At 37.6% G+C, this 72,089-nt stretch overlaps 1 pseudogene; it reads right to left on the reverse strand.

Moving 5' to 3' along the window:
- Nucleotides 1–17,535: 17,535 nt before the first annotated feature.
- Nucleotides 17,536–42,018, reverse strand: LOC127527104 (G2/M phase-specific E3 ubiquitin-protein ligase-like; annotated as a pseudogene).
- Nucleotides 42,019–72,089: the final 30,071 nt, after the last annotated feature.

Here is a 72,089-nt window from a genome sequence, read left to right on the forward strand (position 1 = left end):
GTCTCAGGTTGTTACTTTCAAATGTCTCAAAAATATGTCAGGACTAGTGAGTGTAAATTCAGGCTAAATATGCATGTAAACATGTAGATAAAGCCAGAAATACATATATACATGCATAAAAATTTAAGGCATAAATAACTGTGACATGCTTACTGAAAACTACATTACATCTCTCTCTCTGAACTGTGATTTAATTGCACCATTATGAAGTCTATGCCATGATTGGTACTTGATCCCCCAACAAAGAAAAATTATTGAAACTGGTTAATAAACACTAGCCATAACAGTTACTCAGATTTCAAAGTATTAAATTAGGTTAATGTAATCATTGCAGTTATTACTTTTGTCATTAATCTACTTAAACTTAAATATTTTTTTTCTTACCCAAATTACTATATATGAATACGGTGAATTTATAAGTTGTAATTGTGGGACAAATTTATCTATTTACATCATTAAAATGAGTTGGTCGGGAGATGGACATCTGAGATGGAACTCCATTAGCAGCTGTGTTATACAGTATTCCTTTTTTTTGTTATCTCAAGGTATCCTGTATTTACTGAACCCGAGGGGCTTCGAGTATAGCAAATACAAGTATATATAAGTTTGACTGGCAGAAAAAATGGCTCAGAAAGAAACGGAAAAGACAGCTAATGCTTCATATAAGTGTAAACAGGCCTCAAGTTCAAGATATGGCCTGGCAGAGACTGACCTGGAACAGATAGGCGAAAGAATGGATCTCTTGGGACCTGACACCACAGCATTGCCTTCAGCCAACAACGAAAATGGGAGTGAAGGTGCAAATGCAAAGAATTATTATTAAGTGAGTCTGGCCAGGAGACCTTGTCAATTCCGGAAGGTTAATTGAAACTGATAATGGCCTTACTTTCTGCGCTGTCAACTACCCACCACAAGCCAGCGGCACCAACTCTGACTGGACTTGTTAATCCATCTGTGGACCTCAGAGAAGACAGAAGCAAACAGTCCGACCCAAAGGTAATGATCACCGCAATTACTACTGCAGTAACTGTAACACTCAGGGAGAACATAACTGAGATAAAGAACAATATAAAGAAGATCACAAAGGATATAAGGAAAGGTATAAAGGTAAAGGTAAAAATAAGGAGCTGTTTCAGGATATTAAAGACGAGGAGAAAAGTTTAAGTAATCGCTTTGAGGCAACCTTTAAAGGTATGCTTGAAAAAATTGAGGAAAAAATACAGGAAAATGTGACTAATTTTGAGTTTGTGACTAAATTTAGAGCACTTGATGCTCAACTTCCAGATGTTAAGCAAATGTTCATGACTCAAATTGGCTTCCACAACTTTCGACAACGGTTACTAAATTCGAATGCAAAGTGCTTAGAGACAGACTAGCTGTGCTGGAAGATGGATATAGAAGAAATTATATCAGAATTGAAGGTCTCCCTGAAAACAGTGAAAGCCCAAATCCAGTGAAATTCATCGCTGAACTATTCTCTCAAATAATTGGAGAGGACTTCAAATCAGACACAGAATGCAGTATCACCACGATCGTCCCATACCACTTTTAAGGGTGCTCTTTTCTTTGTTAAATTGGTTAAGGGCGAAGCGATCTCTGAGAAACGAGGTACGAAATGGCGATAGTAACCCGCTAAACCCAGAAATGCTTGTACTTGCCTCTTAGTCACTGGACAGGACCAATTTATGATGGCATCAATTTTAGAGCATTGTGGTTTAACGGTACCCCCACCCACCAGATAGCCTAAATACTTGGCTTCCTTTAACCCGAAGAAACATTTCTTGGGATTAACTCGAAGTCTGGCTCATGCTAGTGTGAAGAGCACCGTTTTTACCTGCAGCACATGTTCCTTCCACGTGCCGGAATAAGTAACAGGCGGCACTAAATAAATTGTGGGACCATAGCAGTGTATCTACCAGACGTTGGAAGGTCACTGGTGCCCCGTGCAAACCAAAAGGATGGACAGTGTACTGCCAATGTCCACATGGAGTACTAAAAGTGGTCTTTTCTTTAGCGGAGGCCGTTAAAGAAATTTGCCAATACCCTTTTGTCATATTGAGCGTAGTTAGGAATTGAGTGTTAACTAGCCGATTGAGTAGATCACCCACTCGCAGCATCGGATATGCATCAAACTTAGAGACCCGATTAATGCATCGAAAGTCACTGCAAAACCTCCACCACCCATCGGGCTTAGGAACCAAGACAATTGGACAAGACCAGAGACTGTAACTTTCTTCAATAACCCCTAACTCCAGCATTCATCTGATTTCCAACTATACTTCCGTCTTCTTTGCCTCCAGGAGCCTATAGGGTCTTTCTCTGACAATTATCCTCGGGTCAGTGATGATGTCATGTTCAATCAGAGCAGTCCGTCCCGGCAACTCATTCACTACTTCCGGTACTGAGAGGATAGCCATTTCTAGGTCCTGTTTTTGTTCCGGGGTCAAATCTGGTCCGAAATTAAGACGTGATTTTGATATAAAAAGGGAGCAAGGTTGACCGGAGGAGAGATCGATCTCCCTTTCCTTCCACAGTTTCAGCAAATTTATATGATATACTTGCTTACTCGGTCGACAATTCGGTTGTTTTACCAAATAGTCCATGAGTACTTTTCTTTCCTTAATTTCGTAAGGGCCTTGCCAATGTGCCAATAATTTAGAATGGGAACTAGGAACGAGTACCATTACACAATCACTCGGGATAAATTCCCGGATGGTGGTGTTTCTATTGTAATAACGAGACTGCGCTGCTTGAGCCTTTTCCAGATTTTCTTTTAGTATGGGTCTAATTTTTTCTAATCTATCGTGTACTTGTGCAATATATTCTAATATATTTAAGGTAGGAAGGACCTCTTCTTCCCATCCTTCTTTTAACATGTCCAATAGCCCGTGGGGTTGCCTTCCATACAATAATTCAAAAAGTGAAAACCATGTAGAGGTCTGTGGGACTTCCCGATTGGCAAACAATACGAGGGGGAGTAACTGATCCCAGTTCCTCCCATCCTCATTAACTACTTTTCATAACATCTGTTTTAAGGTTTGATTAAATCGTTCCACCAGTTCATCTGTTTGCGGATGGTACACCAATGTTTTTAGATGTTTTATCTGGAGTAATTCAACCAACTTCTTGAACGTCTCTGAAGTGAAAGGAGTCCCTTGATCCATAAGAACCTCTTTGGGGATCCCTACATGAGTGAATATCCCTACTAGTTCCCATGCGATGTTTTTTGAAGTAGCTAAGCGCAATGGAACAGCATCTGGAAATCGGGTGGGATAGTCTACTAAAACCAATATATATTTATGGCCACTTAGTGAGGGTTCTAATGGTCCTACGAGGTCGATACCGACTTGTTTCGAAGGGAATATCAATAAGGGGAAGAGGGACAAGAGGAGCACAGTTCCTCCTAGGAATCTGACGAAGTTGGCATTCTGGACACGAAGCACAAAATCGTCGGACCTCCTCATTTATCCCAGGCCAATAAAATCTGAGTTTAATTCTCTCCAGTGTTCCAGATGGACTCCCAGAAGGTGGGCATGCGCTAGTTCACATACTTGTCGCCAATAAGTACGTGGTACTAAGAGCAATGTCCTCACTTCACCCTCGTGTTCTGCCACTCCATACAAGAGTTCATTATTTATTACAAAGAAAAGCATTTATAATAATATAATAATAATTCATTACATTTATAATTTATGGTAGGAGATCCACGGACGAGTGTCTGTTAAACAAGTGAGCTGAGTGGGAAAGGACCAAGTGGCCTCTGTTCGTACCGTGGCTGCAGCCCGATCTGAGTCAGAGTCTCGACCATCTGTACCTTCAGGGTACGTAGTTCTCCCATGATGGTGGATAAAACAGTACTTGGGTCCTGTTCTTCAGCCATCTTTCAAACAGTCAATCCTACCAACTACGCCAATTGTGAAGTATCGTCTTCTTGAAATAAAAGAAACGTCACAAAAACAAAGTTTTTGGGACCGTCCCTGTATATAATGTCCATAGGACAAGGAAAAAACCACAAAAAAAAGACGTTTAGGTGATCAAAAGCAATTGTATACAGCAGTTGATAAATGGTATACTATAAGATGTCATTTATATACAGAAAACAAAATGGGGACAGGAAATGGTTGGCAGGTGTCACACACGTGCGCATGGGAGGCAGCTAAAGGGCTTGAGTAAGGGCAGTTCCGAGGAATACCGGGATGTGGCAGAGTGCACTGACTCTTTTTCTCCCTTTCCTGTAGACCATTCACGGGAGATTCCACCTGACTCTCTTAACGTCACTTCCAGGACCAAGCCTATGGAAGGAAACCTTGCCGGCTCCAGCCCCTGTGATGTCACGTCCAGACTCGAACCAATGGCTGAAGAACATGAATCCGATCCCTATGACCTCACTTCCTGTCTTTCCATTTAAAAGCCTGCACATTTTCCCTATTCCCTCAGTTCTGTTTGGACTCGGTTTTGTGCACATCAGTGTTGTGTTATTATTGAAAAGCAACTTTGCAGCCAGGATACCAAATTATATGGGTGGCTGCCCCAAACCTTTATATGACTCTGTCTCCAGTTTGTGACAGGATATGACGTCAATGCTATGGGGCAGAAACGACGTAATCAATATAGGACCGGAAGTGATGTCATCAGAGTGCGATGGTTGTGTTGTCGTCAGAGAGTACTGGAGGTTTCATCATGACATGCGCCGGAAGTGACGTCTCAGTGGCCATTTTGGAACCCGGAAATACATTCTTTATTTTTCTTCGGATTTCCTGTTGAGAAGAACGAGAGAATCAGGTTAGTACCATGTGATAACCCCTTGTCTCACAATGTTTCACTCACCTTTAGGCTTTTTGATTGCCTCCTAAGCGCACGTGTGTGACAATGTATTCTTTTTCCAAACAGTTTAACATCACTTCCTTGGTTTATTGTTTTAGGATTGTATTATCATATGTTATCTGCATCTCCATGGATACTGTTTAACATCATACCCTGGGTTTATTCTTCTGAGACTGTTCAAGATTATATTCTAGGTTTATAGAATTTGGACTGGATTGCCAATAGATATCTCTACTCTATTCCTTCTACACCGCTGCTTGGGGGCTTGTTTTGTTATGGATGTTCTCTGTCTCTAGGCATGTCAGAGGCATGGGACTTTGTGAAGTGTGGTCTAGCCTCACTTGGGGAGGCAAAATGGGGGGAAAAAATGTGAGCTGGAATGTCAAAGGTCTCAATCACAAATTAAAGAGGAAGAAAGTATTCTGTCACCTAACAGGTCTAAATGCTAAGATAGTATTTTTAAAGTAGATTCACCTAATCAGCAAGGATCAGTTTCAGTTGCAAACAGACTGGATTGGCCAGATATTCCACTCCAGCTATACAAAGAAAACTAGAGGTGTGGATATCTTAATTCATAGAACAATTTAATTTACAGTATCAGATCCTAAAGGGCGATATGCGATGGTTATGGGCAATTTATTTAATTGTAATGTGATTTAGATAAATATCTACTACCAATGTGGATGGAAGAGACTTGACCCTAAACATATTTGTATCCCTTCCTAATCTGAACACTCACAAAATTATAATGGCCAGAGACTTTAATTATGTTTTAAATCCATAACTGGTTAAATCTTCAGTTACAGGGGTGATAACATCTAACACTGCAAAAATAATCACACAGTTTTTAATTGATCATAACCTATCAGACCCATGGAGAATTCTAAATCCATACTTAAGAGAATTTTCCTTCTTCTCACCAGTACATCATTGTATATCCAGAAAATTATTACTTTTTTATAGATAACAATATCCTGTCCACGATCAAATCTTGGAAATACGACACTATTATCTCCGACCATGCCCCTCTGATCATGGCTCGTATCACTGTGCCCCACATACTCGTCTCACAGCTGGCGTCGTAACCTCCTTTCATTAGTAGACGAGAACTATTCAGAATTTATATCCAAGCAAATTGATTTCTTTGAGACAAATTCATCCTCAGAGGTTTCTGCAGGAATATTCTGGTAAACTCTGAAGGTATTTTTAAAAGGACATATTATCTCATATCTCTCCTACAAAAATAAATTGGAAATCAAGTAGGCCACAGAGTTAATCAGTGAAATTACCAGAATACATCAAGGACACACCAGGAGCCTCATGTATAACACCGTGCGTAGAATTAACACTAAAACAAGGCGTACGGGCAAAAACAGAAATGTGCGTATGTCCAAAAAAATCCAGATGCATAAATCTGTGCATATGCCAAATTCCATGTTCTTCCGCTACATAAATCCTGGTCAGCGTGTAATGTAACACACGTGCACGTGCCCACCCCGTTTCCTCTCAGAATTTTGCCTCTTTGAATATACAAATCAATATAAATAGCCCCTTAAGTTCAACCTTCTGTGAAACGACAATGGCAAAAGCATGGGGAAAACAGAAGAATTTCAGCAAATACCAACAGGTGGGCAAGGAAAACCATACTATTTGTTGGCTTCAGCAGTGGTGTAAACAACAAAAGGAAATTGATTAAGTGACATAAGGTGGCAGATAATCTTGAATGTTCATGTTCAGAAGGTCACACAGTGCCCGAAATAAAAAAGAAATGGTCAGATATCAAAGTTGCCGTGAAAAGGGGTGTCATAGCCCACTGTCTGAGTGTTTTATGGAAGCTTATTAGGGTACAGAGAAAAAAAAACATGGGGTCCCAGTGGATAAAAAAAGCTTGAAATGTCAACTTTTTTTAACATTTTATTAAAATCAAATAATATTCCATACAAGAAAATCAAGTTTAACAAAGCAAGGTTTGAAACAAATCGACCCCCATTAAAAAGTGAGCTAGGTCAGCACAGTAAAACTTTAATAACAGTAAAAATACATAAATACATAAATAAATAAAAATAAATGGTATAAAAAAAAGAGGGGAGAGAATATCAGTGTCTGATTTGAAGTTCTCTAGAATTATTTTAGAGAATAGGAATGTCACGGAGACCTTCAATTCTAAGATTATTCCTTCTGCATCCATCTTCCAGTGCAGCTAGTCTGTCTCTGAGTGCTTTGCATTCGGAATTTGCAGCCGTGGCTTTTCTGTCAGCGGTAGATGCCAGTTGTTCAGCTCAATACAAGTCATGAATGTTTGTTTAACGCCTTCCAACTGAGCGCCAAGTGCTTTAAGTTTATTCTCAAACTTAGATGCATTTTCCTGTATTTGCTCCTCAATTTTTTCTAGCATACCTTTAAAGTCTGCCTCAAAGTGATTATTTAAATGTTTTTTCTTGGTCTTTAGTATCCTGAAGCAGCTTCTCGTTTGTCTTGTGTATTTCCTTTATTTCTTTCTTGATATCTTTCTTGAGCTCCTTTATGTCTTGAGCAGTGGCCATTGCGGTGATCATTACCTTCAGCTCGTTTTGCTCCTCAACATGCTCCGCGGATGACGTGGCAAGCAAAGTTGAAGTTGATGGTACCAGCTCGTGAGGAGCAGTTACATTGTGGAAGGTAAGGCCATTTTCAGTTTCAATGAATCTTCTGGAATCAAAGAGCTATCCTGGCCCAATTTGTTTGTACAATCACTCCCACTTTCGCTCTTGACTGGAGACGATACAGTAGTGTCAGGTCGCAGGAAATCTGTGTTTTTGCCTATCTGTTCCAGGTCAGTTTCTGAAAGGTCGTACCTTGAACTTGGACTTAATGCCTGTCTAGGCTTGGATGAAGCTTTAGCTGTCCTTTCTGGTTTTTTTCTGAACCCTATTTCTGCCGGTCATGTTAATATATGCTTGCAGATACTCTAATTGAGCCTCCTCGGGTTGAATAAATACAGGATACCTCGGGATGATAAAAAAAAGAGAAAAAATAACACTACTGCTAATGGAGATCTGCTTCAGATGTCCATCTCCCATAACAGACGAGACCAACTCCCCAAAGTATCAACTTTAACCTTGAAATTTCCACTTTAATCACAAAGTTTATCCATCCATCCATCCATCCATTTTCCAACCCGCTGAATCCAAACACAGGGTCATGGGGGTCTGCTGAAGCCAATCCCAGCCAACACAGGGCACAAGGCAGGAAACAATCCTGGGCAGTGTGCCAACCCACCGCAGGACACACACAAACACACCCACACACCAAGCACACACTAGGGCCAATTTAGAATCACCAATCCACCTAACCTGCATGTCTTTGGAATGTGGGAGGAAACCGGAGCGCCTGGAGGAAACCCACGCAGACACGGGGAGAACATGCAAACTCCACGCAGGGAGGACCCGGGAATCGAACCCAGGTCCCCAGATCTCCCAACTGCAAGGCAGCAGCGCTACCCACTGCGCCACCGTGCCGCCCTCACAAAGTTTATTTTGTCATTAAAGTAGAACATTATAAACTTCATCTTAAAATTGTTTAATTTACTAGTTTCTCAAATCCCATTGTAACTAAGGTAGCATGTTAAATGCTTCATATTCTATTGTTCTTCTATGTGCTCTATGTGTGTGAATCCGTATGTGCTTCTTAAACGGGTTTTCTCTTATGCCAACAGAACACAGATTACATTACATTAATGATATTAAAGCTCTCGGAACAATTTAAATACTAAGATGTATACTTGATATTATTTTCATGATAATAGGAATTAAAACATGGGCTCACGGTGGGGCAGTGGTAGAGACAAGTTGGCGCCACATCCAGAGATTGTTCCTACCTAATGCCAGAAGCTTGCTGTGCCGTGCGCAAACCTCGATGAAATAATTTATTGCAACAGTACTGTCTCTTTCAGCCATGCTAACCTGAATTCCTGTCCTTCCTTTTCTTTCTCCAAGTAACCAATCACCCCACAATCAGCTCTGTAATAAATGTCAAGCCATCTGCAAGCTTAGAATGACAATTGTTCAAAACTCTTAAGGAACATTGAAATATCTTCGTAATACATGCTTAATTATTCCCTCCATCTATCCATCCAGGGTCACGCCAGTCACAGCATGCATAGAGTACAAGGCAGGAACAATCCCTACTGCTACTGCTGCGCCACCATGCCCACAAATTTAATTATTAACAGTATACATTATTTAAATTAAGTTAAAAATTTATCTGTATAATGTAATATACATACTTTACTACATTTCATCTTAAAAATGATATCAAGAGCTCACAGAATATAACGCTTGGAAATCTAAATCGACTTAGAAGCCATTCGTCATCATATGTAAGTATGCGCACTGTTATACTGAATTGAATTGAATTCCTTTATTGTTATTGTATGGTACAATGAGATTCAATATGCATATCCTCCATAAAGTTATTTTCCTATAAAATGATAAAATAATAATAATAACAATAATAATACAATAAAAATAATGAAAAATATACAATATGAAAGCAAAAGTACAATAACACATGTACATACTGTATAATGCAGATAGTGAAATAGTTCATAAAGTGGCTGAGGTTGTGCAATATCACAACTATAGTGCAAGTTTACAATGAGTTAATTGTACCTATAAGTACCAACAATTCTACCAGGAGCACTTGATGGAATGATTGTGTGTATTTAGAGCTCTTGGGATTAAACTGTTTCTGAACCATGAGATCCCCTGGGGGGGAAGGCTCTGAAGCATTTGCTGTATGGAAGAAGTTCATATAGACTGTGCACATGGCTGAGGCAGTGTGTGCTAGATGCTGTATCCCAATAATCTTCTTTCCGATCAGCTACTGTACAGCTGTGATTCCACACTCACATAGAGTGGGATAAAATACTCTGAGTGGTGCACTGAGAGTAACAATGCTAAAGCAGCTATGGTATTTGGAATAGTTTGGCCATTCCGTGCACCATTATATGGTTACAGGTTGATTATAATAAGATGCCTTAAACTAAAAAAGAATATGCAGTTAATTTCTGTGTATTTGTTAAAAATGTGTCAGGGATGTGATTCTAAAAAATAAAAGGAAAACACACAGGAACAGTAGCACTGCTTTGATGCTGAGTGCCACCAGTTTGCAAAACCGAGTCGAAAACTTGAGTACCCAATGGACTGAGCTGGCGTGAGAATTATGGGGTGCCATTTAGGACATAAATCATTCTTAGCAGTACATACACTCTATACTGAAATGCATACTCTCTATAATTTAATACATACAATGTATACTGAAATGTATACATTCCAGAGTGAAATGCATACACTATACAGTAAAACGAATACACTGTATATTGAAACACCTACAGTCTACAGTGAAATATATACACTGTGTAGTGAATTGCATATACTCTACAGTGAAACATATACACTGTATAGTGAAACAAATATACTGTATGGTGAAACACATACATTCTATAGTGAAATGTATACACTGTATGGTGAAACACTGACACTGTATAGTAAAATGCACACACTGTATACTGAAATGGTTACACTGTGCACTTAAACACATATGTTCTGTAGTGGATCATATACACTGTATAGTGAAATGCATAGACTACATAGTGAAACAAATACACTGTATACTGAAACCCATACGTTCCATAGTGAAATGTATACACTGCATATTGAAACACTTAAATTGTATAGTGAAATATGTACATTGTCAAATAAAACACATAAACTGCATAGTGAAATGCATATACTATATACTGAAATGCATAAGCTATATGATGAAATGTATATACCGTATGTTCAGACACATACATAATATTGAAATGCATACACAATATAATGAAACACACTGTACACTTTAAACCCTGAGTCACATACATTCCATAAAAAAGGCCTTTGATTTACATGAGAATATTTAAACTCCAATTCAAATTTATGCAGTGTGCAATAGATTAAAACAGACCACATTCTGAGTGGTATAAATAAAAATCAGAAAGGAAAACATTCATTTAAAAAATAAAGGCTTTGATGATACTTACTTTTATTTGTACTATGTGCATCAATTTTCTTCAGTCTAATGATGAAGATATTATTGAATATTTTACTGACGTATTGTCTCTAGGCATTTTCTTAATTCAGTACCAGTTTTCAGGTGATGTTTGCCTAAGACAACATGCATACAGGAATCTTGGAGATCATTTACAAGTCATTGATGCATTTATGTACATATGCTCTGAACATGATGTATGTAGAAGGCAAGAGTTGGTTATATTTTTACAAAATCTCTATAGTTCAATTTTTCAGTTGCTAACTAGTTGCCACTATCTTACAAATGAAGATATTTGTAATTGTAACTCAAGTGTTCTGGAGTTAATACAATCTGGAATGCGTGGAAGACCTAGATTTGCAATAACAGCTGAGCAAATCCGTTATTTTTTTGTCATTAGAATTGAGTTGGCAAAGAATTTCAAGGATTTTTGGTGTTAACAGAAGGACACTTTATCGCCATAGAATACAAACTGGTGTACATTCTTAGTGGTTTTCTGAAGTTTCTGATATCCATTTTTGTAATATTATTAGAGAGATCCTGACTCGAACTCCAAATGCAGGTGAAACCTATGTAACAGGTAGCCTAAGATCTCATGGTTTTCATCTGCAACGTTGGCGCATTCGTCAGTGTCTTCAGCATATTGATCCAGTTTGGAGAGCTTTTCGCAGAAGGCAAGCAATTAGAAGAAGAGCTTACAGCGTGTTATGCCCAAATGCATTGTGGTAAGTATGGTAAATATGTACAGTGATCCCTCGCTATATAGCGCTTCGCCTTTCGCGGCTTCACTCTATCGCGGATTTTATATGTAAGCATATTTAAATATATATCGCGGATTTTTTGCTGGTTCGCAGATTTCTGAGGACAATGGGTCTTTTAATTTCTGTTACATGCTTCCTCAGTTGGTTTGCCCAGTTGATTTCATACAAGGGACGCTATTGGCAGATGGCTGAGAAGCTACCCAACTTACTTTTGTTTCTCTCTCTCTCTCTCTCTCTCTCTCTTGCACTGACTTTCTCTGATCCTGACGTAGGGGTGTGAGCAGGGGGGCAGTTCGCACACCTAGACGATACGGACGCTCGTCTAAAAATGCTGAAAGATTATCTTCACGTTGCTACCTTCTGTGTGCAGCTGCTTCGTGAAGCGACATGCTGCACGGTGCTTCGCATACTTAAAAGCTCAAAGGGCACGTATTGATTTTTCACTGTTTGTTTTCCTCTGTCTCTCTCTCTCTCTCTCCCTGCTCCTGACGGAGGGGGTGTGAGCTGCCGCCTTCAACAGCTTTGTACCGGCGGTGCTTCGCATACTTAAAAGCCAAACAGCCCTATTGATTTGTTTGGTTTTCTCTCACTTTCTGACATTCAGTGCTCCTGACGCGCACTCCTTTGAAGAGGAAGATATGTTTGCATTCTTTTAATTGTGAGACAGAACTGTCATCTCTGTCTTGTCATGGAGCACAGTTTAAACTTTTGAAAAAGAGACAAATGTTTGTTTGCAGTGTTTGAATAACGTTCCTGTCTCTCTACAACCTCCTGTGTTTCTGCACAAATCTGTGACCCAAGCATGACAATATAAAAATAACCATATAAACATATGGTTTCTACTTCGCGGATTTTCTTATTTCGCGGGTGGCTCTGGAACGCAACCCCCGCGATGGAGGAGGGATTACTGTAATACATTTTAACATTTTTGCAAAACATCTCTTCCAGAAATGCACAGACCCAACACCCTTTGGCTAATCAGTTTCACTTCTTCTTCTTCTTCTTCTTTCGGCTGCTCCTGTTAGGTGTTGCCACAGCGGATCATCTTCTCCCATCTCTTCCTATCCTCTGTATCTTGTTCTCTTACACCCATCACCTGCATGTCCTCTCTCACCACATCCATAAACCTTCTCTTAAGCTTTCCTCCTTTTCTCTTGCCTGGCAGCGCAATCTTTAACATCCTTCTCCCATTACACCCATCATCTCTCATCTGCACATGTCCAAACCAACACAATCTTGCCTCTCTGACTTTGTCTCCCAACCGTCCAACCTGAGCCGACCCTCTAATGTCCTCATTTCTAATCCTGTCCATTCTCATCACACCCAATGCAAATCTTAACATCTTCAACTCTGCCACCACCAGCTCTGTCTCCTGCTTTCTGGTCAGTGCTACCATCTCCAACCCATATGACATAGCTGGTCTCACTACAGTCCTGTAGACCTTCCCTTTCACTCTTGCTGATATCCGTCTGTCACAAATCTCTTCTGACACTCTACTCCATCCATTCCATCCCACCTACACTCTCTTGTTCACCTCTCTTCCACAATCCCCATTACTCTGTACTGTTGATTCCAAGTATTTAAACTCATCCACCTTCGCCAACTCTACTCCTTGCATCCTCACCATTCCACTGACCTCCATCTCATTCACACACATGTTTTCTGTCTTGTTCCTACTGTCCTTCATTCCTCTCCTCTCTAGAGCATATCTCCACCTGTCCAGGGTCTCCTCAACCTGCTCCCTACTATCGCTACAGATCACAATGTCATCAGCAAACATCACAGTCCACTGGGACTCCTGTCTAATCTCGTCTGTCAGCCTGTCCATCACCATTGCAAATAAGAAAGGGTTCAGAGCCGATCCCTGATGTAATCCCACCTCTGTCACTCCTACCGCAGACCTCACCACTGTCACACTTCCCTCGTACATATCCTGTACAACTCTTACATACTTCTCTGCTACTCCTGACTTCCTCATACAATACCACAACTCCTCTCAAGGCACCCTGTCATGTGCTTTCTCCAGGTCCACAAAGACGCAATGTGACTCCTTCTGGCCTTCTCTATACTTCTCCATCAACACCCTCAGAGCAAACATAGCATCTGTGGTGCTCTTTCTTGGCATGAAACCATACTGCTGCTCAGTAATCATCACCTCACTTCTTAACTGAGCTTCCACTACTCTTTCCCATAACTTAATTCTGTGGCTCATCAATTTTATCCCCCTGTAGTTACTACAGTCCTGCACATCCCCCTTATTCTTAAATATCGGCACCACTACACTTCTTCTCCACTCCTCAGGCATCCTCTTACTTTCCAAGATTCCATTAAACAATCTGGTTAAAACCTCCACTGCCATCTCTCCTAAACACCTCCATGCTTCCATAGGTATGTCATCTGGACCAAAGACTTTTCCATTTTTCATCCTCTTCATAGCTGTCCTTACTTCCTCCTTGCTAATCCGTTGCACTTCCTGATTCACTATCTCCACATCATCCAATCTCTTCTCTCTCTCTCTCAGCCTCTCAAAGTACTCTTTCCATCTGCTCAACACACTCTCCTTGCTTGTGAATATGTTTCCATCTTTATCCTTTATCACCCTAACCAGCTGCACATCTTCCCCAGCTCGGTCCCTGTGTCTAGCCAATCGGTACAGGTCCTTTTCTCCCTCCTTAGTGTCCAACCTCTCATACAACTCATCATATGCCTTTTCTTTCGCCTTTGCCACCTCTCTCTTCACCTTGCGCCTTATCTCCTTGTTCTCTTGTCTACTTTCTGCATCTCTCTGACTATCCCACTTCTTCTTTACCAACTTTCTGGTAACTTCACTGCCACCCAGTGTCTGTCTCACCTCCTCCCTAAATTCAACCTTGCAGTCTTCCTTTTTCAACTTCCACCATTTGATCCTTGGCTCTGCCCTCACTCTCTTCCTCTTCTTGATCTCCAACTTCATCCTACAGACCACCATCCTATGCTACTTAACTATACTTTCCCCTGCTACTACTTTGCAGTCTTCAATCTCCTTCAGATCGACTATTCTGTATAGTATGTAATCCACCTGTGTGCACCTTCCTCCACTCTTGTAATTCACCCTATGTTTCTCCCTCTTCTTAAAATATGTATTCACCACAGCCATGTCCATCCTTTTCATTCCTTTCCTTGACACCATACCTACCCATCACCTCCTCATTTCCTCTGTTCCCTTCGCCAACATGTTCATTGAAATCCACTCCAATCACCACTTTCTGTCCCTTGGGTACACTGTTCATCCCTTCATCCAACTCACTCCAAAAATCTTCTTTCTCACCAATTGCACAGCCAACTTGCGGTGCATATGCACTAACAACATTCATCATCACACCTCCAATTTCCAGCTTCATAATCATTACTCTGTCTGACACTCTTCTCACCTCCAAAACACTCTTGACATACTGTTCCTTCAGAATAACTCCTACTCCATTTCTCCTCCTATCCACACCATGATAGAACAATTTGAATTCACCTGGCCTTACTCTCCTTCCATTTAGTCTCTTGCAATATATCAACCTTCCTTCTCTCCATCATATCGGCTAACTCTCTCCCCTTACCAGTCATACTGTCAACATTCAAAGTTCCTACCGTCAGTTCCACTCTCTTTACCTTCCTCCTCTCCTCCTGCCTCCGGACACGTCTCCCCCCTCTTCTTCTTCTTCTTCTTCGGCCAACAGTAGCCCAATTTCCGCCAGCACCCTGTTGGCTAACAGTACTGGTGGCGGTCGTTGTTAACCCGGGGCTCGACCAATTCAGCATGGAAATTTGTATTGTTGTCCGCATATTGATTTGGTAAAATTTTATACCGGATGCCCTTCCTGATGTAACCCTCCCCATTCATCCGGGCTTGGGACTGGCACAAAGAAACACACTAGTTTGTACATCCCCTGTGGCTAGGTTGCTAATCAATTTCACTAATTGATTTAAAAATCCAAAGCTAAATTTTGAGCTATGAACCACATACTACTTTCCAACATACTGTAAGCCTGTCAGCTGCACCTCATTTACTCAGCAATTCAGATGTTCTACTATTACAACTTTCCACTGTATCATGAAAATAAAGCCATGTATGGCTCACAGATCACTGTTTTGTAAAGTATGCCATGCTTATTCCCTTTTATTAATTATTATTATCAAGTTTATTTATATACTGCCATGCAGAATCTATTGACTCTTTTTTATCTATTAATATGTGTTAGTCATGAACGATAAGCATTTCAAGGAGATCAATATACAACCTCTACAATAAACATTTGTCCATCATATTTAATTTGAAATTTTTCCTAGTAAATTTCTCAACACTATTTCAGAATAAGCAATAGATATATTTAACACATCAAAATCTTTTTATAGACTATGTATTTTGTTAGTATAACAGAGATTCTTGATATTATTGATAAAATTTAACATTTTCTTGCAGGCACATGGACAGTAACCATAAACAGATCTCATGGAGATTGATTTTTCATGGCTGTATAGATGGATTCAGTCGCACAATCATTTATTTGAATTGTCTTGACAACAACAGAGCCTCCAGCGTGCTTACATTATTTGAAGAGGGTGTCAGACATTTTGAATTACACTCAAGAGTGCGTGGTGATCACGGTGGAGAGAACACTGAGGTTGTGAGATTTATGTTAGAACGAAGAGGTCTTAATCGAGGAAGCTTTATTACTGGGAGAAGTGTTCACAACCAAAGAATTGAACGGTTATGGGCAGAACTCAACAGAGTTGTTACCTTCCATTACCGCAATCTTTTCCTGTTTATGGAGCAACAAGGCATTTTAAATACTACTAATGGACTGCACATTCTCAGTCTGCACTATGTGTACATTCCCCGGTTTCATAGATCATGGACAGAGTTTATTAATCAATGGAACAACCATGGGCTCTCAACACAAAATGGGTATTCTCCACTACAGCTCTGGCATTTAGGAATATTAAATCCTATTTCTTGGAATAGTTCTGTTCTGGATAGTATATACAGTGAAAGTGAAATTCATCCTACGCTGTCAGTATTTCAACCAGAGAATAGTACAATAGTCCCACCTGATAGTGCTGATCAAGAAATACAAATGTGGTTAAGTAATTATATAGATCCATTGGAAAATGACAGAAATTTTGGCATTGATATTTATATAAATGTCTGCAATGCTGTTTCAACACATACAATGCCATAATTTCACATACAAATGTAAAAGTTATTTAATGGTTTCTTTTGATTAATTAAAGAGAATTAAAGAGTTTAATTCTTGTTCAAAGATATTGAATGTTTCTTTTCAAGTTTATGGGCTTTCTGATAGTCACTAAAGGGAACATGTTAAATAATCAACTGTAAAAGACCTGTAGACATTAAATGATTAAATAAAGAATAAATCAGTTTGTGTCCCAGAAAGTAAAAGCTCTTACATTTCTTAATGGACAAAAGTGGCTTAGTTGTTAGATAATGCACCAGACATCAAAATTGTGAAGTCAAAAATAAATTCAGAAATAACTTTCAAATTTATTAGCTTGATATTTATTTACTGTATTGAACATTGTTATTAATATCAGCATTAAAGAAAGCTACACTAATAATCATGTAACAACTGTTATTTTGCCATGTTTCAGTAAACAACATTTATCTCCAAGTTCAGAAAAGAATCTTAGAACTTGCATGTGAAAAATATTGAATCCTGTTTTGATTCTCTCAAAATAAAGTTTAAGATCAATTTCCAAGCAAACGATACATAATTTGTTTAGTCAAAAGCAAACATACCTAAATTTAGCAAAATATATATTCCTGTCTTGTTTCTTTTTTATTTACTTGTAAAATATTGCAATACAAAAGACTATGTATAAGACCAATCAACTTAGAATCAAACATTGGTCTTTCACTAACACATGTTAAATATACTGTATTATACAACAATTGACAACAGTAGTAGAATTGAGAACTGGTTTAAAAAAATAACTATTCTTTTCCAAATCCCTGAGTATTGCAAAATGCAAAGTTCATTTTTGCTTTAAATTCCTTATACGTTGGGTAAATGGGCAGCCTAAGACAGTTTATGCATGTGTTTGACACTGGAAGCAACCCTGAATGTGCAGCACCATAATGATGCAGAAATTCAATGGATGGTTCCGGGAAGAAGCCACATGGTGGGATACAGTCAGCACCTGTAGCAAATATGAGTATCCCTTCCATTGTGGTTGATGTCTCCTTTTCTGAAAAAGAAAAAAAAAAGTTAAAAAGAAAATGAGACACTGTCAAGGCAATCATCACCAAACATGCATAAAGTGCATCTCTTCACTGTAAGTATAGTTCAAAATCACATGAGCTTTTCCGGTGCACCTTTGCAGCCATGACTGTGATGCCAACTGACAGTAGGGTCTACATCAAATCTGCTTAACTAAATTAACAGCAATTTTAACATTGTTGACTGCAGCAATTGTTTAGAACAGAAACAGACATACCATTATTTTGTAACATCATTCGAATTATTTTGAATTCTTTCCCTATATAAAAAATGAATTTTTAAGTGTCAAAAGTTTGAAATAATAATTATAGGGATGCCTTTTAAGACTTCTAGCCAAAAATTCAAGTTTTGATTAATAGAATACATACAGTATTTAAATCATGTGTCACACTTATAAAGGTCCAAAAAAGCAAGGAAATTATACCTCCTTATTTCATATTATGGTGCTTAGGGCTAATTATTACATAAATTTCATTTGCTTTGTTCATTAAATCAACATTATACCAGTGGACGTAATATTCTACTAAGTTATTTCTCTACACATTGTCTATTGTAAAGACAGAGATATACACTCTTACTTTCCACATCCAGTAAAAAATCCCTCCAAAAAGCAACAATGGAAAGTTCCACTGTCTTCTTATTGTTTCCTTCAGGAGAAAAGCGAACTTTAAAGAGATCATCCATTTTTTCTGCGGTTAGCTTTTTCAGGTTTGTGACAAAAAAAGGAACAAAGATTGTGGGATATGTCTGAATTTGCTGCAGGAGACCAAGTGTTTTTAGTCCCTCACGGAGTCTAAAATGAAAAAAAAAACACCAAAATGCTACTCTTAAAATAAAGGCACTGAATTAATGGTGAACCTTCCAAGAATCTGCAATACTGCCACAAAGACTACATTTATTATTTTTTACAAGTGTCATTTTTAATTAGGTGTGCAAGCACCATAAGATTTTTCTGCTTTCACTTTTTCTGCTTTAATTTTTCTTCTACTAGATTTCATCAAGCTTCCTAAACTTTGACATACATGAATTGAATCCAAAAAGTGAAGCAAAACTGAAAAAGATATCGAAATGGAAAGCTAGTCTGGAAGCAAATGTACTACCCACAAGCTAAATGCAGGAGATTGCTGATAGTAAAGGAGAAGATAGGTGGAAGCATGTCCACGTGGCATGAGTAGCAGGGGGGTTATTAGAAACCAATTCTAACTCAAGGTTTGATGAAAGAAGGTTTATAAAAGATCAAGTGGCATTAAAGGTACTGTGCAGGTGGCAACGGAAAGAAAATGTCTATTTAGATACCAGCAACAGAGTTTTCTTGCTTCTTAGGTGACATGTTGAGTGAAGGTGGTGGGTGAGAGGTGTGTGAAAGAAATTTCTTGAGCTGTCCCCCATTATGATCTTCTAAATGGGTTGCTCTGGAATGGAAAGGTAAAGTGAAGGGTACAGTTTACGAAAGGTGTGTGAGGAGTTGTATAGTGACATGGCTAGGTAACGTGTTAGTTAATACATAGGCATGAAATTTACCTTTCAAATGGTCCTCTTACTCGATTAATAACTTGGTAATGCAGAATATCTTTCAAAAGTAATTATTTTTCATTCAATGAATTTACTGGCCTTAAACAACCAGCAAAATGCAAGTAGCCCTCGTGTTCTTTTATTGCAGTTCTGAGTTCTTCAACTGTTGATGAACTTGCAATCTACATGTATGTGAAAAAATACAGAATTACATGTCAGGTTTAGTGCCTTGGTTTGGTAAATTAATCATTTGTCTGGAAAACAGGCCTTCCCTGACAGGATTTAACAACAGTACCACCATATCATAAAAGTGCAACTTCACCTGAAGGACACATGTACACCTTTAAAAATGTAAGCATTCTATCAAGGTTTAAATATTCTGTTTCATGGGTGTTGATATCTCTTTTTCACGCATAAGCTGCATATGCCATGATAAAAAATGAAAATAAAATAAAAATGGCCAAATGTTCCATTCTAGCTTTATAAAGAAAACTAGAGGGGTGGGAATTCTCATACATAGAACAGTTCCATTTGTAGGATCAGATGTAGTGTCGGACCCTGAAGGGAGATATGTGATGGTCATGGGCAACTTATATAACAGTAAAATGATTCTGATAAATGTTTATGCACCCAATGTTGATGATAAGGAATTCATGCACAATCTATTTGCATCCATTCCCAATGTGAACACTCATAAAATTATAATGGCTTGGGACTTTAACACTAGAATTACCAGAGCCTACGAAAAAACTCGTAAATCCGTCCCACCTTAAATCGCGTCTTAAATCCGTTTGCACCTCTCCGCCAGAGTCCTTTGTCATCTAAATGTGCTGATAAACAAAAGCTACTAGCAGCCAGCTATTCCATCCCCCCACCGACTTAGAATGAACTTCTCCTAGCTCAAGCCTTGCCTTGATTTGATTACCTGGGATTGAAGTGGAGTTTTACAGTGGAAATAATTCTAGCGTTATTTGGAATACACGCATTTCATGTGTGTTCCATTTCTATAGTAGGCTGTGCAAACACATTTTTAAAACAGAAACGTTTTTCATATTCTAATAGTAAATGACAAAATGTAGGCATAAACTATATAACGTATGAAGCCTGAAGTCCATATATCAAAGAAACACTTTCAAAAAAGGTACAAATAAGAGAACACGTGCGCTTTTCTTCAAAAGTATAACTGCACAAAAAAAAAAGCCGCGTTAGCATGCCACATTGACACACTTACTATAACTGCTGCGGTGGTGTAATGGTATCAGCTCCTGACTGGGGATCAGAGGGTGGCGAGTTCGATCCCGCACGGCTCCACTTCGAGAAATGAACTGCTCTTATTCTTACAATCTTAGAATAACAACATAAATTTGATTTCAGTCTGTAACAGCCGGTGTAACTTATGATACTGGTAAAGGTTAGCTTTTTTTTTTTTTTTTTTTAATTCACTTTTCATTCTCGCAGTCGCATTCAGAATCAATCCATACAATCCCATCTGACACAGCTGGTTTCACATAAATAAAAGTGCACTTTTATTCAAGACTATAACCGAAGAATAAAGAAAGCAAGTTACAGTTGGTGGTTGATACGACAGCTTGCGTCGTGCAATGTTAAGAACTGCTGATTTTCGATCCGTGCTATATAAAATCATCACATTCAAATATTAACAGTTCCCACACACCCAAGGTCCGCCATTCCTACATTTACGACATGTGTACTTGTTGCAGTGTACACACCTCTCTGTGCTATGGTTCCTATTACAGTGAATGAGCACCTGACACTGTACTTTCTTCCCTGGGGGAAGCTGAGGTCTTAGAACGGAAGTTTGTTGATGCTGTATCATCTTTTCTTTTTCCATCGCCTTTTCCTGTAAGAAGCGACGACGAAGTTCCTCTGCAAGGTGAGCCATGAACACTCTTCTTTTCTCAGTGGACCCCGTGCATGCCTTATACAGTATGTGTGCGTTCATCGCTGCTAGGTCAAGGATGTTGTAGAACACAGCAACCGGCCACCTGCGTGTTCCTGTTTGCACTGAACAAGCACGCGCCTTCTGGCCCATGATGTCAACGCCACGCTGGGGAAAAAAGAAAGACAAATATATGTGACATTTTGAAGAAATCATTTTATCACCAGAATAGCACCAGAATACTTCGTCACACTAATATCTGTTTCATTAGCATACCTTCATGTGGTTGTAGTCTGTGACCGTGTTTGGTTTTTTTTTTTTTTTTTATCTTGCCCAATCTCCACATCATGGTGCATTGTGCTGAGAATGCAGACAGACTTCATCTTTTTGGGCACATACACTGTCAGCATGGCACTGGGAGATCTAAACACCAGCGTGGAGAATTGTTCGTGTACTGAACTGACTTTAGCTGCAGGTGGAAGTTCCCGTCGCACTTTATTCATGGTGCCAAGCAGAGTTGTATTGCGGTGCAGCAGTCTATTAGCCAGCGAAAGTGACATGAAGAAGTTGTCTGTTGTTACGGTTCTGCCTTTTTGGATTGCGGCAGATTTGGAGACAAAGTACATGTGCAATGCCACTCCTTATTTAGGAAAAGATCCCAGTCGTCCCACGGGAGAAAGACTTTCCGAGTCTGTGGTCATAAAGCTTATGGAGCCATTTCTGGACAAAGGCAGAACCGTAACAACAGACAACTTCTTCACGTCACTTTCGCTGGCTAATAGACTGCTGCACCGCAATACAACTCTGCTTGGCACCATGAATAAAGTGTGACGGGAACTTCCACCTGCAGCTAAAGTCAGTTCAGTACACGAACAATTCTCCACAATGGTGTTTAGATCTCCCAGTGCCATGCTGACAGTGTATGTGCCCAAAAAGATGAAGTCTGTCTGCATTCTCAGCACAATGCACCATGATGTGGAGATTGGGCAAGATAAAAAAAAAAAAAAAAACAAACACGGTCACAGACTACAACCACATGAAGGTATGCTAATGAAAAAAATATTAGTGTGATGAAGTATTCTGGTGCTCTTCTGGTGATAAAATGATTTCTTCAAAATGTCACATATATTTGTCTTTCTTTTTTCCCCAGCGTGGCGTTGACATCATGGACCAGAAGGCGCGTGCTTGTTCAGTGCGAACAGGAACACGCAGGTGGCCGGTTGCTGTGTTCTACAACATCCTTGACCTAGCAGCGATGAACGCACACGTACTGTATAAGGCATGCACGGGGTCCACTGAGAAAAGAAGAGTGTTCATGGCTCACCTTGCAGAGGAACTTCGTCGTCGCTTCTTACAGGAAAAGGCGATGGAAAAAGAAAAGATGATACAGCATCAACAAACTTCCGTTCTAAGACCTCAGCTTCCCCCAGGGAAGAAAATACAGTGTCAGGTGCTCATTCACTGTAATAGGAACCATAGCACAGAGAGGTGTGTACACTGCAACAAGTACACATGTCGTAAATGTAGGAATGGCGGACCTTGGGTGTGTGGGAACTGTTAATATTTGAATGTGATGATTTTATATAGCACGGATCGGAAATCAGCAGTTCTTAACATTGCACGAAGCAAGCTGTCGTATCAACCACCAACTGTAACTTGCTTTCTTTATTCTTCGGTTATAGTCTTGAATAAAAGTGCACTTTTATTTATGTGAAACCAGCTGTGTCAGATGGGGTTGTATGGATTGATTCTGAATGCGACTGCGAGAATGAAAAGTGAATTAAAAAAAAAAAAAAAAAAGCTAACCTTTACCAGTATCATAAGTTACACCGGCTGTTACAGACTGAAATCAAATTTATGTTGTTATTCTAAAATTGTAAGAATAAATGCAGTTCATTTCTCGAAGTGGAGCCGTGCGGGATCGAACTCACCACCCTCTGATTCCCAGTCAGGAGCTGATACCATTACGCCACTGCAGCAGTTGTAGTAAGAGTGTCAATGTGGCATGCTAACGCGGCTTTTTTTTTTTGTGCAGTTATACTTTTGAAGAAAAGCGCACGTGTTCTCTTATTTGTACCTTTTGTGAAAGTGTTTCTTTGATATATGGACTTCAGGCTTCATACGTATTATAGTTTATGCCTACATTTTGTCATTTACTATTAGAATATGAAAAACGTTTCTGTTTTAAAAATGTGTTTGCACAGCCTACTATAGAAATGGAACACACATGAAATGCGTGTATTCCAAATAACGCTAGAATTATTTCCACTGTAAAACTCCACTTCAATCCCAGGTAATCAAATCAAGGCAAGGCTTGAGCTAGGAGTTCATTCTAAGTCGGTGGGGGGATGGAATAGCTGGCTGCTAGTAGCTTTTGTTTATCAGCACATTTAGATGACAAAGGACTCTGGCGGAGAGGTGCAAACGGATTTAAGACGCGATTTAAGGTGGGACGGATTTACAAGTTTTTTCGTAGGCTCTGGTAATTCTAGTGTTAATTGTGTTTTAAATCCACTCTTAGATAGGACTCCTGTGACGGGGGGACGACATCTAATACTGCAAAGATAATTACACAGTTTTTGAATGATCACAACTTATCAGACCCCTGGAGGTTTCTTAACCCAAACTCAAGAACATATTCGTTCTACTCACCAGTGCATTATAGCTACTCAAGAATTGATTATTTTTTTATAGATAATAATTTCCTGCCTACAATTAAATCATGCAAATATGACACAATTGTTATCTCTGACCATGCCCCTCTAGTCTTGGAGCTAAAATCAATAAGCCCCTCACACTCACCTCGCAGATGGCGTCTTAACCCTCTTTTATTGGCAGACGAGAACTGCACAGAATTTATATCCAAACAAATCAGCTTCTTCCTAGAGACAAACACGTCCACAGAGGTTTCTGCAGGAACACTCTGGGAAACTCTAAAGGCCTTCTTAAGAGGACAGATTATTTCATATCTTTCCCACAGAAATAAATTAGAAACCAAGAAAGTGTCAGAGCTAAGAAATGAAATTACTAGAATAGATGAAGAACAAGCCAGGCGTCGAAATGAAGTTCTCCACAGGAAAAGGCAGGCCCTACATACAGAACTTAACATCTTAACAACTAAAGAAACTGAACAACTTATTTATAAGTCTAGACAGCATTACTATGAACACGGAGAAAAAGCTAATAAGCTTTTAGCTCAACAAATTCATAAACAAGAAGTTCACAATGCAATACCAGTAATCACCAACAAAAATGGAGAAGAAATCATCGACCATAATAAAATAATGCACACATTTAGAGATTACTATAAGTCTTTATACTCCACTGAGCCCAAAGAATACAACACACAATCTAATGCATTTCTGGATACTTCACAGATACCACAAATAGATGCTTTAAGTGCTGAGGTACTGGATAAACCTCTAACGCTAACAGAATTACTAGACGCTATAAAGTCACTACAAAGCGGGAAATCATCAGGCCCTGATGGTTACCCCATAGAATTTTATAAGAAATTCTCCACTCAGCTAGCTCCCCTCTTATTGGCAACATTTACAGAAGCTAGAGACAACCAAATACTACCTCAAACATTTCGACAAGCATTAATCACCGTCTTTCCTAAACAAAATAAGGACTTGTTACAATGTGCATCATACAGACCAATTTCACTGCTGAATAATGATGTTAAGATACTCTCAAAAATCCTAGCTAGAAGGATGGAGAAAGTGCTGCCCTCGGTAATATCACAAGATCAAACTGGATTTATTAAAGGCCGACACCTATCTTCAAATCTCCGACGCTTGTTTAATGTTATATATTCACCAGCAAAATCAAACACCCCAGAGATATTACTATCATTAGACGCAGAAAAAGCATTTGATATGATTGAATGGAATTACCTTTTCACTGCATTGGAGAAATTTGGGTTTGGCCTGAATATTTGTGCTTGGATCAAACTACTGTATACCAATCCAGAAGCTTCAGTTTGTATTAATAACATTTGCTCAGACTACTTTAAACTAGAACGTGGTACCAGACAAGGATGTCCCTTGTCGCCACTGTTGTTTGCAATCGCTATTGAACCACTGGCGGTTCACTGCCGAAATTCTTATCAGATAAAGGGGATTGTCAGAGAAGGACTGGAACAGAAAATTTCTCTATACGCAGATGATATGGTCTTATATATATCAGACCCAGAAAACACTGTCCCCGCTGTTTTAACAGCACTAACAGAATTTCAAAAGATATCTGGTCTTAGAATTAATCTGAATAAAAGTATACTCTTTCCAGTGAATTCACAAGCATATAATATTAGATTAGACACCCTACCTTTTACCATAGCAGATCAGTTTAAATACCTAGGGGTAAATATCACAAGTAAACATAAAGCTCTTTATCAACAAAATTTTGGCGTCTGTATGGGAAAAATTAAGCAAGACTTGCATAGATGGTCAACCCTTCATCTCACTCTAGCCGGAAGAATTAACATTGTTAAGATGAATATCCTTCCTAAACTTCTCTTTTTATTTCAAAACATTCCAATATATATCAATAAATCGTTTTTTAAACAGTTAGATTCAATAATAACCTCATTCATTTGGAACTCAAAACACCCACGTATCCGAAGAGCGACCCTACAAAGACCTCAGGCAGAAGGTGGCATGGCTTTACCTAATTTTCAGTTTTATTACTGGGCAGCAAACATACAAGCCATAAAAACCTGGACACAAACAAATGAACATACACAGGCTTGGTCCGCAATAGAAGTAAAATCCTGTAGTACTTCTTTATATTCCCTGCTCTGCTCTCCAATAAATGAAAGTTATCGCAAATATACTAATAACCCAATTGTGCTTTACTCACTCAGAATATGGAACCAAATTAGACAGCATTTTAAGATGGAAAATCTTTTATCAGTGGCACCTCTGCAAGAGAACCACCTCTTTCAACCTTCGCAAGTATATCCAGTTTTTAATACCTGGAAAAGTTTTGGGATTAAAATGCTCAGAGATCTTTATATAGACAACATATTTACATCTTTTGAACAATTACGTTCAAAATTCAACCTCCCAGCTACACATTTCTTTTACTATCTTCAGATTAGAAATTTTGTTAAACAGAAATTGCCTGATTTCCCCCACCTTGCACCCTCCACAATGCTGGAAAAAATACTGCTCAATTTCGAGGAAACAAACACTATTTCCGCAATATATAAAATCTTATTAGAGTCCCTACCTTTCAAAGATCCAAGAGGACATTGGGAAGAAGATCTCTTAATCAATATATCAGAAAAGGAGTGGAAGGTAGCAAAGCAGAGAATTCACTCGAGTTCTATATGCGCAAAGCATAGAATTATTCAACTAAAAATTATATATCGAGCCCATCTGTCTCGCTTAAAACTGTCCAAAATGTTTCCAGGGCAGGATCCAACCTGCGAGCGCTGCAACCAAGCTCCTGCCTCACTGGGTCACATGTTTTGGGCCTGCACTAAACTAACATCATTTTGGAGAAAAATTTTTAAGTGCCTCTCAGACAGCCTTGGTATCACAATCCCTCCTAACCCATTAACAGCTGTGTTCGGTGTTCTTCCAGATGGACTTGAATTGGAGAAGGACAAGCAAACTGTGATTGCATTCACTACACTTTTGGCACGCAGACTTATTTTGTTAAATTGGAAGAATCCTAATTCTCCTCTTATAAGTCAGTGGGAAACCGATGTTTTATATTATTTGAAATTGGAAAAAATCAAATTTTCAGTTAGAGGATCTGTACAAAATTTTTTCAAAACATGGCAGAATTTAATCAATATTATTTTAGAATAAGAGAAATAACTATTATCGCATTTAACTCCCTTCTCCATCTCTTATTTACATAGATATTTACTTCTCCCTTTCTTTTGTTTAATGTTGCTTTATTAAAAAGCCTAAAGTAATTTTCCTTTAGCTAAGCTCTCCTTCTCAGGGGTGGGGTTTGATTAGTCTTCAAATTTGTTGGGTTATAAATTGATCTGTTTGTATGGAATGATTACAATGAAAATTAATAAAATAAAAATATATAAAAAAAAAAAAAATTAGATACCTTTTGGATAGTATTAGCCACTTCAAAGTCAGCTACATCTTCCAGTTTTGGTGTCACTGATTCTGGTCCATGTATCAATGAATAAAAAAGTATTTTTGAAAAAAAACCAGGGCTCGGCCCACCATGAATCACTGACACAGCAATCATTCTGCCTGCTTCATAATAATAATCTTCTCTGAGTGCTGTCAAGTAATCAGCAGAGAAAAGTTTAATCTGAAATATGCAGTTCTTTGTAAGTATTTTAATTTAAAAGTAACACAATTGTTATAATTCAAACATATAGCATTCTCAATAAGACACTACAGCATATTTAATCAAGCAATATAAAAAGTAGCATTAAACTAATAAGAATCTATATATATAATTCACTAAGCAGCCGACCATGGCACGCAAGACAGAGACAATGGGATATGCACATCAGAGCCACGCCCGCCAACTCACAGAGCCTCGCCCACCAACAATTCACTAAGCAGCCGACCATGGCATGCAAGACAGAGACCATGGGATATGCACGACAGAGCCACACCCGCCAACTCACAGAGCCTCGCCCACCAACAATTCACTAAGCAGCCGACCATGGCATGCAAGACAGAGACCATGGGATATGCACGACAGAGCCACGCCCGCCAACTCACAGAGCTCCGCCAACCAACTCTAAGACCATGGGATACGCACGACCGCGTCCATCCTCGCAAATTGTTTTACATGCTGCATACAGCGATTCCCATCCGCAACAAACATGCTTCTTCTTAGATGGTCCTGCAGGAACGGGGAAAACCTTTGTCTACAAAAACCTGATTCATACCATACTAAGAGCATAGTGTTTTTGTTGACTTGCCTGCATGACTGTTACCAGCATTCACCGCAATGTACCGCAATGAGTGTAAAACTATCGCAGCTGCTACCTCACAAACTGTCCTTATTCCCCGGATTTCCCTGACCCCATCAGATTCAAATTTGCCTTTTACTTTTACATGCAGACAATTTCCTGTTAGATTAGCCTTTGCAATGACAATTAATAAGGCACAGGGCCAAACTTTAAAAAAGATATGCCTCTATCTGCCAACTGTAAGACCATGGGATACGCACGACAGAGCCCCACCCGCCAACTCTAACCCTCGTCCCGCATCATGGGATACACACGACAGAGCCCCGCCCACCAACTCTAACCCTCCTCCAGCGTCCACCCTTGCTCTCGAGGCATGCACACTGCCTGCTCATGTGCCCGCACGCAACACCTCACCAAACACCGCCTCAGTCACTTTCGTCTCTGCTACAGTCCACATACACCTCTGAGCCACGTTGACTTTTCATTGTTCTTTTCGGTTCCGGCTGCTTTTCTATATATAATCCACCAAGTCGAGCACTTACTGTCGCCAGTTGCATTAACAAGTAACCTTTGTGGCGTCACATACATGTTCTTACACTGACGACAAAGATGAGAGCTCTTCCTGAAGAACAAAATTTCGCAAAATGGCTCCTCGATGTTGGAGACGGGAAAAACGGAATATCTGTGACATTGCCTTCACATTGTTTTCCTTTTATTTCTGATCCCGTTCAACAACTATATGGCGACATCGGCTTCTCAACTGTCACTCTGGAACAACTCAGCACGCGAGCTATATTAAGCGTCACCAATGATGAACAAGTGCTGAAAATTATCCCTACCGACGAAGTGACTTTCACCAGCGGTGACTCCATCGTCACAGACGATCCTGCAGATCAACTTTCATTCCCCGAAGAATTTCTTAATAGTCTTACTCCCACTGGCATGCCTCCGCATAAACTCAAAATTAAAATTGGTTCAGTCATCATGCTTCTCAGAAACCTCCTGCCAGCAAAAGGTCTCTGTAATGTCACTAGACTTTCTGTTACCAGCATTCACCACAATGTACTGGAGTGTAAGACTATCGCAGCTGCTACCTCACAAACTGTCCTTATTCCCCGGATATTCCTGTTAGATTGGCCTTTGCAATGACAATTAATAAGGCACAGGGCCAAACTTTCAAAAAGATATGCCTGTATCTGCCAAAACCAGTTTTCAGTCACGGACAATTGTATGTTGCTCTCTCCAGAGTTCCATGTTTTCATTCACTCACAGTCGTATCCTCAAACCCACCCCATTTGGACAACTGTGTCTTTCAGGAAGTGTTCACCCATCAATAAATAATTATGCGGCGTATGCTACGCTGTGGGTTGGCTACTACTTAAAATTTCACATACCAGCAGAATTCAGTGACAAGGTTTTGGAAGTTGATGGGCCTTCAAAAAGACATGATTGTTCTAGATGATGCATAAGAAGTTGTAGAAATTCTCTTCTTGGTCCACCAAGGTCAATGGCCTCCTCCGATTTTCCAAAATCATCAGAGAATTTTACAGAAAGGCTGTTGTATGGACTAAATGTTTTTCTTCTAAACCCTCTTATGGCCCCATCCCATACATTATGGTGATTTATATGTAGCTTTGATGTTGAGGATGTAGTAATCTTTTGAGCCAATTCTTGCAGACTATCACAAGCTGTCTTTTCTACTTGACTGCTCCTTAAGAAAAGAAAAAGAAAAATACAAATTTAGAAAGTAATAGTAATATATTCTGTAAACAAACATAGCACTTTTTCCACAACCTAAATAAATACTACACTACAAGATAATGCAGCTGCGCCCTGGGATGGGCTGGCACCCTGCCCGGGGTTTGTTTCCTGCCTTGCGCCCTGTGTTAGTTGGGATTGGCTCCAGCAGACCCCCGTGACCCTGTAGTTAGGATATAGTGGGTTGGATAATGGATGGATGGATAATGCGGCTTATTCCATTTCTCTGGTTTTCCTACCACACGCCAAGAATATGCCCAAAATCTTGAGTTGACTGGTGACTCTGAATCAGCCCTGGGTATGTGTGCGACACCCCATCCACCTGCTTTATGAACGATGCTACTAAAACACACGTTGGCTCAGGCAACCCTGAGCTGGATAAATCAGGTTAATAAATTGATGGATGGAATTTTACTCCCAGATAGTTACTAACTTCACATAAAATGTTATCATAAACTTACAGTAATTTATTAACTTCTAGTACACTGTAAAGGCATACATTTTAAAATTCAGAAAATACACATTATTTGCAATGACTTTTTTATTTCAAATGACATACATCATTTGGTCTTCCAAGCTGGCATATATAGCTACATTGATGTCATCTGAATTCACAGAGCTGTCATCATCATTTGGTAACCACTGGACATAGTTTGCATAAGCATTTTCAACCATCAAAGTGTGCACATTTTCAGAAATAATTGTTGAAACTTGTGGCTCTTCAGTACAGGATGTAGTGCTGGAGGATAAGATAAAAAATGGATCATGACCAATATTTGTTGAATGGTCTCCACTTATTTCTGAACAAACTGCAATACTACAATTGATGTCTGATGCAGCTGAAGATTTTTGATGCAAAATTGTTGGTTCAAGCAATGCAGCATCACTGACTGTTAAGGTTATTTCATCACTGTCTTGAATGTTTATACTATGAGGGCTTTGGGCATCAGAAATATAAACTTCATTTACAACTCTTTGCGCAGAATGTGTTTCTGTTTCCGGTTTAGACTGTAGTGCACTGGTTATGCAGTTTTCTGAGTCTACCATGATATCCTCATTTTCGCTGTCTGTAGTACATTCCTAAAAAACAATAATAATAATAATGAAATTCAAGTTGCAGAATTGAATTATTAATATTAGTTATTACTGTATATCCATTCATTCACTAGTTCAGAAAAGAGGCCTGTAGACTTTACAGCACTGTGCCAAAGGCATATTTTGTTCTTAACTATTACAAGATCTTTTGCCATCATAAAAACAAAACTAAAATATCACACAACTCCTATATGATAGAACATTGACAGCTTAAAGAGAAAGCAAATCTTTACTCACAATCAATGCCTTTGGTGGTCTGATGTAAACAGCTTTCTGGTGAAACACTTTATGTATCATCAATCCATTAAGTTGCTGTGTTTCAGACAATGTGGGTTCAACTAGTTTGTTTCCACATCCCATTAAAATCTGAAAAATAGACAGTAAAAAAAGCACAATTTTTAACTGTAATATACTGTAGACTATAGAAATATTTACAAAGTTAACATTTATATGCCTGTTTGTTAAATGAATAAGTCTGCCAAATTATATATACACTTTTATGTCAAATTAAACTATTCCATGTGTGCTAATGTGGAACAAACTTCAAAAGCAGTAGAACTCCATCAATTACCTACTATTTTGTCCTTTGAACATAAAAATAACAATTAATTTTTAAAGTTGAAAATGACCACTAAGGAAAGGTCTGAGGAAAGGAACACCACAGTGATGAGATCAGGACCAGTAAAGAAAACCTTTTAACTCCAGTAGCACTGTGCCCCAAACTCACTTTACAGTATACAGGGAAAAATGTGACACTAAGTTAAAAGTTGTGATTTTGAAAGACAACTCAGTTACTGCATTTTACTGAGCAAACTGTATAAAACACATACCTGACATCTGATGGTATTTTTCCACAGAAAGCTTCACAATTTTTTTCCTTTACAGTTGTAGAATCCCAGTGCTTATAAAACTCGAATGTACTCAAGATGTGCCCACTTTCATACAGTATCTGTTTGCTGCTCTGTTTTAACACTTTATCATGCATTAGATTTGGAAGCATCTTTGTGTAAAGCTGGGTGTGAAATATTTGGTGTTCTTGACCTATATATACATACAAACATACATTAATTATACTTTAATGTAGTATTCTGATCATTTTCTTTCCACAAATATAACAAACCATGCAGCATATATGCACTGTAAATGAAAATACTTGCATTATTACACAGCTTATATACTGTAGATATGGCAGTCCTTCCTTTGAGCATATCAAAAAAATATAACATTGCATTTTTAAAACAAGTTTATTGTTTAACATATTTTAAAATACTACATAATTCATTTAAATAATTCAGAAGCCAGATTAAACAACCTGTGTTGACGTTCCCATTAAGAATCATATAAAGCAATTTATTTTGAGGAATACAGTCACAAAATTCATAGCCTACCCAATTTGTTTTGTATAATTCTTCTAAAGATAGATGTGAAACAATATTAGATATTATCAACCTCTCACAAAAGGTTACAGTATATGCTTATTTCACAAAAAAAATAAGCATTAACATGACTGTAGGCATTTCACCTGTATGCAAATTACAATTTTCAAACACAGAGAATACTTTTAGTGTTCTGAAAGAATATTTTGGTAAAGGTTGTTTACTCAAGTCTGTCAAACAGTTGGGAATACATTCAGCATTTATTTTGATGTCCAATAAGGAATGCTGTCTTTTCTTTTTTTTTTAATACATTTAATAAATCAAACCTAAAAAACCAAAGCCAAAGCTATCTAGGCACAACCAATTTACCTCTTGGCCAGCACATTCCAGAATGGCGCCCTTCTTCAAAAAAAATTGTGTTTCACTTGATCTCAGTGAATGGAGTAACTAAACCACATGACAAATTTCAGTATAGAGTGTATACATTTCACTATAGAGTGTATGCATTTCATTATACAGTGTGTGTGTTTCAGTATATAGTAAGCATTTAAGTATAAAGTGTATGCGTTTTAATATAAAGTGTAGCAGTTTTAGTTTACAGTGTATGGGTTTCACTGTAAAGTGTGTGCATTTCAGTTTAGAGTGTATTCATTTCAATACATTGTGTATGTGTTTCAGTATGCAGTGCAGGAATTTTAGTATAGTATATGTGTTTTACTATATGGTGTATGGATTTCAGTATAGAGTATAGGCTTTTCAATGTACAGTGTATGCAATTCAGTAGGCAGTGTATGCGTTTTAGTACACTATGTATGTGTTTCACTATATAATGTACGAGCTTCAAGGAACAGTGTATACGTTTCATTAGATAGATAGATAGATAGATAGATAGATAGATAGATAGATAGATAGATAGATAGATAGATAGATAGATAGATAGATAGATAGATAGATAGATAGATAGATAGATACTTTATTAATCCCAAAGGTAAATTCACATACTCCAGCAGCAGCATACTGATACAAAAAAAAAAAAATTAAATTCAAGATTGATAACAATGCAGGAAAAAACAGACAATAACTTTATATAATGTTAACGTTTACCCCCCCCCGGGTGGAACTGAAGAGTCGTATAGTGTGGGGGAGGAACGATCTTCCCAGTCGAGCAGGACAGTGACATCAGTCTGTCGCTGAAGCTGCTCTTCTGTCTGGAGATGACATTGTTTAGTGGATGCAGTGGATTCTCAATAATTGATAGGAGCCTTTTGAGCACCCATCGCTCTGCCACGGATGTCAGACTGTCCAGCTCCGTGCCTACAATAGAGCCTGCCTTCCTCACCAGTTTGTCAAGGCGTGAGGCGTCCTTCTTCTTAATGCTGCCTCCCCAGCACACCACCGCGTAGAAGAGGGCGCTCGCCACAACCGTCTGATAGAACATCTGCAGCATCTTATTGCAGATGTTGAAGGACGCCAGCCTTCTAAGGAAGTATAACCGGCTCTGTCCTTTCTTACACAGAGCATCAGTATTGACAGTCCAGTCTAATTTATCATCCAGCTGCACTCCCAGGTATTTATAGGTCTGCACCATCTGCATACAGTCACCTCTGATGATCACGGGGTCCATTAGGGGTCTGGGCCTCCTAAAATCCACCACCAGCTCCTTTGTTTTGCTGGTGTTCCGGTGTAGGTGGTTTGAGTCGCACCATTTAACAAAGTCTTTGATTAGGTCCCTATACTCCTCCTTCTGCCCACTCCTGATACAGCCCACGATAGCAGTGTCGTCAGCGAACTTTTGCACGTGGCAGGACTCCGAGTTGTATTGGAAGTCCGATGTATATCGGCTGAACAGGACCAGAGAAAGTACAGTCCCCTGTGGCGCTCCTGTGTTGCTGACCACAATGTCAGACGTGCAGTTTCCGAGACTCACATACTGAGGTCTGTCTTTAAGATAGTCCACGATCCATGCCACCAGGTATGAATCTACTCCCATCTCTGTCAGCTTGTCCCTAAGGAGCAGAGGTTGGATTGTGTTGAAGGCGCTAGAGAAGTCTAGAAACATAATTCTTACAGCACCACTGCCTTTGTCCAAGTGGGAGAGGGATCGGTGTAGCATGTAGATGATGGCATCCTCCGCTCCCACCTTCTCCTGATATGCAAACTGCAGAGGGTCAAGGGCGTGTTGAACCTGTGGCCTGTGGTATATATGGTGTAAGCATTTCAGTATGCAGTGTATACGATTCAGTATATTGTGTAAGCATTTCAGTGTATTGTGTAAGCATTTCAGTATGTAGTGTAAGGGATTCAGTATATTATGTAAGCATTTCAGTATATTGTGTAAGCATTTCAGTATGTAGTGTATGCGATTCAGTATATTGTGTAACCATTTCAGTATGTAATGTATGCGATTCAGTATATTGTGTAAGCATTTCAGTATGTAGTGTATGCGATTCAGTATACGATGTGTTTCAGTATGAAGTGTATGTGTTTTAGTATATACTGTAGTTTAAGTGCTTCAGTATGCAGTGTATGCCTTTCAGTATGCAGTGTATACCATTCAGTATGCTGTGTAAGCGTTTCAGTATAGAGTGTATACAGAGATGACAATGATTTATGTCCTAAACGGCACTCCATAGAGAATGTACATGGCTTTACACCAAGTTTAGTTTTTATACATCACAATGTGAGCGTGGAAACAGGTGTACGCAACATTTTTGTGCATACACACAGTTTATACATGATGCCCCAGGTCTGCAAATGAGGCACTTTTTAGGAAAAGACAGGCTTTGCAATCAGAATTCAACCATTTGACAACAAAAGAAATGGAACAAGTCATTATTAAATCGCAACATCATTACTATGAACATGGAGAGAAAGCTAATAAGATCTTAGCTCTCCAAATCCACCACCATGAAGGTTGGCAATATAATATCAGTAATCACCAACACAGAAGGAGATAGAATCATTGGCCAAAAAAATATAATGCACACATTTAGAGACTACTATAAGTCCTTATATTTTACTCAGTTTAAAGAATACAAGATGAAATCTAACACGTTTTTTGATACTTTTTGGATACCACAGCTAGATTCTTTCAGTGCAGAGTGGGAAAACACCAGCTCCTAATGGCTGCCCTTTTATTAGCAACATTTATAGAAGCCAGAGACAATAAAATTTTTACCTCAAACTTTTTGCCAAGCTTTAATTGCCATTTTTCTTAAGAAAAATGTAGGACTTTTTACTATGTGCATCATACAGAAAAGTCTCATTTCTGAATAATGATGTTAAGATACTCTCCAAAGTCCTAGCTAGAAGGCTTGAGAAAGTCCTCTCTTTAGTAATATCACAAGACCAAACCGGATTTATTAAAGGTAGACATTTGGTTTCCAATATTCAATGCCTATTTAATGTAATATATTCACCCATAAAGTCTAACACTTCAGAGATCTTATTATCCATGGATGCAGAAAAAGCATTTGATATGATTGAATGGGATTACCTATTCACCACTTTGCATAAATTTGGGTTTAGCCCAAAGATATGTGCATGGGTAAAATTACTGTATAACAGTCCAGATGCTTCAGTTTGTATTAACAACAATATTTCAAACTAGAACATGGTACTAGACAAGGATACTCCTTGTCACCACTGCTATTTGCGATCACCATTGAGCCATTAATGCATCAGAGATAAAGGGGATTTTCAGCGAAGGACCTGAACAGAAAATATCACTATACAGTATAGAGATGATATATCAGACCCACAAAATTTTGTGCTGGTAGCCCTAACTGTACTAGTAGAATGTCAAAAGATATCTGGACTAAAAATTAATTTGAACAAGTGCTTTTTACAGTGAATTCTCTAGCAAACAACATTAGATTGGACACATTCCTTTTTATCATTGCAGATCAGTTTAAATATCTAGGGGTAAACATCATAAGCAAATATAAAGCTCTTTTTTAAACAAAATTTTGCTGTTTGCATGGACAAAGTTAAATAAGACATGCATAGACTGTCTAACCTTCATCTTAATTTTGCAGGGAGAATTGACACTGTCAAGAAGAATATCCTCCCTAAGCTTCTGTTTCTATTTCAAAACATCCCCGTATACAATAACAAATCATTTTTTAAGAAATTAGATTCAACCATAACCTCATTTATTTTGAATTCAAAATATCCATGCATCCAAAGGGTAACCCATCAATGACCTAAATCAGAAGGTGCTATTGCTTTACCTAATTTTTAATTTTATTACTTGGTGGCAAACATACAAGCTATAAAAACCTGGACATTGACACAAATAGTTGAACACACACTAGCCTGGTCTCCAATAAAAATGAAATCCTGCTTTACTTCTTTATATTCCTTGCTTTGTGTCCCAGTAAACACAAGTTATTGTCAATATACTAACGACCCAATTGTCGTTCATTCATTCAGAATATGGAACCAATGTATGAAGCACTTCAAGTCAGAGAATATTTTATCTGTGGTACCTCTACATGATATCCACCTTTTTCCACCATCTCAAACTTACAGTTTTTAATGTTTAGAAAAACGTATGGGTTTAAATCATTTAGAGATATGTATATAAATAATGTATTTGCATCCTATGAACCATCAACACAATGAAGTTTCCCATCAACACAATTTTTCCACTATCTCCAAATTAGAAATTTTGCTAAACGAAATCTGCTAAATTTTCCTTACCTCCCACCCATTTCTCTTCCAGAAGAGATACTGATCAGCCTTGAAGACTCAGACAGCATTTCTATAATATATAAAACTATTTTAAAGTCCCTTTCTTTTAAAGGTTCCAGAATAATGTGGGAAAGGGATCTCTTACTCTCGTTTCAGAAAAGGAGTGGAAAGCAGCCTTGCACAGAATACACTTTAGTGCCATATGCGCAAAGCATTCAATTATTCAACTTAAATATTTTTATTGAGCACATGTATCTCGTTTGAAATTGTCCAAAATGTTTCTAGGGCAAGCTCTAACCTGTGAACGTTGCAATCAAGCTCCAGCTTCAATAGACCACATGTTTTGGGCGTGTACCAAATTAACATCATTCTGGACAACAATTTTTAAACGCCTATCAAACATCCTTGGTGTTACAATCACTCCTAATCCATTAATAGCTGTGTTTGGTGTACTTCCAGATGGGCTTAAAGTGGAAAAGGACAAACTGATTATAACTGCCTTTAATACACCCCTAGCACAGAGACTTGTCTTACTCAACTGGAAGAATCCTAACCCACCTCTTTTAAGGCAGTGGGTAACTAATGTTATAAATTATTTGAAATTGAAAAAAATCTAACTCTCACTTAGAGGATCTGTTCAAAACTTTTTAAAAACCTGGTAGGATGTAATCAATAACATTTTAGAATAAGCATTTATATTGGAGAGAAAGACTCCTTCTCTCTTTACTACTCTCAAAAGTTTTACTCTGGCTGTTGGACTTCCGCTGTTTGTAGTGGGGGTGGGTTGAACTGAATTTAGTTTTGTTACGTTTGGCTTGATTGTATGGAATGTTACATGCTTTTAATAAATTCAAATAAAGATAAAATAAATAAATCGATGAGCTAAATAATTTAGAAGAAAACAAGTACCCATATATGAATATTTTTTGTGTAAAGTTAATTTTTAAGTAATGTTATGACAAAAATAGTAAGATGACATGCAACAGAATGGTCAGTAGCTCATTTGCTGTCACATTTCCTTGAGAAATCTTAGTGCCAATACAGTGCTACAGCTGCCCAACCACATAGCCATCTCAAATAGGCAATGACATATCAATGTTTTTAATTTTGGACATATGAAGTGTGTTTTTAAAGCTTGTTGATTAAAAGTGGCTTGAAACGTGCAATAATTTGTGTTTAGTCGATTAACAGATATAGTTTTTGATAAAAAATAACTGTCTTTTTATAGCATTCTGAAAATCTCAAAGTACATCACTTTAACTGAAGAAATTAATAGAACAGTTAACTGTTAGTATAGCATCAAAAAGTTTTCCATAACCTGTAGAGAAAATGAACCAACCTTTCACATTAACTTTTTATCATCTTCACTGCAGAAGGAAGGATAAACCTGTACACATTATCAATAACAATGGAGGGATGTACAAACAAAGTTAAAAACATTATTGTAAAAAATATTTAAAATCATTAACAGTTTTTAAAATTGCTTTTTGCTCTTACAACAAGTCCAATAAATAGGTATTTATTGTAAATCGCATATGGGTTCTCCAGAAAAAATACACTTTAGATACATAAATATCTATTGCATCACTAAATAAATAAAAAAAATAAAACTGTCCAATAGCATAATATTTTTAGATAGATTGACAGATAGAAGAAATATTATTTTAAAGTAAACAAAACATGCAGCAGATTGTGATCTTTTAACACTAATGACCTTTTCAGACCTCACTGCTGCTTTTGATATGGTACATCATGACATTCTTTTGTTTAGACTTGAGAAATGCTCTTGCATGGTTTAAATCGTACCTTAACAATTGACAGCAATTTGTTGATTTTCGGTAATTTTAGGTCTGACCCATTTTATCTGTTCCAGGGTGTTCCTGAAAACTTTATCAGACTGAACAGTAATAAAACTGAGTCTTTAATTTTTTCATCTCTTGGCACTTTAAAGAAAATAGACAACGTATTAGTAAAAACCCTGGGCTTTATTACATCCTTGTCTGCACAGGTTAAATATCTTCATGTTATTCTAGATCATACACTTTCCTTTGATCCTCATATTAATAATTTTACCAACATTGCCTTTTTCCACCTTATGCAAATCTCACGGCTGTGTCCATTGCTCTCTGATACTGCATATGAAACACTTATTTATGCTTTTGTCACCTCACAACTTGACTATTGCATAGTGACATACCTCACTTCACCTCTGTTTTCAAATCTAAACTTAAAACCTATCTTTTTAATATTGTTTTTTGTTGTTCTTATTAATTATTGGACTGTTCGATTTTTTGTATATTGTTATACAGTGCCCTTGGGTACTTTGAAAAGCGCTTTTAAATAAAATGTATTTATTATTATTATTATGATTTGGACTCACTACTAGAAACCAGAATACAAAATTAAAACATCCTCATTGTGTTAATCAAATTCACTTCAGAACTTTATTCTAAAGTGCTCGCACTTTTGGTAAATCTATTTTATATCCAAGTATATTATAACCTTTATCAAAACATTTTATGTAAACTGAACATTTGAAGGGTAGTTCAAGTTGAGTGGCTAAATTAGACCAAGAAGCATGCCACTAGCATAGATAACCTTCTTCAGTTCAGTGAGAACTAAACATCCTGGAATGAACCAACATCATCTACAATAGCAGCTGCATTTTATTTGTGTATTATATTAATAAACATGACTGTTTATTTAGTCTCTCCCTTAATACCCATTGAATCAAAGTTCTGCTATGCTATCCTGGTATGCTATCTGTACCTTACGTTATGTTCTGTCAAAGTGAGCACTGTTTTCTTGCTGGACTGATCTCCTGCTGCACATGTGTTGTTGTACCATTAACTGTCATTAGCGGCATTCACATTGAAGTGTGCAGAAATTGTTAAGCTCATCTGCCACAGAGCTAGTAGTTGCTTTATAGTCTATTATTGTCCACAGACCTTGCTATGTGCTCCTAGGATAAGACTGCACAAAATGACACTTTACTTTCTCTCCATATTGTGACTTTCATGGCTCTTCTTAGATCGTAAGGCCAATTGGTTATCATCCACACTCCCAGATACAGTACAATGAAATATTGCTTGGAGCAAGGCTATAGATGCCGTAGATAAAAGTATATGAGTACTGTAGATAATAAACTAAGTAAACTATGAGAAGCATAGTTACTATTAATAGTTCCAAATATACGTACACAGAGTAAAAGCAAAGGTAAACATGCAAGCATAAATAGATGAATAATAAATGAAGTCACAAATAAAGTAAGTCACAGTGAAGAATACAGTCAGTGTAATGATCATGAGTTCCACATGTGTCGTGTATAACCGTGTGACTATGTGTGGTTGATGCAGATATTCAGTTCAGTCAGTTGTGGTTTCTGTTATAGAAAGGGGCAGTGATCGCTGTACATTTAATAGGGTGATTGCTTTGGGGTAAAAGCAATCTTCTTGTAGTTAGGGCATGCAGGGCTCTGAAGTGACTGCCAGAGGGCAGAGGAGTGAAAATGCTATGGCCAGGGTGGGTTGGGTCATGTGTTCTTTGCTTTTCTGCTGCAGTGGGTAGCAAAGATATCTTCCAGTGATGGTAGCTGAGGGCCAGTAATTCTCTGAGCCATTTTGATGATACACTGGAGGGTCTCCCTGTTTTCAGAGATGCCTTCAGAGTATCATGCTGTAATGTAATATGTGATAATAGACTGTATGATGCACCTGTAGAAGTTGACCAGCAGCTGTTGTGGGAGTTGTGCTTTCTTCAGGCTCCTCAGAAAGTGAAGCATCTGAATACCTTTCTTGGCCATTGTTGTCATGTTTATTGTCCATTACAGGTCCTGGCTGATGTGGACTCCTAAGAATCTGAAACTCTGGACTGTCTCCACCCTCTCACTGTTAATGCTTATGGGATGGTGACCACTGTAGTTCAGTCTCTTGAAGTCCAGAATCAGTTCCTTTGTTTTCTTGGAATAGAGTGCAAGGTTGTTGTTCTGGCTCCAACTCTACAGATTCTCGACTTCTTCTCTATAGGCTGCTTCGTCATTATTGGAGAATAGGCCTATCACTGTGGTGATGTCTGCAAACATTATTATGATGTTAGTATCATGGGTAGGGTTGTAGTCGTTGTAATGGAGAAATGAAGAAGGCTCAGTACACAGCCCTGTGGTACCCCAGTGTTCAGTGTTACTGTTGAAGAGAAATGCTTACCCATGCGCACAGTTTGTGGTCTAATAGTGAGAAAATGTAAATTCCAGTTACATAGGTGTGAGTTGAGACCCAAGTTGTTTTTTTTTGATAGCCATTTTGTTAGGGGCGATGGTGTTGACACCATCCGCACATAGCTGTCCCTGTGCTCCAGGTGTGATAGAGTAGTGTGAAAGGCAAGTGAGGCAGCATCCCCAATTGACCTGTTTGCCTTGTAAGAAAAATGGTATTGGTCCAAAGACAAGGTCCAAGGTGGGGATGTTGTTCTTAATGTTTCTGAGGACAAGTCATTCAAAGCACTTCATAACAATAAGGGTCAGAGCCACAAGGTGATAATCACTCAGGGACCTCACCACTGCCTGTTTTGGGATAGGAACAATTGTAGTGGATTGGAGGCAAGTGGGGACAGCGGCCTATTCTGTCTCTAAAGAGATATTAAACAGGCTGGTGAACAATGCTGTCACCTGTTCTACACAATGCTTCAGGGCCCTTCCAGGAGCCCCATCAATGCCAGCTGCTTTATTAGGGTTAATGTGGCTTAGAGGTCATCTCACATCATGTGCATTCAGTGGCAGAGTGCATAATGGGGCCTCTTGCTGGGTTAGTTTGGTGAAAGGTTTGTTGCTATCCTTGTCAAACTTGTCAAAGGTCATCAGGAAGAAATGAGTTTCCAATATTGGTTGAGCAGTTGTTACTCCTGTAGTCTGTGATGGACCTAAACGCCATGCCACATGAATCAGGAGTCAGAGCTATTAAAATTCTCCTCTATTTTTGATTTGTAACACTGTTTTGCCTCCTTAATGCCTTTCCTCAGATTGGACCTAGCTGTTTTGTAGGCCTCTGGGTCTCCCATATGGAAAGCAATGTCACATGCCTTCAATGGGCCTTTGACCTCCCTGTTCATTCAGGGTTTCCCATTAGGAAAAGTACAGATGCTGTTAATAATAGTGACATAGTCCATACAGATGCTAATGTAGGATAAGAGAGAGGAGGCCTAGGCATTTAAGTCTGTGTAATTCTCCATTGAACCTGTCTGAACAGTTCTCAAACAGTATCATCAAAGCAGTCCTGTAATTCAGTTATGGCTCCTTCAGGACAGACTCTGACTGTTTGCACATTAGGCTTTGTTCTGGTGATAAGGGGTTTGTATGTACCCACGGTGGAGGGATGGTGATGCTGTATAAGCATTCACTATATTGCAGTATATGTGGTCTAGTGTATTATTCCTTCTTGTTGGAAAATCAACAAACTGATAAAATTTGGGTAGCACAGTTTTAAGTTTGGTGTGATTAAAATTGCCTGCTAAGATAAACATGCCATCTGAATGAATATTATGAAGACTGTTTAGTCAATGCTAGCTTGACATTACCTTGTGGAGGGATATAAAATGCAGTGAGGAACACTACTGTAAATTTCATCGGCAGATAAAAAGGTCTACACTTCAGTTGCCCTTGCACCTGGAAGCACTCTGGGCGTACACAGTTCCTGGTTCGGCAGCATTTCCTGGTGTGGCGGAAGTGCTGTCCTCCAGGGCTCTAGGACCGTCCAGGTGCCCCCTGGTGGTGGCGACGGATCCCACAGGGTTGAGCTTCCCAGCTCCATTTCCGTGGCCCTGATGGAATCCAGGGGGGCTGCACTCTTGCGCCCAGGGAAAGATAGTGCCCGCTTCCCAGTCCGTCCTTCTTCCAGGCATCCCGGTGGGGCAGGATCCCTGGTCATCTGCCACAGTGTGCTTAATACATTAGACATGTTTTCACCCATGGATTCTGATTTGCGTAAGTTCTGATGATCACTGAATGATCTCATCCATGAGATTTTGAATATATCCTATCACTGCTTTCGTAAACACAATTATGTCATCATTACCGCTGCATCTGAACATATCCCAGTCAGCATAATTGGAGCCTCCTACTTTAGCTTCTGTTTATATCTGGGCATAACAATGATGACAACACAGTCAGATCTGTCCGATGGATGAAGCAACTGACCTTTATACCAATCTAGAGATTTCCAATATACTTCCCCCTCTGTTAGTACATGTGAAATGGTGATACAACTTCAGTTCAGCATTACTCTTTTGAGACTACCCTTGTTTAAATTACAAGCCATAGTGAGGGCAGCATCACGCGTCTCATACAGTTCCATTTGAGCAGTGTCAATGTTAGCTTTGTGTGAAATATACATTGCAGTGATAATGACTGATGTAAACTCCCACCGAAGACAAAATGGTCTCTATTTAGTTGTCAAGTGCATCAGGTTGGACGATCAGTAGTGTGATGAAACAGTTTAATTCCAGCTGTCACACCCGTTGCTGAGAAATAACCTCCACTTTCTGATTTGCCGGACTCCTCTGTTCTGTCCATATGATAAACAGAGAGAGATTCAGCAGGCTGAATGTAACAGAGTTGTGACCACTGGAATGTGGTAGTTTAATAGTTCTCAGAGACAGAGACTCCAGTAAAAGAGTTATAAATGGAGCACAGAGGATGACAGTGTATCTAATTTTTTATTGCTAATCTTCCACAAGTCATTTCAAAGGGACAGTGGGGAAGTGAGCATGTACTATTGACACCACATATTTGGCCTGGCTAAACCAAGGGTTGGAAAGCACTTGACTCGGTCTCTTAATATTTGTATTGTGAATACAAACTCTGTTTTTTTTTTCACTTTTTTTAATGGGTTTGAAGCTCAATGCACCTCACACAATTCTTCATTTAAAGTTAATTAACTCCGTAAGGTCCATATTAAAGGTGTTACTATTCCCCTAAAGTAAACTTCTGTTAAGTATCTAGTTTGCTGCTGTAAATGAAAACTTATCACAGAGCAACAAGCCGCAGCAGTGCTTTATGTTCTTAAAAATAAGTAAATAGTAATTGCTGACTTTTCCTGCAAATGGGTTTAAAAGAAGCTCAATATTATCTTTGCACCTTACAAAATACAACCTGCATCAAAAAAATCACTTCTGTTGGTAGCGATGTGCTTCTGCATACAATCTTTATATGTGGAATACTTCTAGCGACATTTGGGAACTTGATTGTGATCATTTCCATCTCTCACTTCAAACAACTTCACACACCAACTAATGTGCTGACGCTGTCACTTGCAGTTGCTGATTTTCTTATTGGACTTTGTGATATGCCAGTTTTTATGGTGAGAGCAGTGGATGAATGTTGGTACATAAATGAGATTGTATGCATAGCTGGAATATTTTATCATACTGCTCTGACAACTGCTTCAGTTACTCATCTAATTTTTCTTGCTATTGATCGTTACTGTGCTGTTTGCTATCCACTGGTCTATACTACAATGGTGACAAATCAAGCAGCTTTGTTATTTTCTGCAGTAAGTTGGTTATATTCAATTCTGTACACTATATTACTGTACCATTACACATTTGAAACCTTATATAATTCAGATGGACACTGTGTAGGAGATTGTTTGATTGCTGTTTTTTACACAATTGAAACTGTGGATTTAGTTCTGGCATATGTACTGCCCTTTGCTGTCATTGTAATTGTATACTCAAAAATTTTTGTTGTTGCAGCAAAGCATGCTAGAGCAATTCATGTAACAAAAAATGAAGGTAAGTTTTTGAGACATAATCGGAATAAAGAATTTCAAAGAAGCCAACATAAAGCTACTATCACAATAGCATTTTTAGTGTGTACTTTTCTTGCATGTGTTTCACCTGTATATCTATTTCAATTTATTGAAGGATATGCAGGTATATCAGAATCAATTAGAAATGCATTACAATATTTATATTTATTCAATTTTGCTTTTAACCCAATCATATATGGACTATTTTATCCCTGGTTCCGTAAGGGACTTAAAATTATTGTTACATGTAAAATATTTATGAGAGACTCATCCTTAATAGACCTTTTCTCAAAAAAACATTAAAAAGCATGCCAAATAATTAAAAAGCATGAAATATGAAATGGTACAAATAAAAAAGGATTAGAAAAAATATATATTATAATAAAAATTTTAAAAGTGACCTAAAATATCAACATTTTAAAGCACTAAATAGTGTTTGAGCATGGTCACCAACATTAGCCCTTCTACTACCTAACATCGTCCAGGCTTCTTGTCCTTCACAATGAATTGTTTATTTGGGAACTGCAAGCTTTTGACAAATAATAAAATCCATCACTGATTATTTTTTTATGTATTATTTTTATATGTCCATAAAGACTAAATATATGATGTACGTTGGAAATAACCTTTAATGTGTGTTACAAGGGATTATCTTCTGGTATTATCATTGAAATAAAATATTTATTTCTTTGTAAAGAATTGAAGAAGCCAATTTTTTGTGTACAGATTTTTTAAAATGTCGATACATTTGCAGTTAGGATGACAAAAACAATCTGTTAGTATATAACTCACACACTTTACAATACTGAGCCAACAACTATTTCTGCTACACATTTCATTTTTCTTGGTTTACTTGTTTCTGTGATGTTCACAGGTCTATGCAACAAAAATGTTGTGTAGTAAGTGGACTGTATTTATCTTTGCACACTGTATTATTATGCCATTATACACTTAAAACCTAAAATAGTGTGAATCAGCAGTGTCAAAGAGTTTATAATGTTTTTAAAATAGTGGCATATGTACATACCTTAGCTGTTTAATAATGATATGTTGAAACATATTTATTATTAATCTGAAATTTTTTGTCAAAAACTAAATTATAATATATTGTTATTATTGTTTTATATTTGGGCAATGCTTGGATTTAAGTCATTTTACATCTGGATAGGCCAGGTTAAAGGATTTGCACAGGGTCTCACGTGAAATTACAGGTTTTTAGTTAAAAAAGTTTTATTGAATTTTGAAAGACACATATTGCTAAACCCAAGCTAGTAGCTTTGGGTTATTGTATTAAAATCTTTTATATTTATAAGTATGAAGTTTGCCTGTTAGATAAAATTTGAAAATAATATACTGTATGTCAGAATATTATACTGACAAACCAGCTATATAAAACTGACCTAGCTATAACCTATCAAAATGCACAAGTTTATAAAAAAATATAATGCTGTAGATATTATTCTGACAGGAATGTGTTGGGTGATGAACTAATTTACATTTAGGTACTTTGCAGGAAGAACAATTTTTTCTTTCATCTTGCATTCTTCACTAATTTCCAAGTCTTTCATAGAGGACAGAAGCACAAAACATTAAAATAGCACAAAGGTGTTAAGACACAGGAATACACATCAACATCATCAAATCCAGAGTTAATGGTACTAGAAGAATAAAGGATTATTGGCATCCTGTTCAGATACTGTCTGGAATAAATTGTCTAATACAATGATACAGTGTCCTAAACACTCAGAATATTACATCACAACAAAGAATTGTATCTCTGACTTTGAGCTCTTCCATGTTTTGCAGTTTTCCTTATGATGTTAGTCTTATTAAATGCTGACCTTTTGCTGGTACAAAATGCAAGTATAACTGCATGCTAAATATGCATTTAAAATATGTAGATATGTAAAGATATGTTAAGCCAGTCATACATATGAACATAATACACCAGCATAACAATAATTTGAATTATAAATCACCATGGCATGCTTTCTGCAAATTACATTACAGCCCACATGCACCCCTCTGCACTGTGATTTAATTGTGCCATTATGAAGTGTCCATCTGTAACTTGATTGGTACTTTATCCCCCAACAAAGACAGGAATTAATTCTAATTGAATGTAAAGGAATCTAAACATTCAGTAAACATTACAATCCACAAATGGAAGAAAATTTTCATATCAAATATAAGCATTAATAGCAATCTAATTCACAGATAAAATGGTTTGCTGGATTAATTTATTTCAGGAATATGTAAAAATGCTACATGAATGAACTGAGTACCTCCAAAAGCATAAACAATGTAAATGAAACATTATTCAATTTAGTTGAATACTTGCAACAGCAGTAACTCAAAATTCAAATTATAAAAATAGGTTCATGTAAATCATTAAAAGTATTCATACTTGTTTCCATTTGTGTTAAGTATCAAAAATGTAATAGTTTTGCTTATCTAATATATCATATAATAATACATTTGATATATGTTTATTTTACAAGTCGTAATTATAGGACAAATTTCCATCAATCATTTAAATGATTTAAATAAGGCAATTAATTTACCAGGCACTTATGCTCTCAATAACTGTTGCCAACTTTATCAATGAAATATTCACAGGCTTGGAAATAATGCAAAAAATCTACTTAAGTCAAAGTGTTATAAAAAAAATTAGTAAAAGTAAAAATATTTGACATGGGAACTACTCAACTAAAAGTAAAAAAGTAGGCTCAGAGCAAAGCTTTTAAGTAAAAGTACAATTTAAAAAAGCCTATACTGTGAAAATATCCTAGAATATTTAGATAGATAGATAGATAGATAGATAGATAGATAGATAGATAGATAGATAGATAGATAGATAGATAGATAGATAGATAGATAGATAGATAGATAGATATTAATTTATTAATCCCAAGAGGAAATTCACAAATTTATTATTTATACTCTACATTGGAGTACAAAGCAGTACACTTATATATATATATATATAAATATATATAAATACAGGATATACATGTATTTTTCAAAAGGTATATTAATAACATACATGCATATTTTGAACACATTTAGTCCATACATATTAATGAAATACAAAAACATTTGTAAGAAAATCTTAAAAAAACACATCACAGATTTATTGATTTTAAATTGTAAATACTATTGTACGCTTCTAGCAACAAAGTCTAATCATATGTAAAGTGCCTTGTATCCCCATTCATTTGGAAGGAGATAAATGCTATAAATGTTATAAATGCAGACCACATATTTTATTGATAGAAGTACACAATAGTAAATTAAATATTAATTCAATAAGGCTTTTTTTGTTCATTAATCATGCCACTGTGTGAAGAGATGATCAACCAACACAACATTCTGCTGAACTGATATGGACTGATCTTTTTGTCTGAAAAAGTTTCTGACGAACATGTCATGCATAGAGAAGTGGTCATCTAACTCATTCTGCTATATTGCCATATTTCTTCTTTTCTGTTTTACAACATTTCAGAAGTCTGACACTTGGGAATGAAAATACATGTGACTTGGCATATATATGCTGAGATGGAAGAAAATGTCCTAACTATGGCTGTCTAAACATGGCGTCTTTGAATAGGTGGTCATCCAGCACTAACTTTCTGCTGTATTACTGTGAACATATCTGACTGGTTTTGTAATATCTCAGCATTCTGACACATTGGAATGAAAAGCTAAGTGTACTAGGATACATGTGGTAACTTACAAGAACTTTTACTTTTATAATTCTTTTAACTGTGGCCCACTAAACATAACACTTGTGAAAAGGTGGTCAACTGTCGTAACTCATTCTGCTGTATAGGTATGGACTTATCTTTGTATTTTACAGAGTTTCAGAATTCTGACACTTGGTTCTGAAGCAACATTTGTCCTACTATATACACTCACTGGCCACTTAATTAGGTACACCTATTCAACTGCTTGTTAACGTGAATATCTAACCAGCCAGTCACATAGCAGCAACTCAATGCATTCAGGCATGTAGACATTACCAAGACGACATGCTGAATTTCAAACCGAGCATAAGATGAGGAAGGAAGGTGAATTACATGACCTTGAACATGGCATGGTTGTTGGTGCCAGACGGGCTGGTCTGAGTATTTCAGAAACTGCTGATCTACTGGGATTTTCATGCACAACTATCTCTAGGGTTTATAGAGAATGGTCTGAAAAAGGGAAAATATCTAGTGAAGAGGCAGTTCTATGGGTGAAAATGCCTTGTTGATACCAGAGGTCAGAGGAGAATGGTCAGACTGGTTTGAGCTGATAGAAAGGCATGTGTAACTCAAATAACCGTTCCATACAAGCAAGGTATGCAGAAGAGTATCTCTGAATGCACAAAAGGTCAAACCTTGAAGCAGATGGGCTACAGCAGCAGGAGACCACACAAGGTGCCACTCCTGCCAGCTAAGAACAGGCAACTGAGGCTACAATTTCCGCAGGCTCACCAAAATTGAACAATAGAAGATTGGAAAAATGTTGCCTGGTCTGATTAGTCTCAATTTCTTCTGAGACATTTGTATGGTAGGGTCAGAATTTGTCATCAAGAATAAGAAACCATGAACTCATCCTGCCTTGTATCAACGGTTCAGGCTGGTGGTGGTCGAGTGATGGTGTGGGGAATATTTTCTTGGAACACTTTGGGCTCCTTAGTACCAACTGAGCATTTTTAAATGCTACGGCCTACCTGAGTATTGTTGCTGACCATGTCCACCCCTTTATGACTGCAGTGTACCCATCTTTTGATGGCTACTTCCAATAGGATAACGTGCCATGTCACAAAACTTAAATCATCTCAAACTGGTCTCTCGAACATGACAATGAGTTCACTGTACTCAAATGGCGTCCGCAGTCACCAGATCGCAATCCAATAGAGCACTTTTGGGATGTGATAGAACAGGAGACTAATCTGTGTGATGCCATCACATTTCCAGCACCTTACTGAGTCTTTGCTATGAAGAAAAGGGGGTCCAACCTGGCATTACCAAGGTTAACTCAGTAGTGGCTATTAAGTATATACCAGTAAACCCCCGATTCTCTAAAGAATCGCAAATCCAAGAATGGCAGTTACTTTCTGTTCCCTCTAATCTTTGTAGGGATGTAAGATCATGGATGGTGGGAGCGTCCTGGGAAAGTTTTCATTTAATGAAATAAATATATTTGTAGTAAAGCTGTTTCTTTTTGGAGTCATGACTCGTTTGGTTCTGGTGTTTTAGAAGCGCGTTGTAGGCGCCTTCGTTCATTGTTTTTATCCATGCAGTCTCGTTTTTGTTTTTCTATGGGTGTGTTCTTAGCTAGAAGTCGTTTGCTGTTAGGAATCATAATTGAACCCCTGATCGCAGGCACTGTGGAGTAGCTGACTGCTGGCACTGTCAGTAGTCACCACTACATCAAGTTTAAATACATACACATATATAGGTAGACGCCACATTCACTGTGTTTCCCAGTAGATATGATACGTCAGCCTTATTGCGAGTGGCAAAAGTGCCATTTAAACTAATACAGGTAGATGTGGAAACCGGGTTTTCTGATGAAAAAACAATAACGTTTAAAACAGTATTGTTTACATACAACAGATTTTGGCGAATCGTTTAAATGCAATTATTTATATCCATTTATACACTAATAATGGCAATTATTACATAATAATAATTATAATTATTATTATTATTAACCATTCCTCCCATATAAGTAACATTTCAGAGACTACCTTCTTCTATCTTCGAAACATTTCCAGACTTTGTCCTGTTCTTATGCAACACAGTACTGAAGTATTGTTTAATGCCCGAGTCACCTCATGTATAGATTACTGTAATGGTATTCTATCTGGCATCCCACAAAAACGTATCAATCGCTTAGAACTTCTTCAAAATTCTACTGCCAGAATAATATCCTGCTGTTGTAAATCCACTGAACACATTACACCTATTCTCTCTCAACTTCACGGGCTCCCTGTTAACTACAGAATTCAATACTAAATACCGCTCTTAACATTTAAAGTTCTCCACAACCTCACTGATCTCCTCCAGACTTATACTCCTCTCGCTCACTCAGATCTTGTACTTTGAGAGTATTCAGTCTGGCAATATGGTGCAGCTTTAGTTTGTGGAAGACAGACACAACTAAAGACATGAGCATAAAATGATAGTTGTCAATTTCAAACTGTGTTTCCTCAATGTGCTCCTTGAGAAAAAACATCAAGTTTGAGAAATGTTAACAGCTAACAACAATCTACATGGTAACTAAATATGTTTAGCCAAAACGTTGTTTGGAGGCTCACTTGAGCACATAAATGCATAGCTTTGCTAGCTTAGCCTGGTTTAGCTAAAGTAAAGATTATAAAACGGGATTTTCTAACGGCCAAATATAACCAAAACAATTGTTCAGCCTTACCTATGAAATGTAATCCCCCGGGATCTGGTTTGGAGCGTACAGCGGTTTGTACAATCCCAAGCAGCACATTATTCATTACTTCACTCCACAGCAGTGCCACTCACAATATGGCGGCGACGTTTACGTATGATTCTGCTAGTCATGAGGTGTCTAGTTATTCTATGTCTATGTTTAAATATGTCACCATGGCTACTTGTTGGCGTGCACGCTTTACGTCAAGTTTAGTTTACAGGTTGTGTTGTGTTGTTTGGGCTCCACTTACTGACTTTGGGAAGCCGCTGGGTTTGACTGTTGGGCGCGGGTTGCGTCTGGCATCCGTGCATATATACAGCCTTCGTAAACATTACTAAACGAAGGTTTTACTGTATATGCGGTGGTGTGCGTGTTTGGGCGGCGGTTGTATTGTGACCTGAAGTTTAGTTTACAGGTTGTACTGTGTTGTTTGGGCGCTACCTACAGAGTCTGGGAAGCCGCTGGGTTTGACTCTGGGGCACTGAGTCGCAGTGCGCGTGCGCTTCGATGCATCCTGCGTCCGTCATCCTGCGTCCATGCATATATATATAACCTTCGTTTAGTAATATAGATGCTGACTTACAAGAAATCTTACTTTGGAATTTTTTTAACAGTGTTCTTCTGAACATGGCCTATATAAAGAGTGGTCAACCAACACAGCACATTCTGAAAGACATACGAAATATCTTTTACAATATCGCATAATTCTGACACTTGGGTATAAACGCACACGTCCTGGTATTTATATAATGACTTAGAAGATAGTTTATTGTGGAAATGTTTAAATGTGGCCCTCTAAACATGGCATGTGTAAAATGGTTGGAATCTAACAACACATTCTGCTACATTGATATGACTTAACTAATTTTATTGTAATATATATTTTTACTTTTATCCTTTCATCAAGTAAAACAATATGTAAGACACATAAATTATACACTTTTGGTGTTCTGAAAAATATTTTTATAGTAAACAACTGAAAAATTTATGGAGCCCCCAAAAAGGAAATGTGCTCAAAAGATCTATTTGTGTTCCCCCTATAGGCTGTGTTAATATTTTTTACTTTAAATTGATGTGAACAAATCTAATTGTTTAAGATTTACAGCAAAAAACATGCCCCTGATAATGTTAAGTGAAACTAACTTTTGATAAACCAAAGATTAAAATTTGAAAATATTACATTTTAATGCACATCAGTATTAAAACCATTACAATTAATTTGGCTGGATCTTAGGGGTGCACTTATTCATCCTTTGGAGACAACAATTCTAGAACCTAGAAATTTTACTGACCAGCAAAATTATTTCTGAGAAATTTAAACGAACAGTTTTATTCTTACTCTATTCAGTAAACTGACATTAATGACTTTAAACTGAGAGAACTCCACAAACATGCAGGGGGTGATGGGAGGGAGGTAAGTTGAACCTCGGTGCAGTTTTCGCACTAGCAATGAACATTAGACAGGTAGGTGGGAGGGTCCAGTTTTTTACAGGCAGTCAAATTATTTAATGGACATGCCTCAATTATGAATATTTTTAACTGATTGAATACCACAACAAAAGTCTCAGAAAAGCCCCAGATATCCACAGATGTGCCCGAAAGTATCCAAATATTTGAAAAGCTGTCATCATACTAGTTCTTATTTACCTATAGGCTGTTCAGTTTGTAGGCGCCAAAGTTCAAATGACCAATCGCAGAGGCGAGCGGCGCTGCTACTTGTTTACAGTACATCAATAAGGCTTGCTCATTAAAAGTCAGCAGCATACTTTTTCCAAAAAGAACAAAGAAAAATAACAATCAAAATAACACATAACAATTGCATTGCTCTTTGTTCAAATGACAATCAACCCGCAAATACAAGAGGAGAACTTGCAAAACTCATTCAAACCCTGCTACTATGAGGCAGGAATAACGGCTCTGGAGCAGTACAAGCAGCGGCAGCAGTACTGAGGTCAGGAGAGCAGAGGAGTAGACCACAGACATAGTACTAGCTGAGTGATGTGTCGCCAAATGGTGGAACCGGCTGCTGAAATAATTAAATAAGCTTCATTCATAGTGAAAGAATATAAGTTATTATTTCCTAGTTGTCTACAAGACAGACAGCAATTCACATATGCTAATCTGCATTCAGGATAAGTACTACTTAATGTTATGTAGTTTTTTCTAATTTTGGTAGCATCACGCATAGAATATCTTTTTTTCTATTACTTACATTTGGCAATTAAATCTTTTTAACTTTGTATTTTATTTTTGTGCTTTAATAAATACTTTTCATATTAATTTTGGCTGGATTCCTATATTTTCTGGTCTAAAAGGTTCAAATAGGGGTGTCACCTTAGGGGTTTCACTGATATGCTAAACAGGGTTACCAATGCTAAATACAAATCTGTGAGACAATGGTCTCCAAAAGATAACTAAACTTGTTTAAGTCTCAACACCAGGTGCTAGGACCAGAGATCTGAGACTGCAGGCTGAACCTTACAGGCCCTAAGGTCACCACATCTCTTAACCCTTAGCCTGCGAAAGAGAATCAAATAACCTGGGTATCCTACCAGGCCCCAATCAGATACACATGCATTTTTGGGTCCAAAATACGACCACAATTACAATTAACATTCAGTATCAGAGAGGTACACAAAGCAGCACAAAAAATATTTATAGTAGGAAGTACATATGCATCCAGCAGCCCCTCACTTGGACAAGGGTGAACTGTGAATGAATGGATAATGGATAACTAAGCTTTCACTCTAAATAACCAACATGGTAACGCTAATATTGTACTTTATGATAACTTACACAGGAAACGTTATTGAAGAAGGTCTTTTTTATTATTATTTTATTGATTTTATTTGAAAGAAACAATAACCCTTACAATCAAGTCAATCTTAACAAACCAGAATTCAACCCCTGCCTGAGAGAACGAGAGGAGAGCCTGCAGCATGTGCAAATTTTAAAAAATGACAAAGGAATGAGAATGTCCTTTTTCCCCAATTGAAATGCTTATTCTAAAATGTTATTAATTAGGTTTTGCCATATTTTAAAAAAAGTTTTGAACAGATCCTCTAAGTGAGAATTAGATTTTTTCCAATTTCAAATAGTATAAATAATTAAAAAAAAAAAATCAATAGGAATGTTCAAGAAAATTATAGAAAAAAACCTGATCTAAATCTTTTAAGTAGTTCTCTCATGAAAAGTGGACAGACATATAAACAGACAGACAGAGAATTTTTTATATAGAGAGATTTTCTAATTTATACTTTCATAGATTTAGGTTTTTCTGCGTATACGTGTTACTTCTAACTGCTTTAGTTCTTAATCCAAAGAAACAACACACAGATGTACCCCACCACTGAAATGCTTTATAATAAATTCTTCACAAACCCCACACAGCGCCATGATATTTAAGATACAGCTGTTCCCTTACTAAGCACTGGAATTAAACTCTTAAAATTACTCACTGCTTTGGTAATCTCTTTCAAATGTGTCCTACTAAGCAGACTGTTCTAAAACTGACCGTATCATTTTTTCACAAGAGTAATTGTAAAATGATTGTACAACTTTGAGGTGTCTAAATCTTTGAAGTAAATTGTCCCTTCACTTGTCTGCTGTATTTTAAAATGATATTTCTGATGCCAGAACAATCAGTTTACTCTTCCATTTCTTCTAATGACATTTGTGTTTAATATTTTGGTTGTCTTAGTTAAGGTACTGTGGATGAAAATGTAAGCCACAATAAGAATTAAAAGAAAGGAAGTTTTCAATTAAAATCACATGAAATGATTTAAGGTCACTAACAGAAATTTAATAATTACATGACTTTTACTTGAGATCATATCTATTTATATAATACGCTACCGTGGCTGTCTGTTTTCACTAACAGAAATTTAATAATTACATGACTTTTACATGAGATCATATCTATTTATATAATACGCTACCGTGGCTGTCTGTTTGTCTGCAGTATGCAAATGTTTGACCTATTGACCTGAAATTTGGTACACATATAATATGTGACGTCTACTATCTGCTTTTGGGGTGATGATTGACCACCAAGGTTATTCCTCTTTTTAGTTTTATTTAATTTTATTGTAGAATCAACTCTTGGCAGTGACCAGCAGGGTAGCTGTGCGGCTCATGCGTACGTGTGCTACTTTTATCCCTACCACCTTCACCGACACTTCCCCTACCTTTAAAATCATTCTTGATGCAGATCGAAGACTTAAGTGCCAGCTTAAGTGAAAAATTAAGGAAAACGTACTAAGTAATTGCAACACAAACACTGACTTAATCAGTTTAACGCAAAAAGATGCCAACGAAATAAGAGAAGAAGCGGGCTGCTAGGGTGGAGAAAAGAACAGCTGCTCAGGAAGCAGCAAGTCCATCAACCTCTGAGCAAACGAATGCTAAACTTACAGAGAAAGAGTATGAAAACTATGAATGCTCAAGTCAAGTGTATTCAATGCACGTTATCGTACAGTGCGCCTTTACTGGTAGAAAATATAATCCTCTAATTTTTCTATAGAAATACCTACAGATTTCACATTTTTTAAATGAATGATTTTTTCCATTGTTTCCCTCATTTTCCACCGGTGATTCATGAGAATCACATTAGACGACATCCACTCTATGTAAAAAGTCAGGAAGAGTTGAAGATAATATTGTAGAACTAACTGTCTTCTGGGCGGCACGGTGGCGCAGTGGGTAGTGCTGCTGCCTCGCAGTTGGGAGACCTGGGGACCTGGGTTCGCTTCCCGGGTCCTCCCTGCGTGGAGTTTGCATGTTCTCCCCGTGTCTGCGTGGGTTTTCTCCGGGCGCTCCGGTTTCCTCCCACAGTCCAAAGACATGCTGGTTAGGTGGATTGGTGATTCTAAATTGGCCCTAGTGTGTGCTTGGTGTGTGGGTGTATTTGTGTGTGTCCTGCGGTGGGTTGGCACCCTGCCCAGGATTGTTTCCTGCCTTGTGCCCTGTGTTGGCTGGGATTGGCTCCAGCAGACCCCCGTGACCCTGTGTTCGGATTCAGCGGGTTGGAAAATGGATGGATGGATAACTGTCTTCTGATGTAGTCTGAAGAATCTTTTTTTTTCTCAAAATAAATGATGGTAACTCATTGCCATTATTTATCTTTTAACTTTTATTTGGATGTTTAGCAACAAAACTACATACAATATTTCTGCTATGCTTTACATGTTTTATCTAGCAAAGTAGCTTATCAATTAATTTTCATTTAACAACACTTGCAATGAATGCCTTGCGGAGCTGTTGTGCATCAAAATCAGCAGGTAGTAAGATGTTATTTTTATAACTCATATATTTTATTCATGTTCATTTATTCAGAATTTTATGATATATATATATATATATAGAGAGAGAGAGAGAGAGAGAGGCGTGTGTGTACTTGGTAAACAACTTAAGGGCTCTGGTGATGGTAATTCCCTGCCACTCCAAGGGTTGGCACTACTGTCTTTTTCTCTTCCTACCTGTGCTAAACAGAAGCTTAATGGCTGTTCCACTGCTGACATCACTTACATTATCTGCCCTCCTGGACACCCCTTCCTGTCTGGAAACTATATGACCAAAAGTTATGCAATGTTTGAATCAGTTCTGTATTGAATTCCTATCTGAAAAGATGTCAATTTCATCTTTGTAAAATTACTTTTTTCTTATCATTTATTTATACGTGATGACAGACCGTATGATGCACCTGTAGAAGTTGACCAGCAGCTGTTGTGGGAGCTGAGCTTTCTTCAGGCTCCTCAGAAAGTGAAGCATCTGAATACCTTTCTTGGCCATTGTTGTCATGTTTATTGTCCATGACAGATCCTGGCTGATGTGGACTCCTAAGAATCTGAAACTCTGGACTGTCTCCACCCTCTCACAGTTAATGCTTATGGGATGGTGACCACTGTAGTTCAGTCTCCTGAAGTCCAGAATCAGTTCCTTTGTTTTCTTGGAATTTAGTGCAAGGTTGTTGTTCTGGCTCCAACTCTACAGATTCTCGACCTCTTCTGTATAGGATGCTTCTTCATTATTGGAGATTCGGCCTATGTAGTGATGTCAGCAAACGTTGTTATGATGTTAGTATCATGGGTAGGTTTGTAGATGTTGTAATGGAGTAATGGAGAAGGCTCAGTACACAGCCCTGCTCTACCCCAGTGTTCAGTGTTACTGTTGAAGAGAAGTGCTTACCCGTGTGCACAGTTTGTGGTCTAATAGTGAGAAAATGTAAATTCCAGTTATATAGGTGTGAGTTGAGACCCAAGTTGTTTTTTTTGATTGCCATTCTGTTGGGGGGATGGTGTTGAAGGCTGAGCTGTAGTCGATGAACAGCATCCACACATAGCAGTCCCTGTGCTCCAGGTGTGATAGAGTATTGTGAAGGGCAAGTGAGGCAGCATCCTCAATTGACCTGTTTGCCTTGTAAGCAAAATGGTATTGGTCCAAGGACAAAGTCCAAGGTGGGGATGTTGTTCTTAATGTTTCTGAGGACAAGTCATTCAAAGCACTTCATAACAATAAGGGTCAGAGCCACAAGGTGATAATCACTCAGGGACCTCACCACTGCCTGTTTTGGGATAGGAACAATTGTAGTGGATTGGAGGCAAGTGGGGACAGCGGCCTATTCTGTCTCTAAAGAGATATTAAACAGGCTGGAGAACACTGTGTCACGTGTTCCACACAATGCTTCAGGACCCTTCCAGAAGCCCCATCAATGCCAGCTGCTTTATTAGGGTTAATGTGGCTTAGAGGTCATCTCACATCATGTGCATTCAGTGGCAGAGTACATAATGGGGCCTCTTGCTGGGTTAGTTTGGTGAAAGGTTTGTTGCTATCCTTGTCAAACTATGCGAAGAAATGGTTAAGGTCATCAGGAAGAAATGAGTTTCCAATATTGGTTGAGCAGTTGTTACCCTTGTAGTCTATAATGAACCTAATGCCATGCCACATGCATCAGGAGTCAGAGCTATTAAAATTCTCCTCTATGTTTGCTTTGTAATAGCACTTTGCCTCCTTAATGCCTTTCCTCAGATTGGACCGAGCTGTTTTGTAGGCCTCTGGGTCTCCCATATGGAAAGCAACGTCACATGCCTTCAATAGGTCTTGGACCTCCCTGTTCATTCAGGGTTTCCCATTAGGAAAAGTATGGACGCTTTTAGTAATAGTGACATAGTCCATACAGAAGTTAATGTAGGATAAGAGAGAGGAGGCATAGGCATTTAAGTCTGTGTAATTCTCCATTGTAGCTGCCTGTTTGAACAGTTCTCAATCAGTATCATCAAAGCAGTCCTGTAAGTCAGTTATGGCTCCTTCAGGACAGACTCTGACTGTTTGCACATTAGGCTTTGTTCTGGTGATAAGGGGTTTGTATGTACCCACAGTGGAGGGATGGTGATGCTGTATAAGCATTCGCTATATTGCAGTATATGTGGTCCAGTGTATTATTCCCTCTTGTTGGGCAATCGACAAACTGATAAAATTTGGGTAGCACAGTTTTAAGTTTGGTGTGATTAAAATTGCCTGCTAAGATAAACTTGCCATCTGAATGAAAGTTATGCCGAGTGTTTGTAGCATCCTGCAGTTTAGTCAATGCTAGCTTGACAAGAGCTTGTGGAGGGATATAAAATGTGGTGAGGAACACTACTGTAAATTGCATCGGCAGATAAAAAGGTCTAACACTTCAGCGTTATGAATTCTAAGTCTGGAGAGCAATATTGCTCAGCAATGACCGTAGAAGAGCACCAAGCATTATTTACATATATGCACACCCCGCAGTCTTTGTCCTTACCGGATTTAGCGGTCCAATTTGAGCAGTAAACAGTCTGGTCTGTTAGCTCAATCACTGCATCGGGGATGTTATTGTTCAGTCAGGTCTTGATGAAAAAAGAGGCACAGCTGTTCATCCTGTGGGACAAAAGCCATAGTCTCAGCCTGTCGATCTTATTGACTATAGACTGGATGTTTGTGACGAACAGGCTGGGTAGAGCTGGCTTGTTCGGGGAGTTCTTTAGTCTAGCATGAATGGCTGTCGAATGGAGTGAGGTGTCCCCTTTTATAATGTCCCGTATGTGCTCCAGGTGCTTGGTGATGGTCCTCCAGCAGCACTTCCTAGTGTGGCGGAAGTGCTGTCCTTGCACCTGGAAGCACTCTGGGCATACACAGTTCCTGGTTTGGCAGCACTTCCTGGTGTGGCGGAAGTGCTGTCTTCCAGGGCTCTAGGACCGTCCAGGTGTCCCCTGGTGGTGGCAACGGGTCTCACAGGGTTGAGCTCCCCAGCTCCATTTTCATGGCCCTGATGGAAACCAATGGGGCTGCCCTCTTGCGCCCAGTGAAAGATAGTGCCCCTCTCCCAGTCCGTCCTTCTCCCAGGCATCCCAGTGGGGCAGGATCCCTGGTCGTCTGCCACAGTGTGCTTAATACATCAGACATATTATTGCCCATGGATTCTGATTTGGGTAAGTTCTGATGATTACTGAATAATCGCATCCATGAGATTTTGAATATATCCTATCACTGCTTCCTTAAACACAATTATGTCATCATTACAGCTGCATCTGAACATATCCCAGTCAGCTAGAGAATGGTCTTTTATTGATTTGTCCAATGTGTGATCTCAAGCATAATTGGAGCCTCCTGCTTTAGCTTCCGTTTATATCTGGGCATAACAAGGATGACAACACAGTCAGATCTGTCCAATGGATGAAGCAACTGGGCTTTATACCCATCTTTAGAGATCCAATATCCTTCCCCCTCTGTTAGTACCTGTGAAATGGTGATAAAACTTTAGTTCAGCATTACTCTTTTGAGACTACCCTTGTTGAAATTACAAGCCATAGTGAGGGCAGCATCACATGTCTCATACAGTTCCATTTGAGCAGTGTCAATGTTAGCTTTGTGTGGAATATACATGGCAGTGATAATGACAGATGTAAACTCCCACGGAAGACAAAATGGTCTCTATTTAGTTGTCAAGCGCATCAGGTTGGGTGATCAGTAGTGTGATGAAACAGTTTAATTCCAGCTGTCACACCCGTTGCTGAGAAATAACCTCCACTTTCTGATTTGCCGGACTCCTCTGTTCTGTCCATATGATAAACAGAGAGAGATTCAGCAGGCTAAATGTAATAGAGTTGTGACCCCTGGAATGTGGTAGTTTAATAGTTCTCAGAGACAGATTCCAGTAAAAGAGTTATAAATGGAGCACAGAGGATGACAGTGTATCCAGTTCTTTATTGCTAATCTTCCACAAGTCATTTTAAAAAGGACAGTGGGGAAGTGAGCATGTACTATTGACACCACATATTTGGCCTGGCTAAACCAACGGTTGGAAAGCACCTGACTCTGTCTCTTAATATTTGTATTGTGAATACAAATTCTGTTTTTTCTTTCACTTTTTTTAATGAGTTTGAACCTCAATGCACCTCACACAATTCTTCATTTCAAGTAAATTAATTCCATGAGGTCCATATTAAAGGTGTTACTATTCCCCTAAAGTAAACTTCTGTTAAGTATCTAGTTTGCTGCTGTAAATGAAAACTTATCACAGAGCAACAAGCCACAGCAGTGTTTCATGTTCTTAAAAATAAGTAAATGGTAAATGCTGACTTTTCCTGCAAATGGGTTTAAAAGAAGCTCAATATTATCTTTGCACCTTACAAAATGTAACCTGCATCAAAAAAATCAATTCTGTTGGTAGCGATGTGCTTCTGCATACAATCTTTATATGTGGAATACTTCTAGCGACATTTGGGAACTTGATTGTGATCATTTCCATCTCTCACTTCAAGCAACTTCACACACCAACTAATGTGCTGACGCTGTCACTTGCAGTTGCTGATTTTCTTATTGGACTTTGTGATATGCCAGTTCTTATGGTGAGAGCAGTGGATGAATGTTGGTACATCAATGAGATTGTATGCATAGCTGGAATATTTTATCATACTGCTCTGACAACTGCTTCAGTTACTCACCTAATTTTTCTTGCTATTGATCGTTACTGTGCTGTTTGCTATCCACTGATCTATACTACAATGGTGACAATTCAAACAGCTTTGTTATTTTCTGCAGTAAGTTGGTTATATTCAATCCTGTACACTATATTAATGTACCATTACACATTTGAAACCTTATATAGTTCAGATGAACACTGTGTAGGAGAATGTTTGATTGCTGCTTATTTCACACTTCAAACTGTGGATTTTGTTCTTGCATATGTACTGCCCTTTGCTGTTATTGTAACTGTATACTCAAAAATTTTTATGGTTGCAGCAAAACATGCTAGAGCAATTCATGTAACAAAAAATGAAGGTAAGTTTTTGAGACATAATCGGAATAAAGAATTTCAAAGAAGCCAACATAAAGCTACTATCACAATAGCATTTTTAGTGTGTACTTTTCTTGCATGTGTTTCTCCTTTATATTTATGTCAATTTATTGAGGGATATAGAGGTATATCAACATCAATTAGAAATGCATTACAATATTTATATTTATTCAATTTTGCTTTTAACCCAATCATATATGGACTATTTTATCCTTGGTTCCGTAAGGCACTTAAAATTATTGTTAAATGTAAAATATTTATGAGAGACTCATCCTTAATAGACCTTTTCTCAAAAAAACATTAAAAAGCATGCCAAATAATTAAAAAGCATGAAATCTGAAATGTGAAAAATACAAAAGGATTAGAAAAAATATATATTATAATAAAAATTTTAAAAGTGACCTAAAATATCAACATCTTAACGCACTAAATAGTGTTTGAGCATGGTCACCAACATTAGCCCTTCTACTACCTAACATCCTCTCTCCAGGCTTCTTGTCCTTCACAGTGAACTGTTTATTTGGGAACTGCAAGCTTTTGACAAATAATAAAATCCATTACTGATTATTTTTTTATGTATTATTTTTATATGTCCATAAAGACTAAATATATGACGTATGCTGGAAATAACCTCTAATGTGTGTTACAAGGGATTATCTTCTGGTATTATCATTGAAATAAAATATTTATTTCTTTGTAAAGAATTAAAGAAGCCAAATTTCTTGTGTACAGATTTTTTACAATGTCGATACATTTGCAGTTAGGATGACAAAAACAATCTGCTAGTATATAACTCACACACTTTACAATACTGAGCCAACAACTATTTCTGCTACACATTTAATTTTTCTTGCTTTACTTGTTTCTGTGATGTTCACAGGTCTATGCAACAAAAATGTTGTGTAGTAAGTGGACTGTATTTATCTTTGCACACTGTGTTATTATGCCATTATAGACTTAAAACCTAAAATAGTGTGAATCAGCAGTGTCAAAGAGTTTATAATGTTTTTAAAATAGTGGCATATGTATATACCTTAGCTGTTTTAATAATGATATGTTGAAACATTTTTATTATTAACTTTTTAATCTCTGTGATGGGTTGGCACCCTGCCCGGGATTGATTCCTGCCTTGTGCCCTGTGTTGGCTGGGATTGGCTCCAGGAGACCCCCGTGATCCTGTGTTCGGATTCAGCGGGTTGGAAAATGGATGGATGGATGGATGGATGTTATTATTGTTTTATATTTGGGCAATGCTTGGATTTAAGTCATTTTACATTTCTCACACGAAATTACAGGTTTTTAGTTAAAAAAAAAAAGATTTATTGAATTTTGAACGACACATATTGCTAAACCCAAGCTAGTAGCTTCAGGTAGTTGAATTACAATCTTTTATCTTTATAAGTATGAAGTTTGTCTGCTAGAAAATGATATACTGTAGGTCAGAATATTATACCGACAAGCCAGCTACATAAAACTGACCTAGCTATAGCCGAACAAAATGCAAAGTTTATAAAAAAATATAATGCTGTAGATATGTTAAACATCTCTTTTTAAACACATTATTCTGACAGGAATTTTTTGGGTGATGAACTAATTTAAATTTCAGAAGTTTTCAAGGAGAACAATTTTTTCTTTCATCTTGCGTTCTTCACTAATTTCCAAGTCTTTCACAGAGGACAGAAGCACAAAACATTAAAATAGCAGAAAGCTGTTAAGACACAGGAATACACATCAACATCATCAAATCCAGAGTTAATGGTACTAGAAGAATAGAGGTTTATTGGCATCCTATTCAGATACTGTCTGGAAGAAATTGTTTAGTACAATGATACAGTGTCCTAAACACTCAGAATATTAGATCACAACAAAGAGTTGTATCTCTGACTTTGAGCTCTTCCATGTTTTGCAGTTTTCCTTATGATGTTAGTTACTCTTATTAAATGCTGACCTTTTCCTGGTATAAAATGCAAGTATAACTGCATGCTAAATATGCATTTAAAATATGTAGATATGTAAAGATATGTTAAGCCAGTCATACATATGAACATAATACAGCAGTATAACAATAATTTGAATTATAAATCATCATGGCATGCTTTCTGCAAATTACATTACAGCCCACACGCACCACTCTGCACTGTGATTTAATTGTGCCATTATGAAGCGTCCATCTTGATTGGTACTTTATCCCCCAACAAAGACAGGAATTAATTCTCATTGAAATGTAAACGAATCTAACCATCCAGTAAACATTACAATCCACAAATGGAAGAAAAAGTTCATATCAAATATAACCATTAATAGCAATCTAATTCACAGATAAAATGGTTTGCTGGATTAATGTATTTCAGGAATATGTAAAAATGTTACATGAATGAACTGAGTACCTCCAAAAGCATGAACAATGTAAATTAAACATTATTCAATTTAGTTGAACAATTGCAACAGCAGTAACTCAAAATTCAAATTATAAAAATGGGTTAATGTAAATCATTAAAGATATTCATACTTGTTTCCATTTGTTTTAAGTATCAAAAATGTAATAGTTTTGCTTATCTAATATATAATGTAATAATATATTTGATATATGTATATTTTACAAGTCGTAATTATAGGACAAATTTCCATCAATCATTTAAATGATTTAAATAAGGCAATTAATATACCAGACACTTACGCTCTCAATAACTGTTGCCAACTTTATCAATGAAATATTCACAAGCTTGGAAATAATGCAAAAAATCTACTTAAGTCAAAGTGTTATAGAAAAATAAAAATATTTGACATGGGAATTACTCAAGTAAAAGTACACTTTAAAAAAGCCAATACTGTGTAAATATCCTAAAATATTTATGCTCTACTTTGGAGTACATATTACGGGGTGCCAAACAGGCAAATATAATGATTTTCGGAAATACAGTATATAAAGTCAGTGTGCTGAATATATAACACCAAAGCCTGATTATATAAAGTCAGCATCGGAATACATAAAATCATCCCCTAATATATAAAGTCAAAACTTGAATATATAAAGTCATTCCCGAATATATAAAATTAGTTCCATCAAATATTCACTAATTTCCGTGCTTGTCATTTCACTCGTACTAGTGAAAGGTAAACTTCAACAGAAGCTTACCTATCAGAGTCGATCGGGCTGAGGTTCATCCACAAAATGTGCCCATACAAAAAGAATAAATAAATATTTTGTTCAAATGCCAGGCACATACATCATTTTGAATACATTAACTGAACAGTATGTTTTTTTAAAAATATTTTTCTGAAGAAGTGTTTGTTAACTTATTTCATTACATTGTACTAGGAACTCATTGAGATTACTAAAAATGTGCCTGAGTTGTTTCAATCAATATCAATATAATCTGACTTTAAATTTATATATTCAGGAATGAGTTTATATATTGCGACGCTGACATTATATACTCATGCTTTGATATTGTATATAATCAGGAATGACTTTATATATTCTGACACTGACTTTATATATTTAAGTTTTGACTTTATATGTTCCGACACTGACTTTATATATTCTGAAAATCATTGTAATTGCCCGTTTGGCACCCCATACTTATTTGTGTGTGTGTATATATATATATATATATATATATATATATATATATATATATATATATATATATATACATACAGTATATATATATATATTTTATTTCAAAAGGTATATTAATAACATATATGCACATTTTGAACACATTTAGTTCATACATATTAATGAAATACAAAAACATTTGTAAGAAAATCTTAAAAAAAACACATTGCAAATTTATTGATTTTAAATTGTAAATACTATTGTACACTTCTAGCAATAAAGTCTATTCATATGTAAAGTGCCTTGTATCCCCATTCATTGGAAGGAGATAAATGCTATAAATGTTATAAATGCAGACCACATATTTTATTGATAGAAGTACACAATAGTAAATTAAATATTAATTCAATAAGGCTTTTTTTGTTCATTAATCGTGCCACTGTGTGAAGAGATGGTCACCCAACACAACATTCTGCTGAACTGATATGGACTGATCTTTTTGTCTGACAAAGTTTCTGACGAAAATGTCATGCATAGAGAAGTGGTTATCCAACTCATTCTGCTATATTGCCATATTTCTTTTTTTTCTGTTTTACAACATTTCAGAATTCTGACACTTATGAATGAAAATACATGTGACTTGGCATATATACTGTATATGCTGAGTTGGAAGAAAATGTCCTAACTGTGGCTGTCTAAACATGGCGTCTTTGAACAGGTGGTCATCCAGCATTAATCTTCTGCTGCATTACTGTGAACATATCTGTCTGGTTTTGTAATATCTCAGCATTCTGTCACATTGGAATGAAAAGCTAAGTGTACTAGTATACATGTGCTAACTTACAAGAAATTTTACTTTTATAATTCTTTTAACTGTGGCCCACTAAACATAATACTTGTGAAGAGGTGGTCAACTGTCATAACTCATTCTGCTGTATAGCTATGGACTTATCTTTGTATTTTACAGAGTTTCAGAATTCTGACACTTGGTTCTGAAGCAACATTTGTCCTACTATATTCACTCACTGGCCACTTAATTAGGTACACCTGTTCAACTGCTTGTTAACGTGACTATTTAACCAGCCAATCACATCGCAGCAACTCAATGCATTTAAGCATGTAGACATTACCAAGACGACATGCTTAATTTCAAACCGAGCATAAGAATGAGGAAGGAAGGTGAATTACACGCCCTTGAACATGGCATGGTTGTTGGTGCCAGACGGGCTGATCTGAGTATTTCAGAAACTGCTGATCTAGTGGGATTTTTATGCACAACTATCTCTAGGGTTTATAGAGAATGGTCTGAAAAAGGGAAAATATCTAGTGAAGAGGCAGTTCTATGGGTGAAAATGCCTTGTTGATGCCAGAGGACAGAGGAGAATGGTAAGACTGGTTTGAGCTGATAGAAAGGCATGTGTAACTCAAATAACAGTTCCATACAAGCAAGGTATGCAGAAGAATATCTCTGAATGCACAAAAGGTCGAACCTTGAAGCAGATGGGCTACAGCAGCAGGAGACCACACAAGGTGCCACTCCTGCCAGCTAAGAACAGGCAACTGAGGCTGCAATTTGCGCAGGCTCACCAAAATTGAATAATAAAAGACTGGAAAAATGTTGCCTCGTCTGATTAGTCTCAATTTCTTCTGAGACATTTGTATGGTAGGGTCAGAATTTGACATCAACAACAAGAAACCATGAACTTATCCTGCCTTGTATCAACGGTTCAGGCTGATGGTGTTCGAGTGATGGTGTTGGGGATATTTTCTTGGAACACTTTGGGCTCCTTAGTACCAACTGAGCATTTTTAAATGCTACGGCCTACCTGAGTATTGTTGCTGACCATGTCCACCCCTTTATGACTGCAGTGTACCCATCTTTTGATGGCTACTTCCAATAGGATAACATGCCATGTCACAAAACTTAAATCATCTCAAACTGGTTTCTCGAATATAACAATGAGTTTACTGTACTTAAATGGCCTCCACAGTCACCAGATCGCAATCCAATAGAGCACTTTTGGGATGTGATGGAACAGAAGACTAATCTGTGTGATGCTATCACATTTCCAGCACCTTACTAAGTCTTTGCTATGAAGAAAAGGGGGTCCAATCTGGTATTACCAAGGTTAACCTAGTAGTGGCTAGTAAGTATATATGCTGACTTACAAGAAATCTTACTTTGGAATTTTTTTAACAGTGTTCTTCTGAACATGTATGTGTGAAAAGCTTGTCAATTGGCAAAGCACATTCTGCTTTATTTATAAGGGGCTAATATTCCTGTTTTACAATTTCTCTGAATTCCGACATAAATAAAAATACATAAGTAGTAACATGCATGTGCTGAGTTAGGAGAAATTTTACTTTGAACTTTTTTTAACTGTGGCCCACTGAACATGGCCTGTATAAAGAGTGGTCAACCAACACAGCACATTCTGAAAGACATACTAAATATCTTTTACAATATCGCATAATTCTGACACTTGGGTATAAACGCACACATGTCCTGGTATTTATATAATGACTTAGAAGATAGTTTATTGTGGAAATGTTTAAGTGTGGCCCTCTAAAAATGGCATGTGTAAAGTGGTTGGCATCTGACAACACATTCTGCTACATTGATATGACTTATCTCATTTTATTGTAATATATATTTTTACTTTTATCCTTTCATCAAGTAAAACAATATATAAGAAACATAAATTATACACTTTTGGTGTTTTGAAAAATATTTGTGTACTAAACGACTGAAAAATTTATGGAGCCCCCCAAAAAAAAATATGCTCAAAAGATCTATTTGTGTTCCCCCTATAGGGTGTGTTAATATTTTTTACTTTAAATTGATGTGAACAAATCTAATTGTTTAAGGTTTACAGCAAAAACATGCCCCTGATAATGTTAAGTGAAACTAACTTTTGATAAACCAAAGATTCAAATTTGAAAATATTACATTTTATTGTATTAAAACCATTACAATTAATCTGGCTGGATCTTAGGGGTACACTTATTCATCCTTTGGAGACAACAATTCTAGAACCTAGAAATTTTACTGACCAGCAAATTTTTTTCTGACACATTTAAAGGAACAGTTTTATACTTACTCTAGTCAGTAAACTGACATTAATGACTATGAACTGAGAAAACTCCACAAACATGCAGGGGGTGATGGGAGGGTGGTAAGTTGAACCTCGGTGCAGTTTTCACAATAGCAATGAACATTAGACAGGTAGGTGGGAGAGTCCATTTTTTTACAGGCAGTCAAATTATTTAATGGACATGCCTCAATTATAAATATTTTTAACTGATTGAATCCCACAACAAAAGTCTCAGAAAAGCCCCAGATACCCACAGATGTGCCCGAAAGTATCCAAATATTTGAAAAGCTGTCATCATAATAGTTCTTATTTACCTATAGGCTGTTCAGTTTGTTGGCGCCAAAGTTCAAATGACCAATCGCAGAGGCGAGCGGCGCTGCTACTTGTTTACAGTACATCAATAAGGCTTGCTCATTAAAAGTCAGCAGCATACTTTTTCCAAAAAGAACAAAGAAAAATAACAATCAAAATAACACATAACAATTGCATTGCTCTTTGTTCAAATGACAATCAACCCGCAAATACAAGAGGAGAACTTGCAAAACTCATTCAAACCCTGCTACTATGAGGCAGGAATAACGGCTCTGGAGCAGTACAAGCAGCGGCAGCAGTACTGAGGTCAGGAGAGCAGAGGAGTAGACCACAGACATAGTACTAGCTGAGTGATGTGTTGCCAAATGGTGGAACCGGCAACTGAAATAATTAAATAAGCTTCATTCATAGTGAAAGAATATAAGTTATTATTTCCTAGTTGTCTACAAGACAGACAGCAATTCACATATGCTAATCTGCATTCAGGATAAGTACTACTTAAAGTTATGTAACTTTTGCTAATTTTGGTAGCATCACGCAGTTGGGAAAAACATTTTTGGTGATGTTTTTCAGATCCATATAAGAAGGCTCATGAATGCTTGCTTTGAGAAGAAAATAGATTCAGCTTGGACACAGAGCCAGAAAGCACAAGAAATAAAAAGAAAATGAGAGACAAAAAATTTCACAAAACTCATATCAACAGGTTACCTGTATTGTTTTTTCCTGACCAGAAAATCCTAATTTCATACCTAATTGGAAATGCAATGCTGCCCTTTTATTAAGTGATGAAGATTATGATAACCTACCAGAAGCCCCACAACCTCCAAAATATAGTAAAAGTAAGATATCTTGTCTGTTTTAATTGTTAAATGTTAAATGGTCAACATGTGATATGTTTCATTTTATTAGATTTTTACCTGGATAGTGCATAACAAAGACAGCATCACAAAATCTACTAACTACGCCTTTTATTCATTTATCAATCAGGAGCACAACAAGTAGCTGCTGCCATTAACACCAAGTAAGTAGCTTGTGATTGTTGCAACTATTCTCAACACAAACACAAAAGACACAATAATGGTGTCATCACTAAGGAAATACACTCTTGTGTGCATTTTGGTAACCTTGCTTTCCGGAGTTTCTCACCCCGTTTGGCCATCCATAAGGTATAGAACTCCTGTTTCATGGGGATCCTCGCAGAACCTGCCTGATCACAATGCTCGTAATAGTGAGTATTGTGTTCACATAATACATAGTAAATATAGTAGTAATCTTATGTTATTTTTAATATACCCCTTTTTACATTACATATTACAACCATGATGGTTATGTAGAAGTTGCAGGAGGAGCTCACCCACAAACTCTCTTACATCATACAGAGACTGAACAACATAAAAATGTGCCTAAAATTATAAATATATTATTATTATTATTGTTGTTGTTTTTTCCCCCTTATGATCTGTGCCCTGGGCGAATGCCTAATTTGCCTTAATGTTGGTGCTGGCCCTGGGCATGAGGAGCTGAGCTTTTGAACAGCTGTATTTATCTTTAGTCCTCTGTCAAATGTAGAACAGGAAGCTGATTTTGTGAACTGATATATTTTGAAGTAACGAAATGAATGGAAGTGGTACACCACATCAGAAAGTCATAGGTGGGAAAAATATAATCGAAGAATGTGAGGATCTGGTCACTAGAGCGCAACATATTTGTTATATAAAGAGAATGAGATTTGTTTTAGGGAGCTAACATCTTGCAATGAAACAGGAAGGTCTGAATCAGTGTCATTGCAGCTAAAATGCTGTAAGAATATCTTTTTTTGTATTACTTACATTTCGCAATTAAATCTTTTTAACTTTCTATTTTATTTTTGTGCTTTAATAAATAATTTTCATATTAATTTTGGCTGGATTCCTATATTTTCTGGTCTAAAAGATTTAAGTAGGGGTGTCACCTTAGGGGTTTGATTGATGTGCTATATAAATGCTAAATACAAATCTGTGAGACTATGGCCTCCAAAAGATAACTAAACTTGTTAAAGTCTCAACACCAGGTGCTAGGACCAGAGATCTGAGACTGCAGGCTGAACCTTACAGGCCCTAAGGTCACCACATCTCTTAACCCTTAGACTGCGAAAGAGAATCAAATAACCTGGGTATCCTACCAGGCCCCAATCAGATACACATGCATTTTTGGGTCCTAAATATGACCACAATTATAATTAACATTCAGTATCAGAGAGGTACACAAAGCAGCACAAAAAATATTTATGGTAGGAAGTACATATGCATACAGCAGCCCCTCACTTTGACAAGGGTGAACTGTGAATGAATGGATAATGGATAACTAAGCTTTCACTCTAAATAACCAACATGGTAATGCTAATATTGTACTTTAGGATAACTTACACAGGAAACATTATTGAAGAAGGTGTTTTTTATTAATATTTTACTGATTTTATTTGAAAGAAACAATAACCCTTACAATCAAGTCAATCTTAACAAACCAGAATTCAACCCCTGCCTGAGAAAAAGAGAGGAGAGCCTGCAGCATGTGCAAATTTTTAAAATGACAAAGAAATGAGAATGTCCTTTTTCCCCAATTGAAATGCTTATTCTGAAATGTTATTAATTAGGTTTTGCTGTATTTTAAAAAAAGTTTTGAACTGATCCTCTAAGCGAGGATTCAGTGGGTTGGAAAATGGATAGATGGATGGATATTCACACAAATTATAGAAAAAAACCTGATGTGAAATCCGTTAAGTAGTTCTCTTGTGAAAAGCGGACAGACATATAGACAGACAGACAGAGGATTTTTTATATATAGAAATTTTCTAATTTACCGTAAATACCCGCATATAGGACGCACTTTTTTCTTAAGAAGTAGGTCTAAAAACCCAGCTGCGTCTTATACATGGATACTTTTATTACAAAAATTATAAATCTATATATATAATTCACCGAGCCCCGCCCACCAACAATTCACTACGCACGACACGACAGAGCCCCGCCCGCCAAATCTAACCCTCCTCCTACCACACTCGCAAACTGTTTTACACGCTGCATACAGCAATTCCCAAACGCGATTACCCTCCTCCTGCCACACATGCAAACTATTTTACACGCTGCATACAGCGATTCCCAAATGTGATTACAGTACCTTTCTGCTGCCACACATGCAAACTATTTTACACGCTGCACACAGCGATTCCCAAACGTGATTATGGTACCTTTCTGCTGCCACAAACGCAGACTATTTTACACGCTGCACACAGCGATTCCCAAACGTGATTACGGTACCTTTCTGCTGCCACACACGCAAACTATTTTACACGCTGCACACAGCGATTCCCAAACGTGATTACAGCACCTTTCTGCTGCCACACATGCAAACTATTTTACACGC

The sequence above is a fragment of the Erpetoichthys calabaricus genome, chromosome 3 (genome assembly GCF_900747795.2).
Source record: "Erpetoichthys calabaricus chromosome 3, fErpCal1.3, whole genome shotgun sequence".
Lineage (NCBI taxonomy): Eukaryota > Metazoa > Chordata > Cladistia > Polypteriformes > Polypteridae > Erpetoichthys > Erpetoichthys calabaricus.